Here is a 60,948-nt window from a genome sequence, read left to right as displayed (position 1 = left end):
AGGAGTAGGGTGGGTTCCATGGTGGGGATGAAGTTGCCCAAAGTAACTACCCTAACAATAGATGGTCTGGAAGAAAAGGACCATAGGCTGGTGCAGAAGGTGTACCCAAAGTCAGACTACAAATCCTCGACTGTATCATCTCCCTCCTCATTTCTCACCATGCTCAGTCCAGCAATACTCCAAGGAAGAACACATCTTTGGTGTAGCTCCCACGTATCTTCTCTCCTGGCTTGTAATATGCACCTGTCATAAATTCCTGGGAGTTGAAGACTGAAGGCTGTTTCTCTTAGAATATGCTGTTTCCCTTAGAATTTTCTCAGATATGAACCAATTCTGGACATGCCTATAGATTGGTGGTTCTCAAATCTCTCCTGCAGAATCCTAGAATCTCGAGGCCTCCCACAACTGGGATAGTTTAAGCAATAGTGATCTTCCCTCTACTTCTCCTTCCACTGTAGGAGCTCTGCATCTATATGTTGACATGTATGAATTCTGTGTTAAGATTTTATTTGATGAAAGTTTGTTCTTTTAAGAAAAATCTGAAAACTATTGAGCTAAACCAAGTTTAGTAGTACATGGAGAGAATATTTTCTGTCCCAGACTTGCCTGAGAGCTCACTGTAGAAAAGACTGGGCATTTGATGCCAAGTATAGTAGTCCCCCTTATCCATGGGGGATACATTCCAAGATGCCCAGTGGATGCCTGAAGCCATGGATAGTACCAAACCCTCTATATTATATCGTTTTCCCCCATATATACATACTTTTGATAAAGTTTAGTTTATAAATTGGCACAGTAAGAGATTAATAATTAATAAAATAGAACAGTTATAACAAAATACTGTAATAAAATCTATGTGAATGTGGTCTCTTTCTCATTCTCAAAATACTGTAATATTTTCAGACCACTGTTAAATGCAGAAAGTGAAACTGCAAATAAGCAGGGAGTACTGTACCTGCTATTTCTCAATTGGTGCAGCTTATGGATTACTTTTCTAGGCACCAGGGATGGAAACAGAGAGGGAACTTTACCTCTGTGATTTCCACAAAACAAACAAAAACCAGGCTTATTGGTGTATAGCAGACTAGACTGTTCTAAATCCTGGCACCATTCATTTAACAGGCAGCATTTTCCTTTCTAGCTGCATCTCTTTTCAAATAAAGAATGAAAAGAGGTTGAGAGTAAAATCAAACATTGGCTTGATGATCTCCCAGGAAGGGCAGTTGTCTGCTGCCCAGCACTTCTCTTCACACATAAATCCACAATACAGCAGGTTGGTATCTGTCCAACGATCACTGAATAAGGGGCATGAGGAGCACAGGCAGACTACATTTTCCAGAGATTTTCATTTTTATATACTGGATGCTAATGAGCAAACTTCTAATGGAGGATTCACTGATTATTTTTAAAAAGGGTTAAATACGTGTGCTAAAAAAAAGTGTGAAGTAAAATTTTTCAGAATTGGCTACGGAGCATGTAACTCACTCTTCATACCATGTGGGGATGGTAGGCATTCTAGAATATCTTCCCTCTATCTCTCAGCTCCTCTCCCCATCCCTCTTCTTCTCAATCCAATCATCTCCCCCTCACAGAACTCTCACTATGTGTCACTTCCTGGCATCCCTGTTCCCTTCCTCAAGACATACCATCCTTACCTCTCCACAATACAATGTAGATTCCAGTCCTAAGTCGTCCAGAATCTTGCAACCTGTCACCTGAGACTTCATATGCCTCTCACTAGGGGATCTACTTTGGCTTCTGCTCAGTGTCCTCCACGAGGAAGCTCTGGTACCTTTGAAAGGGACAGAAAGGAAATGGTGGTGCTTCAATTTCAGCTCAGTCTCTTCCCACTAAAGTTTCTTCACAAGAAGGCAAACACAACTTATTAATGAAAGAATGTCTCTCTTCTTCCTACTAGCTGTTCTGGTCTATGTGAGGAACATAGATCTTTATCATCTCGATTGTGACCCGACTTCTTGTGAAATAATCGCCTTGGTCTAATGATCCTAAAATACTTGACTTCTTTCCCGACCTGGATTTTTCAAATTAATGGTGTTTTATCATAATCTTTTTATTGTAAGGACTAGCTTAATTGCCTTGTGACCAGAGAACATGGTTTGTTTGAAACAGCTTTTAAAAAAATGTCCACTTAAAAGTAGTTTTTTAAAACTGAGGTAAAATTCACATGATATAAAATTAACCAATTTAAAATGTACAATTCAGTAGCATTTAGTACATTCACAATATTGTGTAAACATTACCTGTGTCTAGTTCCAAACAGTTTCATCACTCCAGAAGGAAATCTTGTATGCATAAAGCATCCATTCACCATTTTCCCTTACCTCTAGCCCCTGGCAACCATCAATTTGCTTTCTATTTCTGTAGATTGTCCTTTCTGGATATTTCATATAAATGGAATCATACATTATGTGATATTTTGTGTCTGGATTCTTTCACTTAGCATAATGTTTTTATTCATGTTGTAGCAAGTATAACTACCTTATTTCTTTTTATGTCTGAACAATATTCTATTATGTGGATATACCACATTTTGTTTATTTATTCGTCAGTTGGTGAACATTTTAATTGATTCCACCATTTGGCTATTGTGAATGGCATTACTGTAAACATTTAGGTACAAGTTTTCATTCAAATACCTGATTTCAATTCTTCGAGTATACACTTTGGGATGGAATTGCTGGGCCATATGGTAATCTCATATGTAACTTTTTAAGGAACCACCAAACTGTTTTATGTAGTGGCTGCACCATTTTACATTCCCACCAGAATATATGAGGGTTGCATATTCTTCACATACTCAACAATAGTTATTTTTCCTTTTTTTAAAAAAAAAAAAAAAAAAAAGTACACGCATCCTAGTGGGTGAAAAGTAGTATTTCACTGTGGTTTTGATTGGCATTTCTCCAATGACTGATGAAACTGAACATGTTTTCATGTGCTTGTTAGCCATTTGTATATCTTCTTTGGAGAAATACCCATTGAAAACTTTTGCCCATTTTAAAATTGGGTTACCTTTTTGGTTTTGAGTTATAAGAGCTCTTTATATATTCTGCATATTAGATCCTAATTAGATATATGATTTGCAAATATTTCCTTCTATCCTGTAGGTTGTATTTTCACTATCTTGATAGTGTCATTGAACCACAAATATTTTAATTGTATTGAAGCCTAGATGTGGTAGCTCATGCTTGTAATCCCAACACTGTAGGAGGACAAGGCAGGAGGATCACTTGAGACAATTAGCTTAGGAAACATTGCAAAACCCTGTCTCTATAAAAAAATACAAAAATTAGCTGTGTGTAGTGGCATGCACCTGTCATCCCAGCTACTTGGGAGGCTGAGGTGGGAGGATTGCTTGGGCCCAGGAGGTCAAGGCTGCAGTAAGCCATGCACTCCAGCCTACGCAACAGAGCAAGACTCTGTCTCAAATAAATAAATAAATAAATAAATAATTGTAATGAAATTCAATTTACCTATTTTGTTTTTACTTCTGCTTTTGTTGTCATATCTAAAAAAATCTATTACCAAATCTAAAGTCATGAAGATTTACTCCTATATTTTCTTCTAAGAGTTCTATAGCTTTAACTCTTACATTTAGATTTTTAATCCATTTTGGTGTATTTTGTATATGGTGTGAAACAGAGGTCCAACTTCACTCTTTTGAATGTTGATATTCAGCTGTCCCAACACTATCTGTCAAAAAGACTATTGCTCAAGACAATTCCTTTCCTCATTGATTTTTACTCCCTTGTCAAGAACCAGTTGATCATAGATGTGAAGGTTTATTTCTAGACTCTCAAGTTTATTTCACTTATTTATATGCACATCCTCTGTCAGTATCATACTTTATTACTGTTACTTTATGGTAAGGTTTGAAATTGGAAAACGTGAGTACTCCAACTTTATTCTTTTTCAAGATTGTTTTGGCTTTTCTGGGTCTAAAATTCTGTATCAATTTTAGAATCAGCTTCTCAATTTCTACAAATAATCCAGCTGAAATTCAGCCTAGAGAATGTGTAGAATATTTAGATCAATGTGAAGCATGTTACTATTTAATAATATTAAGCTTTCTTAGTGATAAACATAGGATGCCTTTCCATTCATTTAAATCTTTTTAAATTTATTTCAACAACATTTTGTAGTTTTCAGTATTCAATTCTCTCACCTCCTTAGTTAAATTTATTCCTAAGTATTTCATTTTTGACACAATTGTAAATAAAATTGATTTCTTAATTTTCTGTTTTGAGACATTTATATTGTATAAAAGTACAATTGATTCTTAAGTGCTGCTCCTGTATCTGCAGCTTTGCTAAATTCATTTATTATCTCTAACAGTTTTTTGTGGGTTCTTTGTGATTTTCTATATATAGAATGATGTCATCTGCAATAAATATAATTTTATTTCTTTCTCTTCCAATTTGCCTGCCTTTTATTTCTTTCTTTCTTTCTTTCTTTCTTTTTTTTTTTTTTTTTTTTTTTGCCTAATTGTTCTGGCTAAAATTTCTGGCATGATGTTGAACAAAAGTTTGAAAATGGGCATTCTTCAGCAGACACCTCATATAGGAGAGCTCTGGATGGCATCTGGCAGGTGCCCCTCTGGGATGAAGCTTCCAAAGGAAAGAACAGGCAGCAATCTTTGCTGTTCTGCAGCCTCTGCTGGTGATAACCAGGCAAACAGGGTCTGAAGTGGACCTAAAGCAAACTCCAGCAGATCTGCAGCAGAGGGGCCTGTTAGAAGGAAAACTAACTAACAGAAAGGAAGAGCACATCCACTTAGAGACCCCATCTGAAGGTCACCAACATCAAAGACCAAAGGTAGATAAATCCACAAAGATGGGGAGAAACCAGTGCAAAAAGGATGCAAATTCCGAAAACAAGAATGCCTCTTCTCCTCCAAAGGATCATAATTCCTCACCAGCAAGGGAACAAAACTGGACAGAGAATGAGTTTGATGAATTGTCAGAAGTAGGCTTCAGAAACTGTGTAATAACAAGCTCCTCTGAGCTAAAGGAACATGTTCAAATCCAATGCAAGGGAGTTAAGAACGTTGAAAAAAAGTTAGATGAATTGCTAATTAGAATAACTGGTTTAGAGAAGACCATAAATGACCTGACGGAGCTGAAAAACACACCACGAGAACTTGGTGAAGCATACACAAGTATCAATAGCCAAATCAACCAAGCAGAGGAAAGGATATTAGAGATTGAAGATCAACTTAATGAAGTAAAGCGTGAAGACAAGAACAGAGAAAAAAGAATGAAAAGGAACGAAAAAATCCTCTAAGAAATATGAGACTGTGTGAAAAGACCAAACCTATGTTTGATTGGTATACCTGAAAGTGATGGGGAGAATGGAACCAAGCTGGAAAACACTCTTCAGGATATTATCCAGGAAACTTCCCCAACCTAGCAAGACAGGCCAACATTCAAATTCAGGAAATACAGAGAACAACTCAAAGATACTCCTCGAGAAGTATCTCTGATACTCCGAGAAGTATCTCTGCACTCTGCGCCACTGCACTCCAGCCTGGGCGACTGAGTGAGACTCCGTCTCAAAAAAAAAAAAAAAAAAAAAACTCCTGGTCTCAAGCACTCCTACTGCCTCAGCCTCCCAAGTAGCTGGGACTACAGGCATGTGCCTCCATGCCTAGCTAATTTAAAATTTTCTTTTGGAGAGACAAAGACTTACTATATTGCCCAGGCTGGTCTCAAACTCCTGGGCTCAAGCAATCTGCCCACCCCAGTCTACCAAAACACAGGGATTACAGGAAGGAACCACCATGCCCGGTATATTAGTCAGGGTTCTCTAGAGAGACAGAACTAATAGAATAGATATATAAAGGAGTTTATTAGGTATTAACTTACACAATCACAAGGTCCTACAATAGGCTGTCTGCAAGCTTGAGGAGCAGGAGAGCCAGTCTGAGTCTCAAAACTGAAGAACTTGGAGTCTGATATTCGAGGGCAGGAAGCATCCAGGACAGGAGAAAGATGTAGGCTGAGAGGTTAGGCTAGTCTCTCTTTTTTCATTTTTCTGCCAGCTTTATATTTGCTGGAAGCTGATTAGATTGTGCCCACCATAATTAAGGGTGGATCTGCCTTCCCCAGTCCAGTGGCTCAAATGTTCATCTCTTTTGGTAACACCCAGACACACCCAGGATTAATACTTTGTATCCTTCAATCCAATCAAGTTGACACTCAGTATTAACCATCACACCTGGCCAGTAACTTCTTTGTATCTTTAGTATATGTCTCTTTAAAACAGCACTACATGGATCTTTTCTTTTCAAGTCTAAGTATATTAGTTTCTTCGACTGGTGCCTTTAGTCCATGTAATGAGATTACTGATATATTTGTGTTAAATCTATCATGTTTTGTTTTTTCTCTTGGTATTACCTTTCCTATGCTTTGTTGTCTCTTCTTTCTTGATTTCTGCTGGATAGACTGCTATTTTCTTCTCGTTCTATTTTTCTCCTCTAATCATTTGGAAGTTAGTTATATGTCCAATTTCTATTATTCTGAATTTTTTTCTAGAAATTTAAAAATGAATACAGAGCCCAAAACTCAGCAATATTTTTACCCTCTTCCTGAGCAATACAATATACTTGGGAACTCTCATTCCTATCATCATCTCTCCAGACGTATAGGCTATTTTTTGTAATGTATTTAGTTCTAGTTTGTTTTTCTTAAACTTACAAGATATTATCATCAGTATTTACCATTAATATTGGTTAGCATTACCTCAATATTTATCATAGTTTTTATTTTTCAATTCTGCTTATATCTCAGACCCTATTTAGGTTCACCTTCCTCCATGTGAAGTATATCCTTTAAATTTTCATTTTTTTAAGGTCTATTGGCACAAAACATCAATTTGAACTTTTTTTCTTTGGTAATAAAATAGTGCCACCAAATCAAGTATATGTCTATGGGTCAGCAAAATTTTAGACAGTCACCCATATAGCTTGCATCTACCCTGAAAGGAGAAAGTTAGTAAGGCAGATTTGGGACTTGGGAAGTAATGGGGTTGGGGATGAGGAACTATAAAAGTCATAAAACCTGGGGTGACCATATCTCAGTGTTTTCCTACTATTCTGGTCAAATGATTAACAACATTCTTTTCATTCTCAAACACTTATGATTCAGATAACAAGTTATATGGTTACTAGAATAAAGTCTGTACGATCTAACCCATAGTCATCCTGCCTTCTAGAGCCATGCTTCCATCTTCATTCAACTAGCTACTTGAGTAGCATGGAGTAACTTGTGGCAGTCCAATGTTACCATTGAGAATAACCAGAAAGGCAGATAAGGAGAGAGAGCTGCTGAAGCACTAAGGATGAGGGCTAAGATTCCATGGAGAGATTAGCTAACAGTTATGGCTACTTTTCATAACAGTTACAAGAGCATTTGCCAAGGCAGGGAATCTGTATTTTACCAAGGTAGGAGGTCACTGCCAGGAGATAGAGAAATCACTGTTGATTGGTGCTGTGGGAATGAAGAGACAAAATTGGAAATTAGAAGGTCCAAGCCCCCATCAAGAAGAGAGGGCTGGAGAACTCAACCTACATATAATGAGTTTCCTCTTCAAAACACCAGCCGAATTATGCAGCTGCATGGGGGTAAAGGCAAAAAAAATAATCAGAAAGCCTCTTAAAAGCAGAGCTGTGGTTTTGGCAGGCTTTTTGCTTTTGTTCTTGTTTCATAAAGAGACTAGAGTTATAGTTCATGACTGCTGGGAGAAAATTGAATAATTTTAAAAAAATTATTTCGTCCAGGCCGGACACGGTGGCTCACGCCTGTAATCCCAGCACTTTGGGAGGGCAAGGCGGGTGGATCACGAGGTCAGGGGATCAAGACCATCCTGGCTAACACAGTGAAACCCCGTCTCTACTAAAACATACAAAAAATTAGCCGGCCATGGTGGCGGGTGTCTGTAGTCCCAGCTACTCGGGATGCTGAGGCAGGAGAATGATATAAACCCAGGAGGCAGAACTTGCAGGGAACTGAGATCGCACCACTGCACTCCAGCCTAGGTGACAGAACGTGACTCTGTCTCAAAAAAAAAAAAAATTGTTTCATCAAAAAAAGAGCATAAGACAGGGGGACAAAATAGGGGGGAAGAAAGCAAGATAGTAGAAACAAATTAAAATTCGTCAATAATTACAACAGATGTTCCAGTTCAAAGACAAATGATTGTCAAACTGGTAAACAAACAAACAAAAAACTGTATACCTCATATATGTGACATATCTTAAATATAAGGACACAGAAAGTTTGAAAAAAAAAACATGAAAAGAGAAACACTATGTGAAAACTAACCAAAAGAATGTTTGCAGAACTCTGCTAATGGACAAAGCAGACAAATGGACAAAGCAGACTTTAAGGCATGAAGCATAACTAGAGATAAAAAGAGAAATTTTTGAAACAATGAAGGAGGGTTCAATACATATCATAAAGATACATTATTCATCCTTTGTAATTTCCTCAGTATTTGCAAGAATTCCCAGAGTAGAGTATGCTAATATTCCCTGGGCTGTTACTCGTCACCCCTCCCTCCTATTTATTGCACACAGTTCAATTCCTGATTAACTTTTGTCATGTTGGCATCCTGTCTGCTTGCTTCACTGCTTTATCCAAAGGGCGGACACAGCCATCTTTCTTCATTTCTCACAAACACAACACTATCGCTTGTAGCAGATGATTGCTCAGGTTTGGGGATGATTAAAGGGGATTACTGCACAGAAAATGAAACAACTTTAAACAAGATAACAGAGTTCCTTAGTTGTTTTTCCCAAAGGGGACTCCACCACAGTCACATTTTTCCAAGCCTGGTCAGCCATCTATTGCTGTCTCATTTTCTCTTTCCCCTGGATTTCAGAACCCTAACATTCTATCCCTCAAAATGCCATGAGAAAAACTAAAAAATTCCTAATTCATTTTACAGTAAACTTTTTTCTGCTGTCCCTTTGTTTCAAGCTCACCCTTCTAATATTGTAGACTGAATGGCTGTAGGGGCTTGCTAGGGTAACAGTCCATCACAATATCCTTCTAAGTACAGCAGCAGTCTTCCTTCCAATGAGTGATCTTAGGATGTAGAATCAGTCCAAGTCTTAAAAGAGCATTACCTCACCCCTTTATTTCTGCTACAGATGCCAAACGAAATGGAGAGAGGGTGAGTAGGAGCAAAATTTCTCATGAGGTAAGAACAATTTCTCATGGGATCTACAGTACAGGATTTGCTTTTGTAATAAAGTATTATCTTCTGTGAGATTTTTGAGATGAATAGGAAGAAAAGATGAACAGTAGGGAGCAGGAAGACACATCAGATATGTTGGAATACAGAGTATCTGACAGCTTTTATTTGCAGATGAGCTGCTTATTACTGATATGCCAAAGAGGGTCGCAAATTTCTATTATAAAGGAATTTGGAATAAACTGATCTCTTAATGAAGGTTGTAAATTAAGAAGCCAATGGCCAAAAGTGAAAATATAAATGGCAAAAGAATTTCAAAATGAACAGTGCTGAAGTTAAAGTTTAGTTTAACTCCAAAGAGAGCCAAAACATAAAGTTTAGGGGCAGAAGAATCATAATTGCTGGTTTAAAATATTAAGATGGAGGGAGGATGCAGAAAGTAATGAGCCTTAGAAGTTGACAGAATTGCAACTCTGTTGGCTCTTTACATGAGATTTCAAGCCTGCTAAAATCTCACCCGCCCAGATCTCCCTTCTAAGGCAATTTGGTTCTCTGCCAAACTTTTGTTAATAAAAAGAATCTAGACTCCTCTGAACACAGAGCTGCAGCTCTTCAGGGAAGAAATCAAAACAAGACCACAAGGTAAGACTGAATATTCCGGGACATTTTTAGTCAGATTTTGCAAAGTAAAACCTTGGGAACCATGGAGAACTGTGTTTTTGTTTTTGTTTTTTTTCCTGAAAAATAAATGATAAGGCCAGTTTGTTATTATTGCTAATAGCAATAAAAGTCGATGAAAATAGCTGTTACTAACATAATTCCATTTGCTTTCCTTTGGGTGATTTCTAAAATTAATAAATTGCTAAAAGAGATTATAATGGTTTTTATAGTAAATTCTGCCCCCTCCATGAAACTTTATTTTATTTTATTTTATTTTATTTTATGTTTTTTAAGAGAAGGGATCTTGCTCTATAGCGCAGGCTGGAGCACAGTGGTGTAACCCTAGCTCACTACAGCCTCCAACTCCTGGGCTCAAGCAATCATTCTGTCTCAGCTTCCCAAGTAGCTGGAATTATAGGCACACACCACTGTGTCTGGGTAATTTTTTAATTTTATGTAGAGATAGGGTCTTTGCTTTGTTGCCAGGCTGGAAACTTTATAAAGCAAGTTGATAATTCTACTTCAAACTCCTAATGCTTACTTAAGACGAACATGCTTGCAATTGTTTACAAGTGGTTTTCAGTAAAGGGGGGACATCGCCAAGCGTGGTGGCTCAAGCCTGTAATCCCAACACTTTGGGAGGCCGAGGCAGTGGATCGCCTGGGGTCAGGAGTTCATGACCAGCCTGGCCAACAGGGTGAAACCCCATCTCTACAAAAAAAAAAAAAAAACAACACACACACACACACACACACACACACAAATTAGCTGGGTGTGGTGGCGGGTGCCTGTAATCCCAGCTACTCGGGAGGCTGAGGCTGGAGAATTGCTTGAACCCAGGAGGTGGAGGTTGCAGTGAGCCAAGATCATGCCATTGCACTCCAGCCTGGGTAACAAGAGCTAAATCTGGTCTCAAAAAAAAAAAAAAAAGTAAAAGTGGAACAAACATGTAATTGCCCAATGGGCTCTTCCTGCCCACTGCACAGACAAAACCAATTCGCTGAAACCATGGCATGGCAGTGAAGAGTTTAATTGACCCAAGGCCAGCCATGCCACAGAGGATTTAAAGTTATTACTCAAATCTCCCCAAAAATTTGGAGGCTAGGGTTTTTCAAGGTTAGTTTGACAGGCAAAGGGCTTAGGGGAATAGGTGCTGCTGATTGGTTGGGAATAAAATCATAGACAAGTGAAAAATAGTCCTCGTGTGTGCGCTGAGTCTATTTCTGTGTGGGGGCCACAGAGGAGTCACTGGTCATCAGAAATGCAAAAACCTGAACAGACATCTCTAAAGGTCAATCTTGGCTTATGCAATAGTGATGTTATTTACAGTAGTCACTGGGGAAGCTGCAAATCTTGTGACCTCCAGAATAATGGTTGGTAATCATTTTTCTATGCCTACATCTTGGCAGAATTCAGGCCCCTCTCTAACTCCTAACTTGGTGGTCTTTCATTAGTTTTACCATGATGGTTACTTTTGGGGAAGGGTTATTATCATTTAAACCATACACTAAATTTCTCCCAAAGTTAGCTTGGCCCAAGCCCAGGAATGACCAAGCAATTTGGAGGTTAAAAGCATGATGGGGGTTGGTTATGTCTGATCTCTTTCACTGTCATAATTTTCTCACTGTTACTTCTCACTTTCAGTTTCAAATACAAGAACTGAGAGGTACCATCCCCTCAAAAATAAACTTTTGTGGAAAAATAAGGAATTGATACCCTAAATGGAGAAACTCAAAAGCTCATCAGTTTTGCTACTATTCTTCATTTACAGACTTTCTTTTGAAGATTGTTTTCTTTTCTTTATTCCTTGCTCTCTGCCTCCTCACAATTTTCTCTGCCTTTTCTTTCCACACATGAATATATGCCTCCATACTATTTTAATTAAGAAAATAGCACAAATCCAAAAGTATGTCCTGTGGCTGCATACAAGTCCGAGACTTGAGAGTGAAGCGTCTAGGGCAAAGACCCGTACTTCCTCTTCTGCACTGTGCTTCTCCCACCTGAAGCATCCTTCTGTGCCACACTGAGGTCCTATACTGTTTCCAACATTCTTACTTATTGCTTCTCAAGTTTGTTTGTTGAATACTTAATGCTCCTCTTTTGATTTCCACCCAGAAAATGTACTGCTCTGAGTTCAGAAAACTTCAGAATCCTCTATTTCCCAAAGTTTAGGGTGCTTGAACTGAATCACACAGCTCTGTAGTGTCTTAAACAGTTAAGAACTTCTAGCACAAGCATCACACTTCCCTCAGCTCAAATTTCACATTTTCTCCATTCTTCTCTGAAAGGATCCTGGACCTTCTACCAATCTTTGGTTACTTCATAATTGATTTCCTAAGCAATCTAGATATTTATCTCTTTCCCATCACTGTCTAGCTTACAGTATCTACAGCCAGAAAGTACCTCTTTCCCTTTCCCATTTATAGAGAGAAAAGAATCCTGAGGCAAACTTTCACTTAGGGGTTGAAATAGCCAGAACTGAAAATAAGGGAAGAGACTGAGAAACAGGAAATGTCACTCTAGGCCAGGGTTTCCCAGGGATTAAGGAAATAAAGCTTACAATTAACTTCGGGGAAATAGGCATGAAATTCAATTGTGAAAAGTTAAGCTCCATCAGGGAATTAAATCATTACAAAGAAATACTGAAGAGGGGTCAGCATTGGGAGAAAGATAGATAGATAGATAGATAGATAGATAGATAGATAGATAGATAGATAGATAGATAGATATCCATATAGATATTCTCCATATATATGTGTGTGTATATATATGTCTACATCAGAAAATACATATGTCAGTAAATCTGATACCATAAGGGTTTTTCTGGAGATGTGAGTCAGACTGTGCCAAAATCAATGTATCTTTCATTCAAGTTGAAATTTTGGCAAACATGGTGGAAATCAAGAGGATTATTGGAATTCACCTTCTTTGTGTCTCAGTTTGTAGCAGGAACATTTAGAAACATTAAGACCAAATATGAACTCCTGGAACAGCAGAAAGAAATGGACCTTAATTCTATCAACAACAAAATGATTGGGTTGGGTTCAAGAACTTCAGGAAATCATGGTAGAACCTCTAATCTCTTCGGTTTCCTGTAGGTTCTCTGGTGCTGACATCTGCAAGCAAAAGTAACTTTTAAGGGGACACAACCTTAGTGGGCCTCAAAAAGTTCAGGCAAAGTTCAGTATGCAGGGAGTGGTAAGGGGCAGTGAGGAATTGGGGGTGCTTCCTGCCTATAGCGGACTCCTGGCACATGCTGCTCATGTTATTATTGGTAGATTACACTATACCTATGAAGGTATTTATTTTTGTTTCGTATGTTTTTAAGTGAAGAGTGCAATATAGCATAATAGTAAAAATACAAATTTTTAGAGGCAGTCAGGCCTCCAGTCCATCATCCATCATTCATCAGCTGTGTAATTTTGGATCTTACTTAACTTTCCTGAGCCTGAATTTTTTTCTCCTGTGTAAAATCTGAAACAAACAAGCAACAAAATCCCACTCAAGATAGGTGTTGTGGTGGGTAAAACAAGTTAGAAGCAGTCATCAAAGGTAGTTTAGTAATCCCTGACCATTTACTAAAAGTGAGACTTTTATCTTCCACATTATCCCTCACAGCACCTCTGTGAGGTAAATATTATCTCCATTTATGAAATTGAGACAGTGGGATTTGAAAAGATTGTAGTACTAACCCAAAATCATAAAGTCAGTAAATTTCAGACCAGAGATTAAAGTCCAGGGTCAGGTCCCATTAAGAAAAAAGAACTAAAGAACAATTCCAAACTACTTAATTTAGTGCATCTCTAATCCTCTTCGTGAAGCTATTTTTTTACTCAAAGTTTCCATCATTTTCAAATATGAAAATATTAATGAGGTGACATTAAAATCTTCTATCTATTTCCTTCAGGGCTACATTCACTGTTGTGTGAGGGAAAGAGTTTCTGCCAGCCATCGTTCTCTTCTGTAACTTTTTTTTTTTTTTTTTTTTTTTTTTTGCCATTCCCATTGCTATTTTCAGAACAAAGGAGAAGTTCACTTACAAACTTGGCTGAGTGCTTCACTTTTAATCAGCACCCAGTTTACATCTAATTCCCCTCCACTTTGAACACTCCATAAATTAAACGATTGTCATAATTTTCCCTAGCCATATTAGTGCATCTGAGACCTTTTGCAATGGTAAGAATGTTTTGCTCACTATTTCCCACGTAGTTCCTAGCAAATATTCAATAGTTCCTTAAAAAGTTTCACAGAACTTCATAGTTTTGTGTGTCTGCTGTGCTCAAATCTCAGCCACTCTAACTTCTTAGCCTGCTGACTTATTAATGGCAATTGTTTAAGAAATGCTATTTAAGTTGTTTATAATTTCTTTTTAGAGGACTATATGCTTTTCTTCACTTGTTCTTTTCTTTGGAGAATTATTAGACCCAAACATGAACTTCCTCAAATCTGAATTTACTAGTTTCAAAGATTTTCCCCCCTAAATTTTATTTTTCCATTATCTCTTATACATATATATTATTTGTCCACGTTCTTTAACAATCCTGTTTTAACAATACTTGATCAGTAGTCAGCATAACTACTTCATATTGGTAAATAATAATAATTATTATTATTTATTTTTGAGACAGAGTCTGTCACCCTAGCTGGAGAGCAGTAGCTCAATCACAACTCACTGCAGCCTTCACATCCTGGGCTCAGGCTATCCTCCCACCTCAGCCTCCTAAGTAGCTGAGACCATAGGCCTGTGCTGCCTCACCTGGCTAGTTTTTTTACGTTTTGTAGAAATGAGGTCTCACTATGTTGCCCAGGATGATCTCAAACTCCTGGGCTTAAGTGACCTTCCTGCCTCAGCCTCTCCAAGTGCTAGGATTACTGGTGTGAGCCACTGTGCCTGATCCATAATTTTAAAGTTTCCTTTAGTAATATTTCATCCTAAACTTTTGAACAAGTTTCAGGCACAGAAATAAGTGCCAATATTCATTCTTATGTAATTTAATGACTATCTCCAGCTTCCTGTTTTTTCCCCCATAAGAAAAAAGGTCCATACTACCTGAATGTATGGCGGCATTATTTTTTCTTCACTGACTTATTCAAGAGCCATATGGTGTGTGGAACCTTAATCATAATTGTCAGTATGTAGTGGTCATTTAATATAATAAATTAGATGCTATTAAATCAAAGGAGTATAAGCTGTTTTACAAAAAATGTTTGGAGGATACCATGCCTAGGATGTGACAGGTAATGCTTACATCTGGCTGTCCAATTATTATTACTTTTCATTATGTCAAGTGGAAGAATTTCTGCTCAGTGCTATAAGGCCCATTAAAGCAGATTCAACATTTAGAAGCATTTAAAGTCATTCGCACTGTGATGTGACAGAAAAAAAATGTTTAAGTCTATATTTCTCAATTCATAAAAGCATAAAACTTAGAAGTCTATTATTTTGTCAGCATTCAATTTTTTTCTAGGTATTTATGGCAAAAGCTGGTAAAAGGGCATCTGGGTTTAGACCCATTGGTTCTCCCTACTGTCTAGGTGGAACCATGCAGCAACTAGTAACCTCTAGAATGGCAGTTCACTGTACCTATTTTATGAAAAGTCTCTTGGCAAAGGAAAGGCTACCAGTTATATTTATTTCTCTGTACATCAGTGGGTACACTCAAGAAGAAGTCATCTGTCCACAGTGGGAAGATCTTTGGGGTTTAACAGAGTCTTTTCACTTTAGTAGATTTCCCACTAAGCCCAGCTACCAGGTAAGTAAGGCTGAGCCAACTAAGAATTCCACAGAGAAATAATGAAGTCAGCAATTTGGGGAATAGCTGGAGCAGCCCATGAAGGAGGCAAAGTGAAAAGCTTGTCATACTATGGTGCTCAAGCTTCCAGATGTTTGAGCTGCATTTTCAGATCACCGCACAAGGCAGTTCTGTTAAAACTTTATGGAAATGAAATATCCAGGGTGTAGATTGTGGCTTATTTTATTCAGATAAATGGCCAGAAAGTTTCATATCTATGAGAAGAAGGCCTCTATACTCTTAAGTTTTAAATGGCTTGTAATGATCACATTTAATTTCATCTAATAATGTTGTGTGTTAGCAGGCAGCCATTTGGTTGTACAAGAAAATCTCATGCTTTCTACTCAGGTGATATTCAAAATATTTAATAGCTGGCATGGCATTAGCAAAGACAAATAAGAAAGGAACCAGTCTTGCAGCATACTAGCTAAATACCAGCATTGGGAGGGACTCTCATTTTGGCTTTTGACTATGCCAGATAAGTTGGATGGTGTGGCAGTGAAAGTGTTGTGGAATATATTACATGCTTTACAAAACTTTTAATAACCTGTGCTATAATATCAGTTATTTCTGTCACTATTCAATAAGCATATCTCAAACACAAGAAGAAAAGCCTGCAAAAGTTACGCTATCTGTAACTTTAGTCTTGGCACAAGGAAAAACTTTCACATATTTTTTTGTTTTAGTCAAATTGTCACCATTTAGCACATAGAATCCCCTTTATATTAGCCCACTTGTTCTTTTAAAATATAACCACAGAATTTTAAATAATGCATTCCTGCTGTCAGGCAGCAATTTCTTTTTAATTTTGAAAGTGTTGATGTTGTATTAACTGATTTTTTTTTTTTTTTTTTTTTTACTTGGTAGCTACATTTGTTCCTGGAGGATAGGGAAGTCTGCTTAACAGTTGACTTTATGAGTAGAATGTTAACTGAAGATTGATTTTCTTTCTTTCAAGCTTTTTAATTAAGAAATATATCATACACATAAACTAATATATGGAATGTATATGTAAGTGTAAGTTCTGGAGAAAAATAAGAAAACAAATACCTGTGTATTTATCATGCAGTTTAAAAAATAGAATATTTCTTATACCTTTGAAGGCTCCTCTGTGTCACTACCTAATTGCATCTCCTTTGGTTTCCCCCAGACGTAACAACCAAGAATTTATGTTTATTATTCCTTCCTTTGCTTTAGGATTTTATGAAGTTTGATTTTCAAAGTCTTGGCAAGTCATTTCATTTTGTCACTATTTGTCCCACGATGACTTAAGGCATGACTTACATGTATATGATATTCATAATCATTTTGTAGACAAATTTAAATACACTAAATGTTTTGTAAACAAACATAACTGATGTTTTACTGTTTTGCAAAAATAAAATAGTAATAACAGTACTATTACTGGTAATCTGCACTTGTTTTTTTTTTTTAAAAGAGTACCTCAAAGAGTTACTTATAAGTTTTTAAAATCTTGTTCTGATACAACAGATTTTCAGTTTATTTTTTCTATTTTTTGATATATCATGCTTTTCTATCATATTTAATATTATTTTCTTGATTTTTAGCACAGGAATTTACATATCCATGTTATACTAAAATTTTCTTTAAAACATAACATTATTTAAACATTAAAATGTTTAAACAATTCAACTATAATAAAGACATTATTAAAGCAATGTCCAGAATACATTAGTTATTTGCCATTTCTTTTTAGGATTTAGAAAAAGCCAACGCAGATTACACTTACACAAAAAATAAAGAGAATTTATATCACTTGATATACTTTTAGCTGCAACTGGGGAACACAAAACTGAACGAGGCTTAAAACATAAGGACACTTTTTGCTCACTTAATCAGAAGTTTAGTCGGGCAGTCTCAGAGTTGGTGTCAAAAATCAAGGATATCATCAAGGACTCAGGGTCTTCCCACCCTTCTACTCTACCATCCTCAGAGCATCTACAATCTCTCTTCATGGTAAAAGATGGTTGGCCCAGCTCTGAGCATCAGATACTCAGAGAAGCCGAAGGAGTAGAGGCCAAGAAGCACTTACTCCTCACATGCCCCTTATTTCAAGCAGAAAAATGTTCCCAGAAGTCCCAGGCCAACCCCTTCTCTTGGTCCTAAGTTGGGTTTTTTTTGTTTTTTTTTTAGACGGAGTCTCGCTCTGTCCCCCAGGCTGGAGCGCAGTGGCCGGATCTCAGCTCACTGCAAGCTCCGCCTCCCGGGTTCACGCCATTCTCCTGCCTCAGCCTCCTGAGTAGCTGGGACTACAGGCGCCCGCCATGGCGCCCGGCTAATTTTTGTATTTTTTTTAGTAGAGACGGGGTTTCACCGTGTTAGCCAGGATGGTCTCCATCTCCTGACCTCGTGATCTGCCCGTCTCGGCCTCCCAAAGTTCTGGGATTACAGGCTTGAGCCACCGCGCCCGGCCCTTCTTTCCCTATTTCTATAAGCATCTAATTCATCTTTTCAGAAACTCCTCTTGTTATTCCTTGTTATTTCCTAAAGCTGCCTTCAGATGAAGTCTCCCAGAATCAATTCCAGAGGCATCTAGTGGCATCTCTACGTAGTGGGAATAGAACTTAGGCACACTTTCACTGGCTCTAACTATATAACGGTAAAATCTGGAATAAATCTCTTATTAATGTTTTATGTGTTTGAAAAACGTGCCATACCCAAATTAGCCTGCTTTCCTACAAAGAAACTAATTTAAAAATATATATTGTATTCTGTTTTGAAGATGGGTATCAAAATCCAAAGCTTTGCCATCTGAAAATCTCATGCTTCTCTTTCAAAACAAACAGCAAATCAGCTGATAGGATTTAGAGTACTGCCCAAAGAACTATTGTTGTTAGCTTTTGTAATTAAGTCATGCAAACCACTTTAGGCTTTAGAATCTGAGTACTATTCCCAGAATCAAAAGTGACTTAATAGGCAAGTTCTCATCCTTGGTTAAGCAATTTGTTTGATTGTACTGTTGCCAATTACAAATGCTCTCTTACTTTTTGGCATGTATTTGTGATGAATTATGTATAGAAATAATTTTTCATGCATGCATGCACATACATGCAATAGTATCTTTTCATGAATAAACAGGGTGATACATTTTGATACATAGGCATTACCTATCCTTGCAAATTGTTTTCCTTTGTGGATCTAAGGTACGAACTTTTCAGAAAGCAAACCAAGCCAGATCCAAAGCAGTGAACTCAGGCAGAATAGATTCTTTTATTTTACAGTTTTGTGAATTTATTTGACCTACTGACTCAGGTATATATAATACATGCTGTGTCTTGGCACCTGTCTTTCCCCTATGTATTTCTCAGCAGTCTTTGTATGTGCTGAGATTTGCACCTACCTCTTGTTACCCTTACCACCTTCTACAGAATGCTGTGCCATAACTGATTTCCATGACTCAGATTTAATCACATTTTCTAAAACTTTCTTACACTCCCCTCATACTATGTTATAAGCTATAAGGAAACAAATCAAGACTGCATCCCCTTACCCCCATCCAAAAATGTGAGCAGTTTCATTGGTTCTTGGCGATGGGATATTGCACTGTGTAAGAATGTATTCAGTTATTAAATTCTATACATGAAACATAAGGAATCACCAAAAAGTTCCAATGTAAACGAAACTCTACTTTTCTTCACATTTTTTCTTTGTTGCTGAATAAAGAAATGGCAGCAGGATAGAGGGAAGAGCAGTCACAACTATTGCTCTGTGAGTTAAGAGACCTGAGTTCTGGTCCTGGCTCCACCACATACCCATTCACTAGCTGTGTGACCTTGGGGAAGACCCTTTGCCTGCTCTGAGTGGCACTTTCCTCATCTGTAAAATAAGGAGTTTTAAGCCACCTCTGCAGTTTTTAATAATGCTCAGTTGACTACAAGGTGCACCTTGGTTCTGCAAATATCAAATGTTTATTTCACAAGTTCTAGGGCTACTCTCTAAGACTGTAAACTTCCATCCATATGGATGGGTGATTTTTTTCCTCCTCCAAATAGTTTTATTGTCCTCAATAACTGACTTTACAATCTTCTCTTTTCTTTTTTCTTTTGAAACAAGGTCTCACTCTGTCACCCAGGGGCTAGAGTGCAGTGATGTGATCACAGCTAACTAGAGCCTGGACTTGTCTAGCTCAAGCGACCCTCCTACCTCAATCACCTGAGTAACTGGGACCACAGGCACATATCACTATGCACAGCTAATTTTTCTCTTTTATGTTTTGTAGAGATGAGGGCTCATTATGGTGCTCTGGCTGGTCTTTTTTTCTTTAATAATCTGCAATTGCATAACTAATATATCAAGATGTGGATTTTTCTTTTCTCTCTCTCTCTTTTTAGAGACAAGGTCTTACTCTGTAATCCAGGCTGCAGTGTAGTGACATAATCCTAACTTACTGCAGCCTCAAACTCCTGGGCTTAAGCAATCCTCCCACCTCAGCCTCCCTACCAGCTGGAACTACAGGTGTCCGCCACCACACCTGGCTAATTTTTTTAATTATTATTTTTTTGTAGAGATGGGGTCTTGCTATGTTGCCCAGGCTGGTCTTAAGACTCCTGGCCTCAAGAGATCATCCCACCTCAGCTTCCAAAAGTGCTGGGACTACAAGGCTTGAGCCACCACCCCCAGTCCTTTCTTTCTCTCTATCTGCTTGGGATTCATTGAAATTCTTAGATCTGAGGATTAAGATCTTTCAACAATTCTGAAATGTTGTCAGCCATTATTTCTTCAAATATTGTTCCATCTTCAAATATTGTTCCATCTCTGTCCTAGCACCTCCTTCTACCATTCCAAATAGACATAAAACTGTCTCATTTTTCTTCCAAGTCTTTTGCCCTCTTTTCATATTTTCCACCTCCAAGTATCTCTGGATTGTATTCTGTGGAATACTTCAGACATGTTCTCTAGGTCACTGACTCTTTTTATTTGTGTTTAATCTTCTGTTTAATTGAACCATTGAGTTTTAATGTCAATAATACATCTTTTATGTCTAGATATTCTATTTGGATCTTTTACAAATATACATGTTTATTGTTTGTATTTTCAATCTTTTAGAAATATATCTAACAATATTAAAATCAGTTATTTTATATGTTATTTCTGCTTGTTCTAATACACAAAGGCTTTGTGCCTGGTTTCTGCTACCTGTTCGTTTTGTGGGTTCTCACCATGGTGTCTAGTATTCTTGTTTGCTTTGCAAATTTTGACTGCAGACTACTCATTTGTCCTGAAGGCTTTTCTGTGGGAATGCTTGGTGGTTTGCGTAGCAGCTGAGTTCTTCAAGATAAGATTTGTATTTGCCTTGGGGCACTGCCAACCTAAAACTATGTTATACTTAATTCTCTATTTCAGGCTTTCAGAAGCACACAACTAGTATGATTTCAGACTACAAACCCATGTAGGGGCTAACTTGTCCTGAGAAGATAAATTCTTAGAGATATGTGTTTCCTTCCAGCAAGGGCTGGAGTTAAGACAGACAAGGTTTCTGGCTATTCCCTTCTGTGGAGTTTATTTATCTTGATCACCCTTCTATTGTGAATGTGGTCCTTTGAGAGTCCAGGTTTATGCAGCAGTTTCCTGTTAGACTCCCCATCTTAGACATATCCTGAGCTTTATCTCCTGGTCCTGGTTCTTTACATAATTCTTCCTCTTTGTCTCTAGGATATAGTAGACAACTTTAGAAAAAAGCCAAGGTTGCTAGCCTCCCATTCATGCCCCCTCAATGTTGTTTGAAAATATATTTTAAAATACTTCTTGCAGCATTTTAGTTGTTTTATCAGGAGGGCTGTTCATGGCAATTAATCCATTATTATGGTGGAAACAGTATATTTCATTAAATAACTTTATAATGAGTAAATATAAATGTAAACTTATGAAGCATATTTATATTAATAAATTAATGATTTTGTCTTATCTATTAGGCTTCCTATGCAATATTTTTTTTTCAGAAAAGGATTCTACTCTTTACAAAGTTTTGAAAACTTCTTCCAATCATTAAGTGTAATGCTTTCTCCTTATGATGCTACTAAATCTTCTCTAGCTTGACTACCACTGACGGTATATGAGCTGGGTCTCACTCTATCATCCTCCTTATAGGGTCAAATAATTAAGGTAGCCTAATGACATATTTTCAAAGTTTTAATTTTGTTTTCTTACCAGTAAAACCTCTTCTATCTAGAAAACTTTCTAGGTAGGCGTTTTCTGCTCTGGATGCAGCGGCTAGGGAGGAAGATCTGGAATGCAACGGATTTGGATTCCTCCAACCATTTCCTGAAGCACCTCATGAACTCTGAAAATGTTTGCTTGGGGTTTCAGCTATGAGGCCTTGGGTATTTACTTGATTCCTCTGTACCTCAGTTTCCTCATATATAAAAAAGGGATAATAATAATGGTACCCTAACAAGATTGCAGTAATAATTGAATAACTTAAATATGTGAAGCAGTTACTACAGTTCTTGGCACATAGTAAACACTATATAAGGGCTAATTATAAAAAATACAGGAGAGCTAGGCATGGTGGCTCATGCCTCTAATCTCAGCACTTTGGGTGACCAAGGCAGGAGGATCACTTGAGGCCAGGAGTTCAAGGTTGCAATCAGCTATGCACTTCAGTCTGGATTACAGACCAAGACTCTGTCTCTAAAATAAAAAACAAAAACAACAAAAAAAGGAGAAATTTTATTTAACTCTACATACTCTTGCTAAATATTTCATACTCCTTTGAATTTTTACATTACTTGTCCAATTTTATGTAAAATGCATTTAAAAAGTAAAAGAAAAAAAATGATCTCAACTTTAGAGTTAAACTAAAACCAAAGGTCTCTATGCACCATGTTGGATTTTTTTTTTCCATACATTGCTTTCTTCCAGCACTGAGAGCTTTCTGAATCCATTAAACAACAGCCAGGCATGGTGGCTCACACCTGTAATCCCAGTGCTCTGGGAAGCCAAGATGCAAGTATCACTTGAGGCCAGGAGTTTGAGACCAACCTGGGCAACAAAGCAAGACCCTATCTCCACAAAAATGAAAAATTAACTGGGCGTGGTAGCACATGCCTGTATTCCTAGCTACTTGGAAGACTGAGGCAGGAAGATCCCTTGAACCTAGGAGTTCAGTGAGGCTATGATCATGCCACTGCCCTCCAGCCTAGGTGACACAGCAAAACACTGACTCAAAAAAAAAAATCAGCTTTCAGATATTTGGGTACTAAAGAAAAAAACAAATAAAAACAAAAAAACAAAAAAAAAATGCTGCAGACTCTGTGGACTTTTCTTTTCACTGTAATTTTGTCCTGCTGTAAGGTTAGTAGAAAGGAGAAGAGGAGATCACAGGACTGAGGCAGAATTTGTATATTTTCTGAGGATGGCACCCTTTGTGTTAGTGGAGCTGCCAGGATAGAAGGGGCCCTGGGAGAAGGAAAGAAATGGGCTAAATGAGGAACCTGTACAGGAACACAGGAAACAGGGAGGAAAATGCTAGCTTTAGCATACCCTCCTTGTTTTGAAGACAAGGAAACTGAGACCTGGAGAGCTGCAGGGACTTGAGGGAAGGGAGAAAATCCTGGGTCTAAGCTTGGGAAGGGGACGCCAATCTACCTTTGCTTCTTAAAGAGTACTACAGACTTGATCCACTGGGGCTCCCAAAGTATGTGAGGCATGGGCGGGGGCCCAGGAGGGGAATAAAACAACTTGAACTGAATAATTTGAAATGTTCAGTCACACTAAAACTGCAGAGCCACAGGCCAGCTGGAAAGTCAGATTTTAAAAATGCTTTACAAAGAGCACTGACCCAAGAACAAGAAGATGTGAGTCCTAGTAGACTGAGGCACATAAGACTGTCATTTCTGTAGGTCAAAAATGGTGAAGTAGTGCCAACCTCATAACAGCTCAACCAGGGAGTCTAGCTCCATTTCTCTGCAGATCTTTGGGATTTGGGTAGGATCCCTACATCTGCCTAGTGGATGATGCCTGCCTTACTTAGTTTATAGCGTTTCTGTAAGGACTGATCCAAATTACAGAACATTTACTGAGTGCCTGCTGTGGATAATTTCTGGGGAAATAAAGATGACTAAAGCACAACCCTTGTTCCCAAGGACCTAGCAGTGGAGGAGGCAGGAAAACAAACAGAGTTGGATATATTATGTATATAATATATAAGGAAGGGAGAGAGGAAACAATAAAGTCAGCTTGATTGTGGGTTGTCAGGGAGATCAAAACATTTGAATTGGGTTCCAATGGTTAAACAGAAGTTTCCCAGACAAAGGGAAGAGGTAGCACTAGCAAGAGGAATAGTTTGAGCAAAGCCATGGAGGTGTAAGTGCATGGTGAATTGAGGAACAGTAAACAGTCTAATCGGTCTAAATGTAGAGAGTATGGAGGAAGGGGTAAGTAAGGTTGGAAAGGTTGATGGGGCAGGTAGTGCCAATGTATAAAAATGACTAGATAAGACCGCATCCAGGAAAACCAAGGCAAAGCATAGACGTGCTTTACAAATGATAAGTACTGTTTACCTTAAAGACATAAAAGAAAGTTTCCCTAAAATCTCACACCATTCCTCCCTCTTCTCACAAGGAGTTTGGCTTGACTCATAGATTGATCAACTAGATATCTTTATAGAGTATTTCCTTTCTCTAGGAGAAGTTTCTCCCCAGGGTCCAGGAAAGTGGCAGACAGAAACTTTCAGGGTAGTGGATAGGGGACTGGAAGTGATCCAGTTTGGGTGAGGAGGGTGCTGTCTCATTGTTCCCCAAACTTCAATCTTCCCTTCTTCCATATCACGTATTCTAATCTCCCTTAAGAAAGAAGTGAAACTGCTACACCCAAGGGAGGAGAGGATTGGTGTGACACCCTCCTCTGTGCTGCCACCCCCTGCTTCTTCTCCACTTCTGCCCCTTTGCAAAATCTCCCAGAATGAAGTCATATTGTGTTGGCAAACTTAGTCATAATCCCCATTTCCTCTCCCTATCAGCCAGGACCAGTCTTCTTCCACTGGTTCCACTGGTATTGCTTCCAGTACCCAGCAATATGTTCATTCATCCCAGTATATCCCCATAGATCCTATTCCCATTCAAGGAAAAGCAAGCTTGACAAAGAGGTGAATGAAATATAAGGTCCTGGGATTCAATTATGCCCCATTCTACCAATGTTCTCCATGAACTAAGAGAAAGAGCCAGATAGCCCTAATATCAGATTCTGGCTTTGCTACCTCTTACCTATGTGACCTTTTGCAAGAGCCACTATTTCTTCACTTCTAAAAGGGAGACAATCATACCCAAACTCCAGAATCACAGTGACATTAGAGATAATATATGTAGAGCATCAGTCTTACAGAAGACACCAAACACTGCAGCTAGTACTACATCATTATCATCATCACCACAACCACCATTATTAAGCATCTGAATTAATGCAGACTCCTGGCTGGTCTCATCCCTTCCCTCTTATTGCCCTCCGTCTGTTTCTCACATGATAGTCACAGCACTAATTTAAAAATAAAAATCAAATCACATCCCATATTACTCAAAACTCATCTATGGCTTCTCAATACACTCTGGATAAAATCCAAGCTTCTTCCTCTGGCCTCCAGGGCCCAGCCCAACTGAGCTTCTGTCCCCTTCTGTCTGCAACCCCTTCACATTATACTCTCCCCATTGCCCACTCTGCTCCAGCCACACTAGCACTCTCTGTTCACTGAGCACTGCGGCTTCTGTCCATCTCAAGGCCTTTGCCCCTGAGGTTTTCTCTTCCCTGTGTCTCTTCCCTTTCATATGTTCCTCATACCCTTTAGGGTGCAGTTTAAATGTCACCTTCTCTGACTACACTACCTTAGTACCATTCTACTTTATCTTCTTTACCAGTCCAATTCTTATCTATCACTGTTCATTAATAACGTATTTGTACTACTATGTGAGCAACTTCTTTCTCCCCAATAGAAAGTAAACTCCAGGAGAGCAAGACAGTTTGCTTTGTTCAGTACTGTATCCCCAGCACCTAGCCCAGTGCTAGAAGTAGTATTTTATTTATTAATGTTTTTAGGCAGCACTCCATGCTATAGTACAAACAGAGGCAAATCCAGCATCATTTGTGCCCTCAGGATCTCGGGAAGGTTAGGATTTCCTTACAATGATTCCCAGTTGTGTCTCTTTTCAGATAATTTAACTACTCCCTAGGACATCAAAGGTCAAACTTTCTCTTTTCTGTATTATCTAAATTTTCCATAATGAGTATGTATTTTTAGTAAGAATTTCTCATAAACTCTGCATTGTAACAAGACTCATCACAGCAAATCAATCTGATTAAATGAATTTATTCTGAAAGTAAAATTCAGAATAAAAGAAGAAAAGCCAATAGCCAACTTAACATTCTTAAATGTATTAGCATTTAAAAGTGGAAAATTGCTAATCAAAGAGCATTGTCCGGCATATAAAAGGTTAGTGATTCAATAAATGATTTTCCAGCTGATCAGATGTAGATAATATGACAATGTGCAATGAAAATATTCATGCAGCACCTCATGAGTTAATGCTGGTGGAATACATAGTCCCTGGCATGTAAAGGGTGCTCAATATTTCTTGAATGTAAGTTTCTGGAAGATTTCTTCAGCCAAAAAGACAACTATGTGAATTTGCAACTTTGAAAAAGACAGTATCTCTTATATTTCTCATTGTTGTTGTTGTTCAGAGGTGAATGACCAACTAACAAATTTCTATTTAAATTATTTTATTTAATTATCATTTCTTGACAGGTTAAAATCTTTCATGTTGTTTCCCTAATTTAAATGTATGTCATTTCCTCTGGGATGTTCCCTACCCACCCACATGCATACACCTTACTCTCTCCCTCCTTTTCCTTCAAAAGCACTATTTCCTGATTATCTAAAATGTGACTTTCCCCTGGTGATGCCATATTCTGAAAACCCACTCCATTTTCTTGTGTGCACATTTCCCAGGGCTAGTAGAGAAGGCCTTTCTAACCCCATCCCCAACCCAGGGCCCAACTATTTATACTAATGTCTTTCCTTTGCGGTCACTAGGGACCCTGACCTCCTTTTCTGTTCGCTGTTGCCTCTGCTGTTGTCACCCTTGGCAACTTCATTGCTGTTGTCACTCTCGGTCATTGCTTTGACTCTTTAACATTCCTCAGCATTCACCCAAAAAATCTCATTCTGACCACCATCATCATCAGAACATCTTTCTCTCTAAGACAAGGAGCACTGGAATTCTTCCATTTATGAACAAACTCCCATCTTTCTACTTCTTACACTCCCATTTAAAAAACTCTTTTTTGAACCATTTTTTTAAATTGTGGTAAAACATACATAATATACAATTTACCATTTTGACCATTTTTTAAGTGTACAGTTCAGCGGCATTCACACTGTTGTACAACCATCACCACCCTCCATCTCCAGAACATTTTTTTATCTTCCAAAACCGAAATCTTCTATGCTCACTGAACAATAATACCACGTTCCAAAGTTAATTCTATTTTATATTCTCTAAGGATCTGTTTCCGATTTTTCCCACTTATCCTTAAAACTTCAAACCAATGCTTATTTCTGTTAATCTCTGTAACTCTTTCAGAACCTACATTACAAAGATTGAAGCCATTTTATAAGACCCTTAAGTTCACATCCCTAGACCTTAAAACCTCACATATTCTCTCATTCTCTCACTAGTTCCTCCTCTCCTGCAGGAAGAAGTGTGCCTCTTCCTTTCCAAGCTGATCCTTCCACTCGTGTTCTTTCCCCCTCTCTTCTCTGTCTCCTCTGGAAATATTATATAAGTTTTCCTCTTTTCATTGGCTACTTTCTTTCTGCATTGAAGCATACTCAAGAGTCTATCACATCCCAATATAAACCTCAATATTAATGACAATAATAATAAACGTATTGAGTTTCTACTGTGCACCAGCTATTGTGCTAAGTGCTGAAAATATATCTTCTCATTTAATTCTCACAACAACCTAATAAGCTAAAATTATTATGAAATTATTATGGGTAATATAACAGTTATTATGATGAAAATTATCATTATTATTAAGAAACTGAGGCTTCAGAGACATCAAGTAACTTGCCCAAGGTCACCTAGCTAGTAAGTAGCATCTTCTCTTCTCCACACCACTATGTAAAGATACCATTCTTTCTTTCCTTGTTCCCTTTCATTACTATATTATACTTCTTGGAAATGTCGTACTTCCTCCTTCTCCACCGTGCAGTCCAGTGCAGTTGTTTTGAGAGTCCCACCATACTTAAATGACTCCTCCAATGTCTCTTAATCTCCAACCAAGTCTCTAAAGTACTCATTACCAACTGTTCCTGCTTTTTGAGACAGTGTTCTCTCCTAGTCTTCATAACATGAACTCTTCTTTTTTCTGCTTCTCTGCCTGGTGTTCTTACTAACTTCGTTTCTCCTCTTTCCCCTTACATGTTAGATATCCCAGAGTTTTATCTTCTCAGAGCTTTCTCTTCCTGCTCCACACTCAGCCAAGACAATCTCATTCACTCCCACACAATCAACTATCATGCCTTCACAAATGAAGAGCAAATCCACAAGGCTAATTTTGGCCTCTGGCCACCTAGTTCCAACTCCCTGCTGAAATGTCCATATAACTGTTCCTCAAGTATCTCAAACTCCATCAGCCCCACATCAAACTCATTCCCTGTCCCTGTCACTGAACTCCCCACCTGAGTTTCCCATTATTAACCACTAGAATTATGTTCACTTCCCTTCACCACTCTGTTTCCCCTCTTCCCCAGTCCAGAGCAGGTACACCCACATCCAGAAAGAGCTGAAGAGGTATTGTGGCACATATGCCCCTAAAATGGGAGTGAGACTTGGGTTTTAATCCTGACTCAGCCACCCAGTAACTGCATGACTTAGTGGAACTAGAACAGGAATCTCTGGGGCTCTTACTCACACCAACCTGCAAGGACTCTAAGAAGTACATGTAGCACTCATCATTCCATCCCCTCCTCGTTAGTCCCATTAACATTGCCCTCACTAGGTCCTCATTGCTTTTTGCCCGGGATATTTTAATTGGCCTCCTAATTATTCATTCATTTCGCCTCCCTCTCCCTTCTTTCCTTCCTTCAGATGGTGCTTCACACAGACATAAAATTATATTCATAAAACACTCTCTAGATGATGTTTCTCACTTGCTTTAGAGACTTTCAAAAGATTCATGTTGCTCATAGGATAAAATTCAAACTCCTTATTGTAGCATTCATAGCGCTCTGCATACTGGTCCCAAAATAACATGTGAAACTTCACTTCGTCTGAATTGAATTTCAAATGTAGTTGGGGTATGTATTTGGAAGAAAAAAAAATCCCAAACGTATTCTTTTTTCATTATCTTTATTTTTTTCATTTTTGGAGATAAGAGTCTCACTCTGTGGTCCAGACTGGAGTATAGTGCTATCAGAGCTCACTACAACTTTAAACTCCTGGGCTCAGGTAATCCTCCCACCTCAGTCTCCCAAGTAGCTAAGACTGCACATGCACACCACCAAGCCCAGCTAATTTTTTAAATTTTTTTTTTCTGTAGAGACAGGGTCTCTTTATGTTGCCTAGGCTGGTCTTGAACTCCTGGTCTCAAGTGGTCCTCCTGCCTAGGCCTCCCAATGCACTGAGATTACAGGCATGAGACACACACCCAGCCCTAACTTATTCTTTATACCAAAAGTAATAGTGAGTCAATCAAAGATTTATGTGTAAAGTATTAAACAATAAAGTTTTAGATAATATCATAAGTAAATTTATTTATAATCTTGGAAGAGTAAAGGTATTTTGAAGCAGAACACAAAACCAGAAGTTCTCAAAGAAAATACTGATTATATTTTACCACATAATATTTGAAAACTTATGTATGACCAAAAAATGCCACTAGCAAAATCTAAACATAAATGACACAGGGGAAAAAGTTGTAACATATCACAGACAAGGGTCTAATTTCTTAGTTTAGATAGAGTCCTTAAAAATCAATAATTTATAGAAACTGACAATACACTTTTATTAAAGATAATCTTACGAAATAAAGGAGTAAAATTCAAAACTATAAGATATTTTACACTATTTAGAAAGTCAAACATTTCAAAGGTAACGACACTCATTGTTTCTAGAAGGATGGAGAAAAGGGCACTCCCCGGGATTGTTGACAAAACTGTAAATATAAGCTTTTGGAAGTCAACTCATTAGTATCTGTCAAGCTATAAGATACATGTACTCTCTGATCCAGCAATTCCACTACTAGGAGTTTATGCTACCAACGAACTTATAAATATTTTCAAAGAATCACAACACCTACCCACCCACACCCATAAACTCATACACACATACACACACACACACACACACACACACACACACACACACACACACACAACTCTCAGTTGCAACACTGGCAATATTAGAAAACAAAAACAAAATCTGGAAAGCCAGTATTAATCAATAAAAGACTGGTTAAGATCTATTTCTATGATTGAATACTACGTATAATGTTACTTGTAAAAGAATGTTTCTAATATGTGGAAATATTTATGATATAGTGTTAATTGGAAAATGGAAAAAACAGCTTATAATATATTTGCAGTATGATTCTATTTTTTAAACAAAAGAGATGTGTATAATTTTTTTCTCCTATCATTTTATTTTTTTTAAATTATACTTCAAGTTCTAGGGTACATGTGTACAACCTGTAGGTTTGCTACATATGTATACATGTGCCATGCTGGTGGGCTGCACCCATTAACTTGTCATTTACATTAGGTATATCTCCTAATGCTATCCCTTCCCCTTCCCTCCACCTGACGACAGGCCCCAGTGTGTGATGTTCCCCTTCCTGTGTCCAAGTGTTCTCATTGTTCAATTCCCACCTATGAGTGAGAACATGCGGTGCTTGGTTTTCTGGTCTTGCGATAGTTTGCTCAGAATGATGGTTTCCAGCTGCATCCACGTCCCTACAAAGGACATGAACTCATCCTTTTTTATGGCTGCATAGTATTCCATGGTGTATATGTGCCACATTTTCTTAATCCAGTCTGTCACTGATGAACATTTGGGTTGGTTCCAAGTCTTTGCTATTGTGAATAGTGCTACAATAAACATACGTGTGCATGTGTCTGTATAGCAGCATGATTTATAATCTTTTGGGTAAACACCAAGTAATGGTATGGCTGAGTCAAATGGTATTTCTAGTTCTAGATCCTTGAGGAATCGCCACACTGTTTTCCACAATGGTTGAACTAGTTTACAGTCCCACTAACAGTGTAAAAGTGTTCCCATTTCTCCACCTCCTCTCCAGCACCTGTTGTTTCCTGACTTTTTAATGATGGCCATTCTAACTGGTGTGAGATGGTATTTCATTGTGGTTTTGATTTGCATTTTTCTGATGGCGAGTGATGATGAGCATTTTTTCATGTGTCTATTGGCTGCATAAATGTCTTCTTTTGAGAAGTGTCTGTTTATATCCTTCACCCACTTTTTTACTGGGTTGCTTTTTCTTGCAAATTTGGTTCAGTTCTCTGTAGGTTCTGGATATTAGCCCTCTGTCAGATGAGTAGATGGCAAAAATTTTCTCCCATTCTGTAGGTTACCTGTTCACTCTGAAGGTAGTTTCTTTTGCTGTGCAGAAGCTCTTTAGTTTAATTAGATCCCATTTGTCAATTTTGGCTTTTGTTGCCATTGCTTTTGGTGTTTTAGACATGAAGTCCTTGCCCATGCCTATGTCCTGAATGGTATTGCCTAGGTTTTCTTCTAGGGTTTTTGTGGTTTTAGGTCTAACATTTAAGTCTTTAATCCATCTTGAATTAATTTTTCTATAAGGTGTAAGGAAAGGATCCAGTTTAAGCTTTCTACATATGAGTAGCCAGTTTTCCCAGCACCATTTATTAAATAAGGAATCCTTTCCCCATTTCTTGTTTTTGACAGGTTTGTCAAAGATCAGATGGTTGTAGATGTGTGGTATTGTTTCTGAGGGCTCTGTTCTGTTTCATTGGTCTATATCTACGTTTTGATACCAGTACCATGCTGTTTTGGTTACTGTAGCCTTGTAGTAGAGTTTGAAGTCTGGTAGCATGATGCCTCCAGCTTTGTTCTTTTGGCTTAGGATTGTCTTGGCAATGCGGGCTCTTTTTTGGTTCTATATGAACTTTAAAATAGTTTTTTCCAATTCTGTGAAGAAAGTCATTGGTAGCTTGATGGGGATGGTATTGAATCTATAAATTACCTTGGGCAGTATGGCCATTTTCACAATATTGATTCTTCCTATCCATGACAAGGAATGTTCTTCCATTTGTTTGTGTCCTCTTTTATTTTGTTGAGCAGTGGTTTGTAGTTCTTGAAGAGGTCCTTCACATCCCTTGTAAGTTGGATTCCTAGGTATTTTATTCTCTTTGAAGCAATTGTGAATGGGAGTTCAGTCATGATTTGGCTCTCTATTTGTCTGTTATTGGTGTGTAAGAATGCTTGCAATTTTTGCACATTGATTTTGTATCCTGAGACTTTGCTGAAGTTGTTTATCAGCTTAAGGAGATTTTGGGCTGAGACAATGGGGTTTTCTAAATATACAATCATGTCATCTGCAAACAGGGACAATTCGACTTCCTCTTTTCCTAATTGAATACCCTTTATTTCTTTCTCTTGCCTGATTGCCCTGGCCAGAACTTCCAACGCTATGTTGAATAGGAGTGGTGAGAGAGGGCATCCCTGTCTTGTGCCAGTTTTCAAAGGGAATGCTTCCAGTTTTTGCCAGTTTGGTATGATATTGGTTGTGGGTTTGTCATAAATAGCTCTTATTATTTTGAGATACGTTCCATCAATATCGAATTTATTGAGAGTGTTTAGCATGAAGGGCTGTTGAATTTTGTCAAAGGCCTTTTCGGCATCTATTGAGATAATCACGTGGTTTTTGTCTTTGGTTCTGTTTATATGCTGGATGACATTTATTGATTTGTGTATGTTGAACCAGCCTTGCATCCCAGGGATATAGCTAACTTGATCATGGTGGATAAGCTTTTTGATGTGCTGCTGGATTTGGTTTGCCAATATTTTATTGAGGATTTTTGTATCAATGTTCATCAGGGATATTGGTCTAAAATTCTCTTTTTTTGTTGTGTCTCTGCCAGGATCAGGTATCAGGATGATGCTGGCCTCATAAAATGAGTTAGGGAGGATTCCCTCTTTTTCTATTGATTGGAATAACTTCAGAAGGAATGGTACCAGCTCCTCCTTGCACCTCTGGTAGAATTCGGCTGTGAATCTGTCTGGTCCTGGACTTTTTTTGGTTGGTAGGATATTAATTGTTCCTTCAATTTCAGAGCCTGTTATCGGTCTATTCTGGGATTCAAATTTTTCATGGTTTAGTCTTGGGAGGGTGTATGTGTCTAGGAATTTATCCATTTCTTCTAGGTTTTCTAGTTTATTTGTGTAGAGGTGTTTATAGTATTCTCTGATGGTAGTTTGTATTTCTGTGGGGTCGGTGGTGATATCCCCTTTATCACTTTTTGTTGTGTCTATTTGATTCTTCAGTCTTTTCTTCTTTATTAGTTTTGCTAGCGGTCTATCAATTTTGTTGATCTCTTCAAAAAACCAGCTCCTGGATTCACTGATTTTTTGGAGGGTTTTTTGTGCCTCTATCTCCTTCAGTTCTGCTCTGATCTTAGTTATTTCTTGCTTTCTGCTAGCTTTTGAATGTGTTTGCTCTTGCTTCTCTAGTTCTTTTAATTATGATGTTAGGGTGTCAATTTTAGATCTTTCCTGCTTTCTCTTGTGGGCATTTAGTGCTATAAATTTCCCTCTACACACTGCTTTAAATGTGTCCCAGAGATTCTGGTATGTTTCATCTTTGTTCTCATTGGTCTCCTGAATACAGCACACTGATGGGTCTTGACTCTTTATTCCGTTTGCCAGTCTGTGTCTTTTAATTGGAGCATTTAGCCCATTTACATTTAAGGTTAATATTGTTATGTGTGAATTTGAGCCTGTCGTTATGATGTTAGCTGGTTATTTTGCTCGTTAGTTGATGCAGTTTCTTCCTAGCCTTGATGGTCTTTACATTTTGGCATGTTTTTGCAGTGGGTGGTACCAGTTGTTCCTTTCCATGTTTAGTGCTTCCTTCAGGAGTTCTTGTAGGGCAGGCCTGGTAGTGACAAATTCTCTCAGCATTTGCTTGTCTGTAAAGGATTTTATTTCTCCTTCACTTATCAAGCTTAGTTTGGCTGGATATGAAATTGTGGGTTGAAAATTCTTTTCTTTAAGAATGTTGAATATTGGCCCCCACTCTCTTCTGGCTTGGAGAGTTTCTGCCAAGAGATCCACTGTTAATCTGATGTGCTTCCCTTTGTGGGTAACCCGATCTTTCTCTCTGGCTACCCTTAACATTTTTTCCTTTATTTCAACTTTGGTGAATCTGACAATTATGTGTCTTGGAGTTGTTCTTCTCAAGGAGTATCTTTGTGGCATTCTCTGTATTTCCTGAAGTTGAATGTTGGTCTGCCTTGCTAGGTTGCAGAAGTTCTCCTGGATAATATCCTGCGGAATGTTTTCCAACTTGGTTCCATTCTCCTTGTCACTTTCAGGTACACCGATCAGATGCAGATTTGATCTTTTCACATAGTGCCATGTTTCTTGAAGGCTTTGTTCGTTTCTTTTTACTCTTTTTTCTCAAAACTTCTCTTCTGCTTCATTTCATTCATTTGATCTCCAATCACTGATATCCTTTCTTCCAGTTGATCGAATCGGTTACTGAAGCTTGTGCATTTGTCATGTAGTTCTCATGCCATGGTTTTCAGCTCTGTCAGGTCATTTAAGGACTTCTTTACATTGGTTATTCTAGTCAGCCATTCATCTAATCTCTTTTCAAGGTTTTTAGCTTCTTTGCGATGGGTCTGAACTTCCTCCTTTAGCTTGGAGAAGTCTGATCGTCTGAAGCCTTCTTTTCTCGTCAAAGTCATTCTCTGTCCAGCTTTGTTCCACTGCTGGCAAGGAGCTGCATTCCTTTGGAGGGGGAGAGGCACTCTGAATTTTAGAATTTTCAGCTTTTTTGCTCTGTTTCTTCCCCATCTTTGTGGTTTTATCTACCTTTGGTCTTTGATGATGGTGATGTACAGATCGGGTTTTGGTGTGGATGTCCTTTCTGTTTGTTAGTTTTCCTTCTAACAGTCAGGACCCTCAGCTGCAGGTCTCTTGGAGTTTGCTGGAGGTACACTCAGACCCTATTTGCCTGGGTAGGTTGCAGTGGAGGTTGCAGGTGAGTGAATATTGCTGAACAGCAATTGTTGTGGCCTGATGGTTCCTCTGGAAGCTTTGTCTCAGAGGTGTACCTGGCCGTGTCAGGTGTCAGCCTGCCCCTACTGGTGGGTGCCTCCCTGTTAGGCTACTTGGGGTCAGGGACCCACTTGAGGAGACAGTCTGTCCATTCTCAGATCTCAAACTCTGTGGTGGGAGAACCACTACTCTCTTCAAAGCTGTCAGACAGGGACATTTAAATCTGCAGAGGTTTCTGCTGCCTTTTGTTTGGCTATGCCCTGACCCCAGAGGTGGAGTCTACAGAGGCAGGCAGGCCTCCTTGAGCTGTGGTGGGCTCCACACAGTTGGAGCTTCCTGGTGGCTTTGATTACCTACTCAAGCCTTAGCAATGGCAGGCACCCCTCCCCCAGCCTCACTGCAGCCTTGCAGTTAGATCTCAAACTGCTGTGCTAGCAATGAGGGAGGCCCCGTGGGCGTGGGACCTCTGAGCCAGGTGCGGGATATAATCTCCTGGTGCACCGTTTGCTAAAACCCTAGGAAAAGCACAGTATTAGGGTGTGAGTGACCCGATTTTCCAGGTGCTGTGTGTTATGGTTTTCCTTGACTAGGAAAGGGAATTCCCTTACCGCTTGCGCTTCCTGGGTGAGGCGATGCCTTGCCCTGCTTTGGCTCTTGCTTGGTGGGCTGCACCCACTGTCTGGCACCCACTGTCCGACACACCCCAGTGAGATGAACCTGGTACCTCAGTTGGAAATGCAGAAATCACTCATCTTCTGCGTTGCTCATGCTGGGAGCTGTGGCCTGGAGCTGTTCCTATTTGGCCATCTTGGAACTGTCCTCCTAATTTTTTACATAGAAAAAAGAATGTCAGGGTCTACCACACATACACTTTCCTCTCATTTACACATTTCCAGCCTGGGCAGCAGAACGAGACTCTGTCTCAAAAATAAAATAAAATAAAATGAAAGTGCTGCAGCTAAAATAATCTCTGTTTAGGATCTGATGGTAGGAAAAAGATAAGCTCCCACATGTTCTAATGCATTTAAGTAGCTCCATCTGCATTGCCTCATACATCAAATGCTGTCATCCAATGTTGCTTAATCCATGTGTGTGTCTATATAAGTAGTACTGAGATGTAACTGCCTTAAATACTACAAATGCTGACTACAGGAAACCACATCATCTGAGACCAGCACTTTATAACTTAGGTGAGTATCATAACCAGTGTGCAGGGATATTTGCTGTATATCACTGGGAATAGCAGCAAAAAAGAACCAGTGATGTTTCCATTGCCATATGTTCTGAAATATTTCTGACATAAAAATAGGAGAGTAATGAGTAAATTTTAGTCTGGAAAAAAATGGTGAAAACAGTGATCAAGGCAAAGAATTTGCAGGTTATTTGAAGAAAATACTTTTTCAGAATAGAATTTGAAAATACTATGCTTTTGACTCATCATGCGGTTCTATAAAGGGTGTTGACTTTCTCTGTGTCAATGACTCCATTGTAAATGTGGTATTTTCAGCTTCTCTATCTTGCTCAATTATGCAAGCCAATACTGGTTTATGGCAAAGTTCTTCCAAGTGCATTCTCTCAAACTAGTCCATGAGGGTGATTAGAGGGGAGAAAAAGGTTATGAGATCAAATAACTACTGAAAACAATAGTTAAACAAAGGTACCCATGATTCTTCAATAAAGGACTATCAACACCTTTTCTATGCTAACATGAGTCTGACTCTCCTAGAGATAGAATGTAGATTGGAACGTTTCCCATATTTATTTGAATGTAACTTCTTTTTATTAAAATATTCTAAGATTATAACAAAAGAAAAAGTAACTTTTTTTAATGACCAGGAATTGTTTTTTCTAGGATGTAAGTATCCTTGGGTAGAAGAGAAAACAAACAACATCAAGGCAATGCAGTTTTTATGTTAGTAAAGTGTTACTTCATTATCTACTCTGTGTAGGTTACTATTTAAATTATTTTATGTACAACTTAAAATGTAACTACAATTGGATTCCCTATCTTTTTATTCCAAATGTGTGATTACAAATTAACAACCATATTCAGAAACTTATTATTTCAAAGAAGTTGTACAACTGCTTTGTGTATAAGAAAGGCTGAGTGTTTGGAGTTAAATTCCCAGTTCTGATTATTTTCTTCCTATTTTGAGCAGGAAAGGGAGAAAGAACAGAGGCAGACAGGATGGGGAAGTACTGGCATCAAGATGGAAGTCAGGAGGCTAGATTCTGTTCCTGGTTCTGTTTCATAATCCTGGGCAAGGCACTTAATCTTTAGAGTTTCAGTCTACTCATTTGTAAGTTAGGGGCTCAGTAAAATGATATGTAAGATCCTCTGTTTCTAAGCACTCTTGACCAACAAAGGTGGGAGAATCAGAGGAAGAAAATAAGGGTTGATGTGAAGTCTTCAAGCTGTGTGAGCACAACATTTACTCCCATGGCAGAAGATTGAGGGGCAGAATAGGTAGTCTTTAACTGGCTGACCATCGAGGATTTTGCCCATGGGACTGGATGTAAATAGGTAGCATGCACATAAGGTTATAGCAGTTCTACCTAGACAAGATCATTTGGAGTTTCAGCCTCCACAAGTTTGTCCAGGAACAAAATAAGGGTGCATAAAGTTTACCTTCTAATGAGTCCTCTAACCCAAGAACTCAATGCTCTTCTTTTAACTGCTAGAAGAGATTGTTCATATGAAGTTCGTAAGGGATTTACATTGTAACCACTGCTGGCATAATTTGGTTTGTTTGTTTGGTTTGTAGTGTAGCAAAACAAGAGGCCAATACTTAAAAAGAAGAAGCAATAATTATTGATAGAATTGCAGGCAATGTCAGAGAGTTTAAGACTGGAGAAGAAGTCCTGCTCCCTCCACAAACCACAGCACAGTGTCATACCCTAATGCTGAAGCCAGACTGTAGAACCATACTAAGAGAATATGGAGTTTTCTTCAATTTATGATACAGAACTCCATATTTTTTCAGTATGATACAGTGACCCAGCTTGACCATCAAGGTTTCATATCAATTGATGTCCCTTGCTTGAATCAAATATTAAATTGGGGGTTGCAAGATGGTGTTTTGTCTGATTCTGAGACAGAAAGAAAGAAGAAACCAGCTAGGCAAATAGATCAAGCCACAAACATAGATAACGAAGCAAGCCCCGGTACAAAAGAGTGCCTTCTGTGTAATCAGCAAATTTCATATACATTCAGTTGGCCTCAGTGAACACATTCCTTTCCTTCTTTGGATATATTCAAAAAAGGAAGCTTGCTCAGGAGGACATGCTTGGAACATGCCTATAGCTACACAGAGAAGAAGAGTTACACTGAGCTAGGCATGTCCACAATGGAGGATTCTACTCCCAACACATGTGCAGTAAGGGAAGTCAAACAACATGATGTAACTTAGGCTATGAGCCCACATACACACTGGAAGGACAGGGTGGGTGTTGTTGTCAGGAATTCATGCCTTCTGAAAATGACACACCTAGTCCTAACCAGTTTTTCACATCTTATGTAAATAAAGCACCCCTTCCCCACTAGTTCATTTATAAAAACCCTTATATTCCACTATAGAACAGCAACCCTTACTCAGGACCCCTCTCTGCAGCAGAGAGCTTTCTCTCCTCCTTTCGTTTATTAAACTTCTGCTCTAACCTCACCCTTGGTGTGTCCACCTTCCTTGATTTCCTCAGTCATTAGACCAAGAACTCCAGGTGGCACCCCAATGAAGCCAGTTTCAATGCTATCATTCCTTCTGTAATGACTAGACCCCTCCCTATTCATTCAATTCCTGAGAAATGCTATGAACTTGTGGGTTTCTTTAAATGCTTTATGGTCAATTATCACCATTATTCTTTTTGATCCTTAAATTGTATCAAGTTTGGCCAGCAGGAGATTTTTCCTGGTGGCTTGTGTATATGCTTCTGACACAATCTCACTAGTTTTTTAGTGACTCTGCTTTGTAGCAGGATGTTCCATGTTCACCACTATTTTACAGCTCCAGATCTGGAGCCGCTGTTCCTTTCAGGGCAGAAAGTATTAAGAAACTAAGATGTGGGCACACTGACATTGCTGACTCAAATTTAACATTCCCTAGGTTTTCTCATGACTTCTTTTATGTTTGTATCTACTTTCCCCTACAGTCAAAACCATGTAACATAATATATCTACTTATTTCCTCTATACTAAAGTATAAGAAAACAGTCTCAGAATTGCAGTACCAATATTTCCACTGTCTACAAAAAGAGTGAAACTTTGTAAAATAGTTGAAGAGATTTATTCTGAGTCAAATATGAATGACCATGGCCTGTGACAAAGCCCTCAGGAGATCCTGAGAACAGGTACTCAAAGTGGTCGCTGTGCAGCTTGGTTTTATGCATTTTAGGGAGAGATGAGACTTCAATCAAATACATTTAAGAAATACATTCATTTTGTCCAGAAAGGGTGGGATAACTTGAAGCAGGGGATGGAGGGGTTCAGCTGGGAGATGGGTAAGGGATAAAAGGCTACAGTCAACTGAGATCAATAAAAAGGAATGTCTGGGTTAAAATAAAGGATTGTGGAAACCAAAGTTTTTATTTGCAGAGAACGCCTTCAGGTTGCAGGCTTCAGAGAGAATAGATTATAAAATGTCAATTCTAACAGAGCAGTATTTGTGTATCTAAACATACCTAAACACAGAAAAAGTAAAGTAAAAATATGGTATGAAGATTAAAAAATGGTACACTTGTATTGGGCACTTAACCATGAATGGAGCTTGCGGGATGGAAAATTAGTCTAGGTGAGTCAATGAGTAAGTAGTAAGTCAATGTGAAGGCCTAGGTCATTACTGAGCATGACTATCGACTTTATGACCACTGTACACTTAGGTTAAGCTAAATTCATTTGAAATTGTTTCCTTTTTTCCATAATAAATTAACCTTGCTTACTATAACTTTTTTACTTTATAAACTTTTAAGTTTTTTAACGTTTTGACTCTTATAATAACACTTAGCTTAAAACACAAACATCGTACAGCTGTACAAAAATGTCTTCCTTTATACCCTTCTTCTATAAGCTTTTTTCCATTTTTGAAATTTTTAATTTTAATTTTTTACTTTTTATGCTTTTTCCTTAAAATCTAAGACACAAATATACACACCCTAGTCTAGGCCTACACAGGGTCAGGATTATTAATACCACTGTCTTTCACTTCCATATCTTGTCCTACTGGAAGTTCTTCAGGGGCAATAACATGCATGGAGCTGTCATTTCCTATAACAATGTCTTCTTCTGGAATACCTTTTTGACAGACCTGCAGGAGGCTGCTTTACAATTAACTTATTTTTTTATAAATAGAAGGAACACAATCTACAATAATGATAAAAAGTATAGTATAGCAAATACATAAACCAGTAACATAGTCATTTGTTATCAAGTATTATATACTACGCATGATTGTATGTGCTACACTTTTATACAACTGGCAGTGCAGTGGGTTTGTTTACACCACCATCACCACAAACACGCAAGTAATGAATTGTTCTAGGATGTTAAAATGACTACAACACCACTAGGTGATAAGAATTTATCAGCTCCATTATAATCTTGTGAGACCACCATTGTATATGCAGTCCATTGACCAAAGCCTCATTATGCAGTGCAGAGTACCATATCCTAGCATGAATACATAGTTAGAATACTATGTTCAAACTTTACTGAAATAATTATTTCCTCTATATGTTTATGTTACCAATTTGGTAGTAAGCTAGCCACAGTTGTTCCTGTTTGTTTTTAAGTTGAGACAAATGAACTAATATTATATTTTAATCCAATAGAAGCCTGAAAAATGAAGCCTAAAATGAAGTATTCAACCAACAAAATTTCCACAGCAAAGCGGAAGAACACAGCAAGCAAAGCCTTGTGTTTCAAGCTGGGAAGTAAGGACTTAAGTTACTTATCTCTGAATGTTTTACACACATTTTTATCTGTTATCAAATGTTTACTACTCCAATGTTTATACATGCTCTCTTATCAAAATCTACTAAGAATAGAAGAACTGAAATAAAAAGGGATGGCACATAAGGATATAATACAGCAGACTGGTTTTGAACAGACCATATATAGCCAACTTTGGCATATTTGATACATCACCGGGCAGGAATAGCTGAGATAATCTGAACCTGTGAACAGTGATACACTTAGTTATAGCCTTTTATATCAACCATTTCTTGCTCCACACATGTCCTGCCGCCAAACCCCCAAAACCTTTTCCCTGATAAACTAGCAAAATTTTAAGCAGGTGCACTTTTATTCAACAAATATTCATTAAGACCTTTGGTGATATCAGGCATGTGGTCTTAACTTGCAACTACTGATGAAGAAGAGAATAATAGATGAAGATATTTGAATAATCATCTCAGTCAATTTGTGTTGCCATAAAAATATACCTGAAGCTGGGTAATTTAACCCTTTTCCCATTTAGAAAAAAAAAGTGCAGCTTGCTGCCAGTCCTTATTTAATTTTACATAAACATCTCTTTGAAGCAGAAGCAAATCTGATTTTCAATGCAAAAACAGAATATAAAAACTGTTCTTGGAGTTATTTCTAAACAGAACTACCATCAGCATTGTCTATTTCAGAAAAAATGAGATTCACCAAATGAAACATGAAGGGGGCCAGCCCCTCCACACCTGTGGGTATTTTTTGTCAGGTGGGACAAGAGACTAAAAAAAGAAATAAGACACGGAGACAAAGTATGGAGAAAGAACAGTGGGCCCAGGGGACCGGCGCTCAGCATACAGAGGACCCGTGCCGGCACTGGCCTCTGAGTTCCCTCAGTATTTATTGATCACTATCTCTACCATCTCGCAGAGGGGAATGTGGCAGGACTATAGGGTAATGGTGGGGAGAGGGTCAGCAGGGAAACATGTGAGCAAAGATCTCTCTGTCATAAATAAGTTTAAGGATAGGTGCTATGCCTTGATGTGCAGGTAGGCCAGATTTATGTTTGACTTTACACAAACATCTCGGTGTATTAAAGAGCAGTATTGCCGCCAGCATGTCTTACCTCTAGCCATAAGGCGGTTTTCTCTTATCTCAATAAATAAAATGTACGATCACGTTTTACACCAAGACGTTCTATTCCCAGGGACAAGCAGGAGACAGATGCTTTCCTCTTATCTCAACTGCAAAGTGGCTTTCCTCTTTCACTAATCCTCCTCAGCAGAGACCCTTTACGGCTGTTGGGCTGGGGGACGGTCAGGCCTTTCCCTTCCCATGAGGCCATAACTCAGGCTATCACATGGGGAGAAACCTTGGACAATACCTGGCTTTCCTAGGCGGAGGTCCCTGAAGCCTTCAGCAGTGTATTTAGAGAACTGTGATGACTTTTGCCAAGCATACTGCCTTCAAGCCCTTTTTTAACAAAGCACATCCTGCACAGCCCTAAATCCATTTAACCTTGAGTCAACACAGCACATGTCTCTGCAAGCACAGGGTTGGGGCTAGGGTTACAGATTAACAGCATCTCAAGGCAGAAGAATTTCTCTTAGTACAGAACAAAATGGAGTCTTTTATGTCTACTTCTTTCTACATAGACACAGTAACAGTCTGATATCTCTTTCTTTTCCCCACATTTCCCCCTTTGCTTTTCGACAAAACTGCCATCGTCATCATGGCCCATTCTTGATGGTCGCTGTCTCTTCGGAGCTGCTAAGTACACCTGCAGACTAACAACAGACAGAACAGGCACACAAGGATTAATATGAAATTTATAATAGTAGTACTTTCAATGGTCTTAACCCAAGTGACAGGGTTAAGATTTGCGAGGCCGTCAGCAACTCCCGCGATTGTCTCAGTTCCTGGTACCAAATTTAAATGGCTTTTGATGCTTCAAAAATTTGTTCTCTTCTCTGTAGACGGCATCTAACCATGTCCCAGTAATGCTCAGACTCATTATAAACTCGGGGTGTAATACAAAAATCTGACATATTCCAGTCACACTGTAACTGGAAATGATGTTCTAAGATCATGAGCCTATCTCCCATCCAAATGACAGTTTATCTAAGATCATTAATTTGATTTGCCAATTTTCGATCAATACCAGATTGTGAATTCCACAATCTTGTAGAATTCTTTTGCCAGTCATTAACAAAGTTTACTGCCTGAACAGAAGAGTGCAATGCAACTCCTGCCACAGCGGCCGTAGCTGTGGCTGCAATTAATCCCATAATCATTGAAATTAAAGTAAAAATGAATCTTTTGGATCTATTTAAAATGGCTTTTAATACTTCAGTAAAATATGGATGGATGGCAAGGCCTCCCACGGTTGGTCCATGGACACAGGGATCCACACGCCTTCTCTTGCTCTCATTAGCAGAATACAGTGTTGCTAATTGAAAGTCGAATCAATGCAAGTAAACAATCTGCAATTTTCACAGGTTGTAGTTTGGAAGTCTGGTTTAATAACTGTATTTCCTAGAACTAGAATATAAGAGGGCTTTATACAACTTTGCAAATGAACTGTTAGACTGGAATTTAGGTCGATAGTATAAAATGGCTTACGATCTCTTGATCTCTTGTTTCTATAGCTTGATTTCCAGACCAAATTCTAATGCAGTATGAGGCCACAGTATGCCTCCATAATTCTGGATGTTCAGGGCCAGAAACAGGACTTATTATTTTTGGTCTTGGAGTAGAGATTCCTTTTTCTCCCCATTCCCAAGGGTAGAAAGACTGTAATTTTTTGTGCTTATGTTCGTCTAAACTTTCTGTTAAGTCACTATCAATAGCTGGACTCACTTGTGCACTGGGACACAATTGAGTTTGTCCGTGCAATTGTGGTGGGATTAACCTCAAGGTGCCCAATCTATAATAGTTCCGAATTCATTGTTTTATAATATCACCACACTATTGGCCACACATTCTTCTCAAACTAAAACTTCTGTGCCTTTTGATCTTTTTGGAATGTCTTTGGGGCAAGGCTTTTATTTAGGCCTAAATTTTAATGATCTTTGTTAAGAAAAGTCCTATAAATAATTTACCTGTGCCCTGAGTGACATTCCACTTACCATGTGATAAGTAAATCTACTGATGGTACTGACAGTAGGTACTTCTACCAACCAATTTTGGATTGCAGGGAATATGTACCAAGACACCCAACAGATACCTAAACAATGGATAGTACCTAACCCTACATATACTATGTTTTTTCCTACAGATACATACCCATGATAATGTTTAATTTATAAGTTAGGCACAATAAGAAATTAACAATAACTAATAAAAAAGTAGAGCAATTAGAACAACATACCATAATGAAAACAATGTGAATGTCTGCTCTCTCTCTCTCTCTCTCTCTCTCTCTCTCAAAATATCTTACTGTATTTCACTGTGGGCAACTGAAATCATGGAAAGTAAACTCACAGATGGGGGCGAGTGGGATAGAGCTACTGCACTAAAACTGTGATTATTTAAACAATCCAGGTGAAAAATCTGACCGATATCTCTGGGGTATGTGGCAGGTGTAAACTGATTCTCAACTCAAAATGCAAAAGATGTGTCATATCTTGTTTTTCTAAATAAGCTTCTTCTCTAAGATCCCAAGAAACAAGGCAAGAAAGCACATTTAATGCCTTCTCTTCTCTTTAGCTACCAGGATCTGACACAAGTCACAGTTCACAATGCCACAAAACTTAGTAGCCAACCACTGCAGGTGTCCCCACAGTCAGTCCCACATTGTGATCACCCCCAGGGCATTTTGCCTCTAATGTCAACAGGGTACAGGACTTCATGGCCTGGAGGAAAGCCTCTCTCACAACCCTTCCCTTCCCAGTTTACAGGAAGCTACTTCCCAGGGTCAGGCTTTTCTCTTCTTCCACTTTCTCCCCCCCACATCTGTCAACACTTTCTCTTCCCTAAAAATCCAGCCGTCTTCATTCATGGATCTAGCCAGAGGTCACAATATGGGAGCCTTGGGATAGATCCATCCAGCAGGAGTATTTTATAAGGACTGAACAGTGTTATTGATATTTTCTAATTGAGTCAATTTTTTAAAAATAGGATATTTTAAATGAAAATCTAAATGTGTATAGTTTCTCTAAAAAATCCAAAGATCTAGAAACACTGGGTCCATATGTTGCATGGCAATAGTTAGCTAGATCTGAGTAGAGATCAACCCCTTTAGTTTGAGTCTATCCATAGAAGATCTTCTGTTATAGTAAAGGAGATTTGACTTTATCCTGTAGACAGTAGGGAATCATTGAAAATGTTGAACTGAGGAATGATAAAATATTTTTACTTTACAGATATCACATTGGTGAAGTGTGATGATAGTAGTGTGATGATAAAGTGAGGAGGCAAGAGTAGAAACAGAAACTGGTTAGAGGTCTACTGCATTAATCTAAGGGACTAATGATCAAGGCGTGACCTAAGACAACAGAATAGAGAGGACAGACTAGATTTTAGATATATTCAGAAGGTGAAATCAAAAAGACTTAATGACAGATTGAATGAATTGTAAGAATGGAAAGAAGGAAAAATAAATGATTCTCAGCTTTTTTATTAAAGAATAGGGTAGAGGCCAGGCGTGGTGGCTCACGCCTGTAATCCCAGCACTTTAAGAGGCCGATGCAGGTGGATCACAAGGTCAGGAGATCAAGACCATCCTGGCTAACACAGTGAAACCCCATCTCTACTAAAAATACAAAAAATTAGCCAGGCAGGGTGGCAGGTGCCTGTAGTCCCAGCTACTCGGGAGGCAGGAGCTTGCAGTGAGCCGAGATCATGCCACTGCACTCCAGCCTGGGCGACAGAGCGAGACTCCATCTACAAAAAAAAAAAAAAAAAAAAAAAAAGAAAGAAATGGGTGGATAATGATAGATAGTTCTACTATTTCTCAAGATAGGCAATTCAGGAGAAATATATTGGGGGTAGAAAAAGAAAAAGAAATTTTTTATTGTAAGTACTGCTATGGTTTGAATGTCCCCTCCAAAACTCATGTAGAAATTTAATTATCATTGTGATAGTATTAAGAGGTGGAACCGGCCGGGTGCAGTGGCTTATGCCTGTAATCCCAGCACTTTGGGAGGCCAAAGCGGGTGGATCACAAGGTCAAGAGATTGAGACCATCCTTGCCAACATCGTGAAACCCCGTCTCCACTAAAAATATAAAAATTAGCTGGGCATGGTGGCACACCCCTGTAGTCCCAGCTACTCGGGAGGCTGAGGCAGGAGAATCGCTGGAACCCAGGAGGCAGAGGTTGCAGTGAGCCAAGATTGCACCACTGTACTCCAGTCTGTCAACAGAGCAAAGCTCCATCTCAAAAAAAAAAAAGAAAAAAGAAGAAGAGAGGTGGGACCTTTAAGAGGTGATTAGATTATAAGGGCTCTGCCTTCATTAATGGATTAATGCCATTGTCGTGGGAGTGAGTTAGTTACTGCAGGATTGGGTTTCTGATAAAAATGATGAAGTTCAGTCCCCATCCTTTCTTTGCCTCATGTGCACTCTCACCATGTGATGCCTTCCACCATGTGACGACACAGCAAGAAGGACCTCATCAGCTACAGCCCCTCAATCTTGGACTTCCCAACCTCCAGAACCAGACACCAAATAAAACTCTTTTCTTTATAAATTACCTAGTCCATGGTATTCTGTTATGGCAGCAGAAAAGAGACTAAGACCAGTGAATCTTAGTTTAAGGTAGCTATAGGTCATCCAGGTAGAGATATCCAGAATTCACAAGATATACACAGAAAGAGACAGTGATGCTTTGAAGTAGCTGGGTCAAAATGACTTGTGGAGAAAGAACAACCGATAGAAAGCTCAGGAAAAAGGCCAAAGATAGAGTTACAGTCTGGGGAGTCATCAGCCTCTAAAAAGGTGATTGAAATCATTGAAGCAAGTATGATTGCCCAGGAAGAAAGTTTAGAGTGAGAGAAGAAGAAAAAGTCGAAACCCTGAGGAACACCAACATTTATGAGCAGACAGAAGAGGGATAACTAACAAAGAGACAAGGTGCACTAGTCAGAGAGAAACAAGAAGAACCTAGGGAAACTGGTGACATGGCATAAGGAAAGAGGGGTTCAAAGAAAGAAGTAGTCCTGAGAGTCCATTGCCACAGACAGGTAAAGGGTAGTAAGCAGTAAGAAGACACCTTGGTAAAATCCGTGCTTGGGGAAGAAATGAAAGAAGGAGTACTTCACCTCTGTGGTTTCTATCAGCCATAGTCTTGTTCTCTGAATGGCAGAATTATAGAAAGATTTCCAGGGTCCTTCCTATTTACTCACCAGAAATCCCTGAGGGATTTATGCTGCTGTTATGATGAAATTAGCTATGGGAATTTTCTTAAAATTCATACTAAGCTATTGCCCTCAGGGAGCAGGCAGGATAGAAACATAGAAAGTGGTAACAGCCTTTATATACATTTGAGCTGGCTCTTTGACCCCAGTGGAATGCTCTCTCCTGCAAAGTCCACATGTCCATGCCAGCTTTACACTTTCCTCTCCAGAACACAACACTCACACTTTCAGCTTCCCAAAACACCAAAGTATATGTTCTTCAAAATTCTCCTGATGCAAAGTGTTTTCAATACTTCAAATGTAGTAACCCCCATCCTTGAACTATAACCAGTGCTTGTCCTACTAGATGCTAGCCCTCACACCTGTATCTTTAACTCTCTTCTTATCTCCAAAAGTCTTCTACATCTTCAGTACTTCCTCAGTATTGTGACCCTCACCTTTAACTACCCAGACTGATATCCTGTTCCCCCAGAGTCCACACTCAGTATTAGGCATGCCTATCATGTTCCCATGTGATGCTGACTAAAATATAAAGAATATAAGGAGTGAGCATTCTTTCAGTTATCATATTATACCTTTTAGCTTTGAAAAGACAATGTGGTATAGTTGCTATGGTTTGCATGTTTCCACCAAAATTCATGTTAAAATTTAATCACCATTGTAACAGTGTTGAGAGGTCAGATCTTTTTTTTCTTTTCTTTTTTTTTTTTTTTTTTTTGACAGAGTCTCACTCTGTCGCCAGGCTGGAGTGCAGTGGTACTATCTCGGCTCACTGCAACCTCTGGAGAGGTCGGATCTTTAAGATGTAATTAGGTCATGAGAACTCCACTATCATGAACAGATTACTGCTGTTATCATGGGAGTGGTTTGGTTATCAAAAGACTGGGTTTGTTATAAAAGTGAGTTCGCCGGATTTCCTCTCTGACTCATGTACTCACTGCTGCCTTCCACCATCAGATGATCCTCACCAGATGCCTGCACAATATTCTTGGATTTGCCTGCCTCCAGAAGTGTAATAAATAATTTTCTCTCTGTTTTTTCTTTTTTTAGAGACAGGGTCGCACTCTGTCACCCAGGCTGGAGTGCCATGGCATGATTATAGCTCACTACAGCCTCAAACTCCCAGGCTCAAGCAATCCTTTGGTCTCAGCCTCCCAAGTTGCTGAGACTACAGAAGCAGGCCACCATGCCCAGCTTTTTTTTTTTTTTTTAATTTTTTGTAGAGACAGGGTCTTACTGTGTTGCCCAGGCTGGTCTTGAATGCCTAGCCTCAAGCGATTTTCTCACCTCAGCCTCCCAAAGTGCTAAGATTACAGGTGTGAGTCACAGCACCTGGCCAACAAATTTTTTTGCTTTATAAATTATCAAGTCTATGGTATTCTGTGATAGTAGCAGAAAACGAATTAATACAAGGGTCAGTAAAGTACTGCATTAAATTACTTGCTAGGAGAATAAGTACAATGCTGGCTCTAGCACTAGTTTTCTTTATAAATTATCTTTGTAAGTGTAAAAGCACTAAAATATAAATACAAGATACCACAGTTGATATTTCTGAATTGAGAATCAATGGTAAAGAATTCCAGAGTGGGTGTGAATATAATTAAGTGGTCTGCCCTTGTTAAATCAGTTGAAGATAGTTAAAGGTACCTACTCATCTGAATTGGAGGCAAGATGTGGATTAATTCAAAATAATAGCTAATAAAAGCTTTTCCACTTATCTTTGAAAAGCATTATTTTAGGAAGGCAAATCCTCTGGAGAATTTTTTTAATTCATAAAATGAATCCCAAAGTCACAAATAATTATTTTATTTTCTGAATTACTGTGACTAATTGAAATTTGACTTTACTGTATAAATTGCTTGATAATTCATTTACTACATAATGTTAAAAATTGAGGTCCTATGACTCATGTGTTATAATTTTCTTTTCTACCTGATTCTGAAAGATTTTTTATGATTTTCCAAGTAGAAAATTTAATTTTCCTTTTGAGACTTAGATTTTTCTTTAGCAAAATGAAATAATTACTGAATAATCAATTAACTTTTTTACTTCAACTGATTTAATTTGAATTTGCATTTTGTTAGTCCCTCAAATTGTAGTGTAGCATTTTCTTAGATGGCGGTAAGTGGATGGTAATGGAAAGAATAGGTTTGATTTTAGACACACTTCAATCACAACTTCTCGCCAGCCCTGTAATCTTGGGCAAGTGTCATGACTGACTCCTGAGAGCCTCAGATTATCATCTGTAAAATGGGGACAATAATGCCTATGTTGTAAGATTATTATGAGGAATTAAATGGAGACATATGTAAAATCATTAGCACGGTGTTTGGCTCACTGTAGACACTTAGTAAACAGTAGTTATTTTAATATCAATAACCTTCGTAGACTTCAGCAATCCCCCCAAAATTATTAAAGGTGTATTCTAGATAAGGAGAAAAGATTGCACATTTCATATGAGTAAAAGATCCCCCTCAATTAGGCAAAGGTTGATATATGTTGGATACAGGTTCGCACTCCCTCATATAGAATTCTGAAAACCAAAATTTTTTTCTAAAGACCTAAAGTTTTTCAGAACTTATTTGACAGCAAAATATGACCTAAACTCATTTCTTAGTTAACTCCTGATGTGAACTCACATGAGGTCTTTATTTCACTTTGTGTAAATTTTCCTATGTTTCAACATAAAATTAACTAATTTTGATTATGGGGTGCTGCCCCCCTCTCTTCTGGGGTGCTACATATATATAGTATATGCTCTATATTACAACCCTAAAACCTAAAAAATTCTGAATTTTGAAACACAGCTGACCTAAGGGTTTCTGATAAGATACTGTGAATCAGTACTTGCTTTCTGGGTCTGCTACACTCAGGATTTGTAAAAGGATAAAGATGAATGGAATGTAACAGTCTCACAAGTTTTTCAATTGTTTAGAATCCCAACAGAAGGCCAAAGAAGTTTGCCACGTGTACTTTATGAAGCTCCGCTCTGGCCTTATGATAAAAAAGGAGGCCTGTTACTTTAGGAGAGAAACCACCAAAAGGCCTTCACTGAAAACAGGTAAGGGGAACCGTACATTCTCTGGCAATAGTGGTAGGTATCTATTTGCCTTTGCTTACCACATCTAAATATGCAATTATTTTTCCTCACTCCAAGGTTCCTTTTAGAAAATATTAAGGATGACGAACTGGTTTTTAGCTATTTTAAAAAGGGCATACAAAGAATTTGCATGAGAGAAATGATTATGTTATAATGTTAAGTGAAAACAAAAGATACACAACTATGTATAAATATGTTTACAATATTTTTAAGTGAATTTTTTTAATTTAAAGGAAGTAGGCTTAAGTGTTAATAGTGCTTACCTTTTGGGTGTTGAGATTGTGGGTGACTAGTTTTCTTCCTCCTGATCTCTAATGAATGTGCTTCTACTGGGGTATAAGTGTGCCAGGAGGTATCAATCCCTTTGGTCCACGGAGTGGCCAAAGCCCTGGAGTCAAGCACTACTCTCAGCAAGCAACCTTAACTGGGAATTCTCAAAGGGGTGTTTGTGCAGAGTGGGGATTGATGGTCCATCCCTAATCCCATCTGGTCTGCAGGTGGAAAGCACAAAGGACATCTGGTACTCGCTGCCTGTCAACAGCAGTCTACTGTGGAGTGCTTTGCCTTTGGTATATCAGGGGTCCCGAAATATACTAGAGCACTTCATGATTCAAGTATCACAGGTATGACTGGTTACAGGAGTGACGTGGGAGTGAGGAGGGAGGTGTGACACAGGACCCTGGAAAGTGCTACTCCAGGTAGCAGTCCCAAGTCTGTGTCTTTAATGTGTACCAGAAACTTCTGCCCATTCGCAGCTGATGTACCCATCTAATAGTATGCAAAGTGGCACAAGGGAGCTGTTCTAATAATGCACAGGCATTCTCTAGTTAGCACACCACCATTATTTTGAAATACTTGCTATGGATTGGAATCCCATGGTCATTAGTTTTGGTGAAAATATGTTATCTTTTGGGAAAAAAACACATTTCCCCCCCAAATTTCAACATTTTGACCATTAAAGAAAAAAGCTATTGTATTTTTAAATGTAATTCTAACACTTTATACACTTTAAGTAGTAGTTACAATGGTTTTAAATTTTATCACATCCTTGTACAAGGTTCCAAGTTGATGATGACTATCAGGAAGTGAAGAGATCATCATTAAAAAAAAAAAAACTTGACCAGGCATGGTGGTTTATACCTGTAATCCCAGCACTTTGGGAAGCTGAGGTTGACAGATCACCTGAGGTTAGGAGTTCAACACCAGCCTGGCCAACATGGCAAAACCCTGTCTCTACTAAAACTAGAAAAATTAGTCAGTTATGGTGATGTGCACCCATAATCCCAGCTACTTGTGAGGCTGAGGCACAAGAATCGCTTGAACCCTGACAGAGGTTGCAGTGAGCCGAGATCATGCCAGGGCACCCTCGCCTGGGCAACAAGAGCAGCTGTCTCAGGAAAAAAAAAAAAAAAAACTTTTCCTGGAATTGCAGTTGCCATTTCAAGCATTATTCCTGCTATAAATGTCCTAAATTCCCAGAAGCAACACTGAAGTTTCTCATTCAGTATTTCTAAATCATTTACTTTAGAAGTTCATGTACAAATTCAGTATGTAACATTCTCCTTAATATTTTGTATACTATTTTTTTCCAGGCCCCATATAGGTAGTCCCTAAATCTGCTCCAGTTTACCTCAGCAGGCTATAAAAATATTATCATTTTCTATGTGTATTTTGACACTTTTTAAAAGTTAGGAGCACTGCACTGAGTGTCCCTGTTATTTAGCCAGAGGAGAGAACAGGGTTCATACCCACATTCTCCAGGACTGTCAGAAACTTCTGGGTAACTCCATACTTTATAGATGAACATTTATTTATCCATATCTATCAAAATACAGTTCCTTCTTTACCACAGTCCCCAGACCACGTGGTGTCATGAAGTGACGGTTTCTTCAAGCAATGTCTGTTGGTTTCCATTTTCTTTTTCCCCACCAAACACTCCCATAAGCACACTCACATGGCCTCCCAGGGCCTTTGTGCACGACACTAGCACCTTTAATCCCATTCAAGGGTCACATCTCAGCCTTTGAGCTATGTAAAACTTGTGCCAAAGGCTTTCATCTAGCCAACAGTGACAAACAAAATGCAACTCAAATTGCAAAAATGTTTTTTGAGAGAGCATTTTTTAAAAAGGTTGCCAAAAGAATTGTACCTGACAAGTTTTTGAATTCTTAACAACAGGAATTTCACCTATTACAGAATCTCTTGCTTCTCTAAGCACATACAATGATCAATCCATTACTTTTGCTTTGGAGGATGAAAGTTATGAGATATATGTTGAAGACTTGAAAAAAGATAAAAAGAAAGGTAGATTATTTTCTTTTTCTATAACGATGTAATAATGACTAATAAAAGTAAAATGTTTTAATAAAACTAAATCTACCAAACTTTAAACAATGGATTAACTTAGACATGGCAAACAAGTCATGCTGTATGCTAACTCTAATGCATTGGCAGTGGATGCCTGAATCCACTTGTATGTCAAGATGGATTCAGAAGTTTTGTCAGGTTCATCAAAGAATGCTGACATTGAAATGTAGTATTTGTTGTGAAAGATGGAAAGAGGGACCACAGGTATTTGCTATCTCTAAATTATCCAATAGATCTTTCTAGCCTTATTAGTATCACCAAAGTACAACTTCTTTGTCAATGCTATGAAAAATATTTTAAATATTTTAATAACAACTATATTGGAGAATTCATCAGAGCATATTCATGCATTTTTGAGACCTTTCTCAAAACCACAAAAGTTTTGCTTTTATTGATATATAATAAAATGGGAGGATATTTTCTGATGTTATATATGTGTTGGAACTGAAAACTTAAGAAAATTGTGTCTCACCAGAGGGATTTTCTGTATTCTCTTTCAGATAAGGTGCTACTGAGTTACTATGAGTCTCAACACCCCTCAAGTGAATCAGGTAATTTGGAGGGCTGGGTAGCTATAATGCTTGAATTCTTAAGTATGGGGTAAAGATAAATAAAATCCTTTTCACCCCATAGGAAAAAAGATAGTCTCAGAAGGTTATCTCCAACCCAAGCTCATGGTAAAACCTTAGATTCTCAGAGGATGCATTCTCATCCATTTTACAGCTTAATCGTTAGGATAAAGTTTTGGCTACACTTAATAGAGATCCAAAACAAGAGTGGCTTATGCTAGATAAAACTTTCTGTCTTAGCCACGGCTGGAATGGCTCAACAAGTTGTCCAAGGAACCCATCTCCTTCTGTCTTGTGGTTCTGCCAACATCTACATGGTTCAAGAGTACTTGGGAGCATGATAATGTCCGGTCAACAGGACAGAGAAAAACAAATGCATGCATTCTATTTCCCTTTAAGGGTACAACCTAGAAGTTGCATCTAACACTTCCTCTCATCTCACATTGGTCAAAACTCGGTTGTATTACTACACTTAGCCATAAGAAGGCAAGCTGGGGAATGTCGTATTACCATCCCAAAAGAGGAATGAATATTGGGGGACACTATGAGTGGCTTTACATGCAGACAGGAAAGCTGATGCCCAAAGAAGTACCCATTAGGGTCACAACTCTCCAGTTAAAAAGCATATAAAAAAACTAATTTCTCTCCGGTTTATAAGCACCCTCTGCTTATCAGTGCCTCTTGAATTTGGGTACAAATACTTCTAAGTTACCTGTTAGTGAATGAAGTAATTATTTTAATGTAATGTCTTAGAGTCTTTTCCTGGGTGCTGAATTCATTGAAATAAAGATGAGTTACAGTTCTTAACTTTATCATTTATACTTTCTTAATTGTAAGGTGATGGTGTTGATGGTAAGATGTTAATGGTAACCCTGAGTCCTACAAAAGACTTCTGGTTGCAAGCCAACAACAAGGAGCACTCTGTGGAGGTAAAAAAAAGAAAGAAAGGAAAAAAAGAAAAAAATTATACATATATAAATGATTACAGAACTGTCATGAATGACTCCACCAACTTGTGTAGATTTGGGTGTTGGGGTATTTTGCAGAAGGATTTTTTTGTGCTATTGTATATAAAGCACAATCACTTACTACAAATGACTTTCTTCTAGAGTAAGGAAGGCAGGAAAGTGGCATGTATGGCTTTGCTACTTAAAGTCTGCTCTCTGCCAGCAGCACAGCATCACCTGAGAGCTTGTTAGAAATGCAAGATTCTAAGCCTCCGAGAAATAAATCGGAATCAGCATATTTTAACAAATCTCCAAGAAATTCATATGTGCCTTACAGTTTGAGAAGCACTGTTATATAGAATGATCTCAAATCCTTGCTATTTGGCTTTAGGAACTACTATGTTCCTCTAGGAAACATTTCTTTGTATAATATCGTTTTCTTAAACAAATATCAAAAAATAATTTTCCATTCTGAGCCTGCTTACGGGAGGGTCATAAGTGTTTCCATGTGCCAAGATTTATAAATAATCTAACATCTACATTCTGAACATAGGATTCATTGCATATTCTTCTTTAGTTAGTAAATGGCATTATTATATTGGTCATGATGTGTAATTATAACTATTTTGACAAACAAGTCAAAGGTAGAGGCATGGAAGAAAACAGAAGAGCATAATATAGAAGATAAATTATATAAATACACAAAATTATAAAGCTAACTAACACAGCCATGTAAGGCCTTATTAACATAAACAGTGGATAGTAACCAGCATCTTCCTAGCCAAAACATTCCTAAACATATATAATCTAGTGTTTGGCATGTATAACTACTCAATAATAGAGCTACTTAGACTGAGCTCTATTATATAGCAAGCACTGTGCTAAATGTTTTACAAATATTATTTTATTTAATATGGTAACTCTACAATGGAGTTGTTGTATTGGTCAACTGTTGCTATGCAACAAACCATCCCAAAACTCAGTGACCCAAAATAATAATCATTTATATTTATTCATATGTCTGTAGGTATTTTGAGGATTGACTGATCTAGAAAACTAGATAGACTAAAAAAATGAGGCTTGAGAGATAAAGCAACATGCCCAAGGTCTCAGAGATAGTACATGTCAAAAGAAGGGCACAAATCCAGAACTGCTGCATCCAGATCCAATCACCCCAATCCATACTGCCTCTCTAACTATATTGACTATCAGTGAATCAAATCAAATCCACCCCCCACCCCTCTGGCCCTGTACTCACTTCTCCCCATCTCCCCTCCGCTACTCACTAAGCAAGCTTGCTAGAAATATCAAGTCATACATAAGTATTCCCCTTTAGTTTCCAATACAGGCAGGTAACGTTGACTCTGAACTTCCCATTCACATATGGATTGCTTTCTCTCTTGTTTCCTCAGCTCCATAAGTGTGAAAAACCACTGCCAGACCAGGCCTTCTTTGTCCTTCATAATAGGCCCTTCAACTGTGTTTCATTTGAATGCAAGACTGATCCTGGAGTGTTTATAGGTGTAAAGGATAATCATCTTGCTCTGATTAAAGTAGACTATTCTGAGAATTTGGGTAGTGAGAATATCTTGTTTAAGCTCTCTGAAATTTAGTTGATGGAAACTTGTGGGTCTTGGGTTGAGTACCCAAATGCTACCACTGGAGAAGGAATGAAAGATAAAGAAAGAGACAGTGACATCTAAGGGAAACGAAGAGTGCTTAGCATGCTGTGGAATGTTTTCCTTATTATACATAAAAATATTTTTTCTAATGCTTCAGTTCTTTTTTTCTTTCCCTCTGTATAACTGCATATTCAATGCAAGTATCAGTATATTAAATAGGGTATTGGTAAAGAAACTGTCAACATTCTAAAGAGATACAATCTGACTTTCACTTTTCTCTAGTTTCAGTCCAGAAAGAACTTCACATTTAGAGCTAAGGCCACTGAGGAGAGACAGAGCCATAGCTTGTCTCTCTGTAGACAGGGATCCATTTTAAAGAGCTACTTAGAGAAATAATTTTCCCCCGTTCCAAACAATAGGCTCAAACACTAGAGCTGCTAGTAAAAACAAGACCAGATGCTTCACAGAGTTATCATTTTTTCAACTGTAATAAAACACCAGCTTTGTTTGTAGATGTCTTAGGCAACACTCAGAGCAGCTGTCCCTTACTGTCAGGGGATACGGAACTTCAAAGGCCCACATGGCAAGCCAGGTAACGTAAATGTGTGAAAAAGTAAACATAATTGAAAAATTAAGACAAATAAATTCAGTATTTATAAAGTGAATAACTTCATTTCTAATTGTTTAATTTTTAAAATTCTGATTTTTATATATTGAATTTACTTTAAGCAAGGCATTCTTACATTAGGAAGTGAAGTAAATTTTAGTTCAGACATAAAATTTCATTTATTGGGAATATGTAACATGCTAAAACTTTTTTTTTTTTTAAAGTACTAAGCCACAACATGTTTTAGAGCATCCAGGTACCACATAATTACAATCCATGGTAAGGCCAGAAATCCTCTAACCTACTACAGCCTAGATGAGACACCGAATTAACATTAACATTTCAGTAACTGACTGTCCCTCATGTTCATGGCCTACCATCCCTTCTGACCCTGGCTTCCACAGACCTATGTCTTTTGATGTACTCGCAGTCACACCGGGTGAAGTTGCTTTTAATCCTTGCTTCCCATGTGCTCAAGTCTTTTTGTTGTCCAGCTTCCTGATAACCCTGCTTACTGTGGAATATTCATTTGACATCTGTCTCTTTTCATTTCTTTTAACTACCATGTCCTTGATATACCTTTTGCACCCCCTGAATTTCATTTCTGTATCACCTGACCTCTGGATGCCAACACATTTATTCTGCTTTTTCTATTGTAGAATTTTAGATAAACCTATTAATGGCAATATTTTTTGCTAAACATCTTTGTTTTTTACTGTCACTAGGGCAATAACATTTATACTCAAATATATAACATTTTTTTAACTACTAAAGGAATAGTTTTTAAAGTCTTAGCAATTTCTTTTGCAATTTTTCTTAGACTTAATACTTATGATAAATGACTAACATAGTAACAGAATATGAAATATGACCTTTTCTGAAAGTATGTACTTTTAAATTTCTACTATATTGAAACCTATTAGATGTAAGTGCTGGTAGAATATAAGATAAAAGAGGCTGAGAATTACTATACCAGGGTATTACAATTGTAAAACAATATATCTTTGTTTCATTGTTTTGTCAATAATTGTTACCAAGGAGATAAAAATAAAAGCAGAATGTGTATCATCCCTTCTGAAAAACACTAATTATTGATGTGTGCATCTGTACGATAAACTTAAAATGATTATTAAATAACCAAATATATCTACTATATTGTTTATATTATTGAATAAAATATATTTTCCAAAAGTATGTGAGACTATAATGATTTTATCATACGATGACTCAATATTCTGAAATTCTTAAGTGAAAGCAAGCATATTCCAACCTACCAATGTTGGTATCCGGAGTAGGTCATTACCTGATAATTTTGGTGATTCAAAACTAAGTAACATTTTCAAGAGAAGAGATTGCGTCTTTTTCACCTGTGTACTGTCAGTGCCCATACTGGTGGGTGACACAAAGGTGTTCAGTGACTTTTACTCAGGATCAAACAGCCAACAGGTACCTGCACCAGAACCTTGATCTTATTATTCTGACTCCTTATGTAGATAAGGAGGAGGGTGGGAGGAGGGACATGAACAGAAAAAATAACTATTGGGTACTGGGCTTAATTCCTGGGTGATGAAATAATCTGCACAACAAACTCCCATGACATGAGTTTACCTATGTAACAAATCTTCACAAGTACCCTCAAACCTATAACAAAAATTTTTTTAAAATTAAGTAATTTAAAAAAAAAGAAATCTTCAGATGTGGTACTCCAGTGGGAGTTGGAGCAGTAGGCTTGTCCCAAAACTCCTTCTCCCGTCAAGTATAAGCCTATACAGCCCTGAAATCTCATCTTCTAGCAGTTATACATCTAATAGGTGCCATATGTACTGGACTTTGCTAGGCACCATGACAGCACAAAAGAAACCTAAGCCATGCTCCTTGTTCACATGGAAATTAAAACATATGAAATATGTATTATTATTATTCTTTTTATTTTATTTTATTTTATTTTATTTATTTTTTTTTTTTTTTTTTGAGACGGAGTCTCGCTCTGTCGCCCAGGCTGGAGTGCAGTGGCATGATCTCAGCTCACCGCAACCTCCGCCTCCTGGGTTCAAGCGATTCTCCTGCCTCAGCCTCCCGAGTAGCTGGGACTACAGGTGCCCACCACCATGCCCAGCTAATTTTTGTATTTTTTAAGTAGAGACAGGGTTTCACCATATTGGCCAGGCTGGTCTTGAACTCCTGATCTTGGGATCCGCTTGCCTTGGCCTCCCAAAGTGCTGGGATTACAGGCGTGAGCCACCGTGCCCGGCCCCCTAAAACATGTACCATATGTATTATAACTCCAATTCTGCAGTACAGTTGTGCAAAGGTGAGAAAGATCAGTGTGGGTTTGTCATCAGGGAAAGAAATATAACTGAATTGTCTATCCCCATACCCTAAAACCTACCCTGATCTATTCTTATATCCATTCTCAAGGTCTTGTTAAGCAGGTTCCTCATGCAGGTCTTAGGTAAAAGGGGTAAATTCAGTTGTTTTAACCCCTTTAATGGTCAGGATTTGGTATAGGGACTTAGGAATCTGAGGAAATAAATCAAGAGATGAAAGTGAATGCAAGTTGGTAGAGAGAGAATCGATTAATTATTTCCTGCTGAAGTGCCAAGATGACTGTGATGGTTAATATTAGGTGTCAACTTGACTGGATTGAGGGATGCCTACATGGCTGGTAAAGTATTGTTTCCGGGTGTGTCTGTGAAGGTGTTGCCAAAGGAGACTGACATTTTTGTTTGTTTATTTTTGAGACAGAGTCTCATTCTGTCACCTAGGCTGGAGTACAGTAGAGCAATCTCAGCTCACTGCAACCTCAGCCTCCCAGGCTCAAGTGATCCTCCCACCTCAGCCTCCTAGGTAGCTGGGACTACAGGTATGTGCCACCACATCCACCTAATATTTGTATTTTTTTGTAGAGCCAGGGTTTCACTATGTTGTCCAGGCTGGTCTCAAACTCCTGGGCTCAAGCAATTCACCTGCCTCAGTCTTCCAAAATGCTGGAATTACAGGCTGAGCCACCGTATCCTGCCAAGATTGAGTTTTGAGTCAGTGGACTGAAAAAGGAAGAACCACCCTCAATGTCGGTGGGCACCATTCAATCAGTCACCAGCACAACTAGAACACAGCAGGTGGAAGAAGGGTGATAAACTTGCTTACTTAGTCTTCTCATACTCTCTTCCCTTGCCAGGTACTTGCTTCCTCTCCTCCTATCCTTGGACATCAGACTCTAGATTCTTCAGTTTTTGGACTCAGATTTGCACTAGTGGCCTCCCAGGGGCTCTTGGGCCTTTGGCCTCAGACTGAGGGCCACACTTTCAGCCTCCCTGGATTTGAGACTTTCGGTCTTGGACTAAACCACTCTACCAGCTACTCTTTTTTCCCCAACTTGTAGAGGGCCTATTTTGGGACTTCACCTTGTAATTGTGTGAGCCAATTATCCTTAATAAACTCAGATAGATAGATAGATAGATAGACAGATAGATAGATAGATAGATAGAGTGTGTATATATACATATACATTGTGTGTATGTGTATATATATATATATCCACACATATATAGATACACACACACACACACACACACACACACACACACATACATATATATATCCTACTGGTTCTGTCCCTTTGGAGAACCCTGACTAATACAAAGATGAAACACTCATCCAAGCTTAATTACAGTCCCTAGCACAGAGGATGCTCCCACAAAGAGATTACGTGAATCAGTGTCCAGTGGATTAAGAACAGGGTTGGTTTGCTGCTTATAGGCTGTGCAACTTTGGCAAGGTAAGTAATCTCTCTCGATATCTATTTCTCCTCTGTAAATAGGGAGCACCAAATATTGTAATTGTCTACCTAATATCCACAACCACCACCCTTACTGCTTTACCAATAGACCCTCATTTTTTTTTATCAGATAATAGTGCACATAACTAAAAATACACTCTTTCCCAGATTCCAATGCAGCTAGATAGGGTAACCATTTGGCATAGTTCTGGATAATAAAATATAAGCAGGATAATGGTTTAAGAAAAACTTCTTTTAAAAAGATATATTTGACTGGCAAGCCCTTTTTCAGTGTTTTACCCCTTCTTCTCTTCCTGCCTGAGCCATAGATAGGATGCTGAATGCAGAGCAGCCAACTTCTGACCACAAGGTGAAGAGCATGGGGACAAAGGCCTCCACATTAGAAGAAGTGGCAGGAGGAGCTGGACCAGACTCAGGCCTATAATCCCAGCACTTTGGGAGGCCAAGGCAGGCAGATCACTTGAGGTCAGGAGTTCGAGATCAGCCTGGCCAACATGGAGAAACTCCATCTCCACTAAAAATACAAAACTTAGCTGGGTGTGGTGGTGCACTCCTGTAATCCCAGCTACTCGGGAGGCTGAGGCAGGAGAATCGATTCAACCTGGGAGGCAGAGGCTGCAGTGAGCTGAGATCATGCCACTGCACTCTAGCCTGGGTGACAAAGTAAGAGTATATCTCAAAAAAATTAGAAAAAAAAAAAAAAAAAAGGCAG

At 38.4% G+C, this 60,948-nt stretch overlaps 1 protein-coding gene across 5 annotated transcripts; it reads left to right on the top strand.

Moving 5' to 3' along the window:
- Window positions 1–9,759: 9,759 nt before the first annotated feature.
- Window positions 9,760–57,631, top strand: IL33 (interleukin 33). 5 transcript variants are annotated; one of them, XM_050761708.1, is made up of 8 exons: window positions 9,760–9,858; window positions 40,763–40,864; window positions 50,161–50,286; window positions 50,823–50,948; window positions 52,522–52,629; window positions 53,193–53,243; window positions 54,099–54,190; window positions 55,621–57,631. In XM_050761708.1, the coding sequence occupies exons 2-8, from the start codon at window positions 40,774–40,776 to the stop codon at window positions 55,819–55,821; spliced, it is 795 nt and encodes a 264-aa protein (XP_050617665.1). In that variant the 5' UTR covers window positions 9,760–9,858; window positions 40,763–40,773; the 3' UTR covers window positions 55,822–57,631. The 5 variants fall into 5 exon arrangements, with proteins under 5 accessions (XP_050617665.1, XP_050617663.1, XP_050617664.1 ...); XM_050761706.1 differs by having other exon boundaries at window positions 52,504–52,629; XM_050761707.1 differs by lacking the exon at window positions 9,760–9,858 and adding an exon at window positions 34,972–39,286 and having other exon boundaries at window positions 52,504–52,629.
- Window positions 57,632–60,948: the final 3,317 nt, after the last annotated feature.

This window comes from Macaca thibetana, chromosome 15, assembly GCF_024542745.1.
Source record: "Macaca thibetana thibetana isolate TM-01 chromosome 15, ASM2454274v1, whole genome shotgun sequence".
Lineage (NCBI taxonomy): Eukaryota > Metazoa > Chordata > Mammalia > Primates > Cercopithecidae > Macaca > Macaca thibetana.
This window is presented reverse-complemented; position numbering and strand designations above follow the sequence as displayed.

Bases quoted from the DNA above. Each gene is read 5' to 3' on its own strand.
- IL33 (XM_050761706.1), top strand. From the start codon at position 40,774: ATGAAGCCTAAAATGAAGTATTCAACCAACAAAATTTCCACAGCAAAG. The intron at 52,630-53,192 runs GTAGATTATTTT...ATTCTCTTTCAG, and splicing joins GAAAAAAGATAAAAAGAAAG to ATAAGGTGCTACTGAGTTAC. The intron at 53,244-54,098 runs GTAATTTGGAGG...CTTAATTGTAAG, and splicing joins ACACCCCTCAAGTGAATCAG to GTGATGGTGTTGATGGTAAG.